Genomic DNA, 72,089 nt, shown 5'->3' with positions numbered 1-72,089 from the left:
TAACTGTCAAAACAACGGGTAACATTAAAATAAATTATACATTCAAAAGTGTCAGTCCAGTATTGTGAGCAACAATTACAATAGTCCTGAGAGGTCTAGTGGAAGCAAGTACATCAACATCAGGAATCAGCTCATACTTTACCCATTTCTCTCCTCTGCAGGATGTTGTCTAGCAAGGCTAGTGGATGGTGAGATGTCCCTTGCAAGAGTCCTGCCCAAAGCAGGAACCTGCATTGATAAATTTTCAAAAAAAGTCTTTTCGTCCATGCCGGGCCTGAAAATGGCCGTTTTGTTGTTATTTGAGGCAATTATAGACACTGGGAAACCCCATCTGTAGATAACCTTGTTGCTCCTCAACACAGAGGTGATGTGATTTAAGTCGCTTTTGAAGAGTTATGGGTGATAGGTCTGTGAAGACCTGGATTTCTTCTCCTACATGGGTGAGTGGGTGCTTTCTCCTGGCTCCTTGAAGAATTTCCTCTTTGTCCTTGAAACTGAGAAATCTGACGATTATATCCCTTGGGGGGGCTTTGTTGGGTGGTTTAGGCCTAAGGGCTCTATGCACCCTTTCAATTGGGATATCCGGTGATGAGGGAGAGTCCTTAATGATTCTAAAAAGCGCTTGAAGATAGCCTTCGATGTGTTGTGGGGCAACCGCTTCTGTGACGCCCCTAAAGCGCAAGTTGTTTCTGCGTCCCCTGTTGTCAATATCCTCTAACTTGTCGTTGAGATATTGCAAATTATCCGCATGATTTTGGATATCAGTTGACTGTTGTTGTAAAGAGGATGTATTATCTTTGGAAGTTTTTTCAATTGCTGAAACTCTTGACTCCAATGCAGAAAAATCTTTTCTCAGATCGTTAAATAAGCTCCTCATCTCATTCATGACTCCTTGAATATCAGTCTTAGATGATAGATGTGAAATGTCCTCCTTAGTAATAAACTGGGGTTGCGACATTTTATCCATTGGAATAGGGCTAGCTGAATTATCTTGGGAGCACGCCATATCTCCTGCAGCTGTACCTTTAGTTGAATCTATGGGCTTAAGGTAATGGCTCATAGATTTAGGAGCATTTATTTTATCTGTTCTACTTGCTCTTTTATTAGGCATGCCCTGAGATAAACTTTCCCAGGGGGGCTTTGGTTGGGGTTGCAAATATGTAAACTGTTTCTTTGCTTTTTACCTATGGAGTGTCCACACCATACAACTAGATTCAGATTTTCAGTATGGTTTGCAGGGGCTTGAGTATCTACAATCAGAATGTCTCTTTTGGCAGAAATTCTCCGATGCCCAGTAAGGGCGATATGCTTATAAGGCTAAAGCCTGTCTTAAGTGTTGCCTCACAAATTATACCTCTGCAGGATTAATAAGTCTTTTTTTTTTTTTTTTTACATACAATTATACTGCCAAAGCAGATCTGTGCCCCATGGAATGTGGAAAACTTATTGCCCCAAGCTAATAATAGGAAATAAAAAAACAATGACAGGTCATGCAGCTTGAGCACTTCTGCTTTAATAGCAATGCGATCCACTGTAAGTCGATAAAGTACCGACTCCTCTTGCTTACCCCTTCCTATGCCTCCGATATAACTGAGGTCCGTGATTAGGTCAGATGGGAGCAGTCAGTGTGATGTGTAGACCTCCTTGTCTTTACTGCGGCAGGTCCCCTGAGAGGAAATCGAGCAAACGCCGTTCAGGCCTTAAGGCGCTCTGCAGAGTAGAAGCTCTCCGTGAGGTCCGGTGTTCTCCCGACACTTATCTAACTCACCGGAACAACGGTGATCCGTTGGCCGGACAGGATGTCAATAGGAGCTGGCCCTTAGGTGTCAGGAGAATCGCAACTCAGCGATAAGTGAGGCCTGCAAGGTCAGATGAGTCCTCCACGTGGGGGCCCGGCACTGAGTAGTGTATAACAGCAGCTCCCACTATTAAGCCGATCTCGCAGCCATACAGCAATTACAGTCCCATATGAGTACCAGGCTGTTTAGGATTAGTAATTAAGGTATAAATACTACATAAAAGGCTTTTTGTCAGATTAGGATGCAGGAGCCCTCCTAATGTGCGACCATCTTCCTGCGTGGTCAGGCTCCGCCCCCCCTTTGTGCATTTTTTATGTTAATTTTGATAAATTGTGTATTTATATTCTTGTTGTTTTGTATAAATTGTGTTGCTCATTAGATTGTAAACGTTTGCAACCAGTCTTTTCTATAGGGACATTATAGCCAATCGGGTACTTTAGGAATTTGGTCATTTGCTATTAAATAGTGAATTAAAATAAGAGCGAAATTAAATTAATGTAATCTATAAAATTGAAAATTAATAACTAACTATATTGCTTAATTACATTTGGCGCTTTAAGGATTGCCTGTAAATATCCCTATAAAAGGCTTCAGTTCGTGAACGTAAGGTAGAGCTTGACAAAGGCGTAACAGCTGAAACATGTTGCTCATTGTTTTGATCCCCCTGAGGATCCGTACTTGAAATTTCAGCACTCTGTAACATACTGACACCAAACGCCGCATTGGAGTTCGTCGGTTTTTGCTTCTGGTCAGATTGAAGGAGATCCGATGTGAATCCTATCTAAAAAGACTGCCAGTCTGGAATCTAACCTTTAACCAACCCAGAGAGTCGTCAGACACCATCCGGTAAGTAATACATTAACACTGTATATTTGGAACTGTATTTGCTGGTGACAAGTCCTCTTGTCTGTCTTTCTCCTATACAGGAAATTCAAATTTTAAGGAGATTGAGAGGAGACTTTTTTTGTATGGAGAAAACTCTCTGATATTCGTATTTCTGTAAACTTAGAGTGGTTTTGTTTGTTTACTACGCTGAACTCAGTAACCCTCATTAGGGTACCTACGTTGTGTATGCTGCTTTTATGTAATTTTTTTGTGCAAATTTTCTGTGACAATTGATTTTATTAAGTTTGGTGTGTAGTGTTTGTTGTGCAGACATCACTACATAGACTGTATATTTATTGTGTTGTTTTTTTATACAATTGAGCATGCTTTTTATGTGCATTTAATTTTAGTGCACAATCTGTATTTTAATAAATAAGACTGATATTAAATGGATTTTAATACCCTTTTATCCCACTTTATAAAATAAATTAAAAATTAATATCTATAGACTATAGACTACTAGTTTATATTAAGCTATCTGAAGCGCCACAGATTTTAGTTTGGACTAGCTCTCTCTGTTAGAACTAATGCCCTTTAATTATTTTTCCTATTACGTTTGTAAGGTGTTTTGGAGAAATCACCTGTATCTGTAGGCATTATAAACTTCTTTGTGAGCGCAGATCATTCCTTGTCTAAATAGCTAGCTAGACAAATAACATGAAGTTTAAAATCAATTCTCTGGATCTGAGGATTACAAAAACAAATGGATCACTGAATACAACATTGTACACCAAGGTAACCGACTGTAATTCCATGTTATTGTATACTAGTTGCCATCCACTGGGCAGCAAGAAATCTCTACCCATCTCACAGTTCCAACGTGTGGTAAGAAATAATTCCTCTGAGGAGGGCAAAATAACACAATTACAGGAGATGTATTACAAGTTCACACAGAGACAGTATCAGGGGCAGATAATTGATGAGGCATACCAACTGGCATGCTCCCTGACACAGAAAGAATTGCTTAAAAATATTACTGAAAGGGATAACATAACCAATGAAAACAGGATGACATTTGTGACTGAGTATAGCCCTGAAAAAAATCATACACCAATATCTTAAATAACAACTGGCGTATAATAATGAGTGAAAAATGCCTACTATTACAGGGAACCAGGACCCCACAGATTAGTTACCGAAGGGGGAGATCACTAAGGGACTTACTCATGAGACCAGACTTACCTTCTGCATACACAGCAACTACATGGTAAAACAAGAAGAAACAGGGGTGCTACAGATGTACAGGTTGCACCACCTGCAGTGTTCTAACACAGTGTACATATTTTGTCCCTCCATGGACAAATAAGAGATTGCTGATTAAACACAGGAGTAACATGCACCACTAAGTTCATTGTATACCTGCTGCACTGTGTGTGTGTGGAAACTTTTACGTCGGTAAAACCAATAACGATCTGAGAAACAGAATGGCCAATCACAGGATGGCCAAAAGAGCTGCAATAGAGAAGTTGGATTCAGAACAGTTGGTGGCCAGGCACTTTGCCAAAGCGAAACACAAGGTTGCTGATCTTAAATATGTAATCATAGATCACGTTCCTACACCCATCAGATGTGGCGACAGGGCAAAGACACTATTGCAGAGATAATCCAAATGGATTTATATTCTAGACACCCTGATCCCTAAAGGGTTAAATACCCAGTTTGATCTGCATTGCTTTGTATGAATACAGGTTTAACCTCTTAAACAGGCTTTGCAGGTTTAGATGAAAGCAGGATATCACTAGGTTTGATGCATTTAGAAGATCTAAGTCACAGTATCTATGTTTGAGGATCTGATTGGTTATCAATATGTTGTGTGCTGATTATTTTAATAGGTTTTACAGGTGGATAGGATATTACACTATGCATTGGTCATATAATGTATTTTACGCATGTTATAACTGTGTCTACATTTGTTAATTACTAACCGTAATGAATTACGGATTTTCTGTTTTGCTTTTTTCAGTTGGCCTACTCGGGCTCCCGTAGATGTCCATCGTGCATGCGCAGTTGTGCGGATGGAACACTGGGGGAGTTTGGCAGAGCGGCACATTGTGATAGTGTGGGTATATATATATATATATATATAGGTATGTGCTGGATTATACACTGTATATGTTTGATAAAGGGGGAGACCCCGAAACGTCACATTAAACAAGTGATTTTTGTTTGAAAACAAGTCTGGTGTGTTGCGGTCTTGATTGGATGTTATATGACTTATATGCACCTGCACCTCAGCAATACAGATATTAACGTGAGTGCTTGGTTCTGGTCTTTTGATATATTTTAATATATTTGGAATAATTTATAAATGATAATTTGGAATAATTTACAAAAATGAAGGAAAGATAAAAAAATACACAGAAAAGAGAAACATTTGAGCATATATACGTATTCCCATTTCAATTAAAATATAAACTTATAGCAAAATAATGAAATAGTAGATGCTCCACCACTAATACAAATGAATAGCAGATACCAACGTGTAAATTACAAAATATAAATACTATAAAAAAAGTGTAATATTATATATATATATATATATATATATATATATACATACAGGGAGTGCAGAATTATTAGGCAAATTAGTATTTTGACCACATCATCCTCTTTATGCATGTTGTCTTACTCCAAGCTGTATAGGCTCGAAAGCCTACTACCAATTAAGCATATTAGGTGATGTGCATCTCTGTAATGAGAAGGGGTGTGGTCTAATGACATCAAAACCCTATATCAGGTGTGCATAATTATTAGGCAACTTCCTTTCCTTTGGAAAAATGGGTCAAAAGAAGGACTTGACAGGCTCAGAAAAGTCAAAAATAGTGAGATATCTTGCAGAGGGATGCAGCACTCTTAAAATTGCAAAGCTTCTGAAGCGTGATCATCGAACAATCAAGCGTTTCATTCAAAATAGTCAACAGGGTCGCAAGAAGCGTGTGGAAAAACCAAGGTGCAAAATAACTGCCCATGAACTGAGAAAAGTCAAGCGTGCAGCTGCCAAGATGCCACTTGCCACCAGTTTGGCCATATTTCAGAGCTGCAACATCACTGGAGTGCCCAAAAGCACAAGGTGTGCAATACTCAGAGACATGGCCAAGGTAAGAAAGGCTGAAAGACGACCACCACTGAACAAGACACACAAGCTGAAACGTCAAGACTGGGCCAAGAAATATCTCAAGACTGATTTTTCTAAGGTTTTATGGACTGATGAAATGAGAGGGAGTCTTGATGGGCCAGATGGATGGGCCCGTGGCTGGATTGGTAAAGGGCAGAGAGCTCCAGTCCGGCTCAGACGCCAGCAAAGTGGAGGTGGACTACTGGTTTGGGCTGGTATCATCAAAGATGAGCTTGTGGGGCCTTTTCGGGTTGAGGATGGAGTCAAGCTCAACTCCCAGTCCTACTGCCAGTTTCTGGAAGACACCTTCTTCAAGCAGTGGTACAGGAAGAAGTCTGCATCCTTCAAGAAAAACATGATTTTCATGCAGGACAATGCTCCATCACACGCGTCCAAGTACTCCACAGCGTGGCTGGCAAGAAAGGGTATAAAATAAAAAAATCTAATGACATGGCCTCCTTGTTCACCTGATCTGAACCCCATTGAGAACCTGTGGTCCATCATCAAATGTGAGATTTACAAGGAGGGAAAACAGTACACCTCTCTGAACAGTGTATGGGAGGCTGTGGTTGCTGCTGCACGCAATGTTGATGGTGAACAGATCAAAACACTGACAGAATCCATGGATGGCAGGCTTTTGAGTGTCCTTGCAAAGAAATGTGGCTATATTGGTCACTGATTTGTTTTTGTTTTGTTTTTGAATGTCAGAAATGTATATTTGTGAATGTTGAGATGTTATATTGGTTTCACTGGTAAAAATAAATAATTGAAATGGGTATATATATTTGTTTTTTGTTAAGTTGCCTAATAATTATGCACAGTAATAGTCACCTGCACACACAGATATCCCCCTAAAATAGCTAAAACTAAAAACAAACTAAAAACTACTTCCAAAAATATTCAGCTTTGATATTAATGAGTTTTTTGGGTTCATTGAGAACATGGTTGTTGTTCAATAATAAAATTAATCCTCACAAATACAACTTGCCTAATAATTCTGCACTCCCTGTATATATATATATATATATATATATATATATATATATATATATATATATATATATATATATATATATATATATATATATGTATCCTATTGGAGAGATAGACACAGCACTTACCGGTATATTTGAAGATAAAACTTAACATTTAAAACTGATAACTTCCAAACATTTCGGTGTCCGAACCAACACCTTTGTCAATGGTCAAAGTGCAAATAAAAGTAGCGGTGTGATATGTACAATACGCAAAGGCTATTTAAAACACAAAAACTAAATGTCATATGATCATGCTTCATAAGAACCTATGACGACACGTGCCACAGCTACAATGTTCAATCAACAGAACACTGCATGGCTAATTTGAATTTGAATGGACATCACCAGTGTCAATACTAGTGAGGGGTGCAACATCAGTTCCTTCGTAGTGGGTTCAGAGGTAACAATGTAACAACAAAATCATCACTGCGAGTGATGCATTCTAGTTGAAAAAAATGTTAACAAAATAACTTCTTAAACTTGGCGGAGATTGCCTATCAGAAATTGGCTCTGTGTCTTAAGTAATATGGTAGACCAAGTTAACCAAGGAATACGGATAGAACCAGTGTTAATAATGAATTATGTATCATCCAGCAAAGTCCCTATGTAGTCAGGGGGCATTTTGCAGTTCATCATGAATATCACAACTACAGGGGATCAGGACAAGTTGGCGGAGAGCAGCAGGATCATAAAAATACACTTTAATCCAACTGCGTTTAACCTTTTAGGGGCCACTGTGTCCAAAAAGTTGATCCACCTTGTTTCAGTCTGTAAAAGCTTTCTGTGTCTATCTCCACCTTTCCTCATAGGAGGAACTTAATCAATGAGCATAGTATGTATACTAGCAGCCGTATGTCTGGCCTGTGCAAAGTAGGGTGCCACTGGCTGGTCTGAGGACCCATTCTTTATAGCTTCCCTGATGGCACAATGATGGCTGGCCATTCTCTCATGAAAAGAGGTACCCGTTTTGCCAACATATACTATGGAGCATAGGAAAAACAGGATGTACACAACATATTCGCTAGTACAAGTAAGGCAAAGTCTTATCTTATATTTCTGTCCATTAGATGGATGATGAAATATTGGAGCAGAAACCATGCTTTTACAGGTGGTACAGTCACCACACTTGAAACATCCAAGTTTTCTCTTGTTGCTGAGCCAAGTATCCTGCTGATAGCAGCATGTGCAATCATTGTGCACCAATACATCACGCAGGTTAGATGCTCTCCTGTACACTTGACGTGATGCATCCATATACTGAAATGGCAGCATCCTATCGAACGGACAATATCCAAATTAATCCAGATTTACTTCGCAAGTGTCCTGTGAAGAGGAGTGAAGGTGGTCAAAAAAGTAATAAATTACTTGGTCGCTTTTTTTGCACCCTGTTTGTCCAACAGTGTAGATTTATTTATTATTATGTAGTTTCTCTGTTGTCTCCTCGACTGTCCTAGTTTTGTAGCCTCTTTCCAATAGTGTGTTCTTCATGGCTGTTTCTTGTATTATTCTGGTGCTATCCAAGGTGTTATTGCGTACGACCCTGGGGAGTTGTGAGGTGACAATCCCCCTTTTTTGATGTTTAGGATGAAAGCTATTGGCTAGTAGCAAAGAATTCTTATCTGTGGGCTTAGTGTATAGAGAAGTGCAAAATATGTAACTAACTTACGGCTAGATTTGGAGTTTGGCGGTAGATGGGTTGCCAACGCCACGCGTTTTTTATGTCTAACGCACGGCATTGTTTGACTCCGGTATTTAGAGTACAAAAAAGACCATCTAACGATGCTCCTAACGCGTGTATGTCACACGCGGAATCCTGCCCGCGTTAGACAGTCTGCCATAGAGATCAATGGAAAAGCAAAAAAATAGCTTTTTTCACCTAACACTCGATCTCACGAGAATACGCACAGCTCGGTCATATGACGCATACCACATCATGCACAACAATAACACGCCGCAAATGTCACAACAACAATCAATCAACAAAGCACACAAGCATTACACATTCACAAGCGGGGGAATTTGAAAAAAAATTTAATACGGGGAATACGCATATACTTTAAGATGCGGAAATTCGCAAAATAACAACAAGGAATAAAAAATATATACATACACTAGAAAAATAATCGCATTCAATATCACTATATATTAGGACAAACATACATATACAACACTTCACTAATACCACACCATTGCAAATTCACATTTAAACAGAATACATTTGGACAATGTTAGAGCAAACGACCACTATGACATCATCGCATTCTACACATTCCACAAATACTAACTCCAAATGAGCATGCGCAAATTCACACACCTAACACACATTGCACAAATATTAATTGCTAATAAAGCACACCTGAACACAATTTACAACGCAAACCGGTACATCATTAAACATTTACACAGGGTATATAAGCACCACACAAGCATGGCTTCTTTGACTGTGTTGCTGGTGGGTCTTTGGAGATTGGAGGTTTAAGATTAGAGAGTTTGTGCATTATTGTGAGTGAGTTAGTGTTAGTGTGAGAGAGTCAGTTGTTAGTGTTATCGTGAGTGAATTAGTGGGAGTTAGTGGGAGTGGGAGAGAGTCAGTTAGTGGGAGCGTGAGTTAGTGCTAGTGTGAGTTATTGAGAGTTAGTGGGAGTGTGAGTTAGTGAGAATTAGTAGTAGTGTGAGTTAGTGAGAATTAGTAGTAGTGTGAGTTAGAGAGCGAGTGATTTTTCTGTACACTTAACACATTTACACGCAAACACATTCAATACATACATACACTTATCAATAACACTACATACACTCCATACCCCCTACCCCCTCATACTACACTCCATACCCCATTCCCTGTAGTCCCATTCCCTTTCATCCCATTTACTCTTATCCCATACCCATCCCCTAGTTACATTTAGTTTACATATCCTCCTTTTAGTCTTCTTCTTCTTTTGGTTTATTTAAATACTCCTTACCCTCTTTGTTTTTTTACATCCCTCTCACACTTTCAGCACTTTTTTTGTCTTTTTAGTTCTTTATTTTGACCCCCTTTCATTTCATCACACTCACTTTTTGTTTGATTATTTGGGGTTTAGTTTAGGGAACAGATGGAGGGCAGGCAGGGGAGAGGTAGAGGGGGGAGGAGAGGGAGGGGGAGATGAACAGGGCAGGAAGGGGGGCAGGAAGGGGGGCAGGAAGCGGGGGTGGAAGCGGTGGGTGGACCCAGCCACTTGGTTCAAGATGAACAAGTGGCTGGGCCCAGTGGCGGACAGAGTAGGGCTTCACAGTCCGGGAAACAGAGGGCATCGTCACAGGGGAAGGCCAAGGCGACTAGGGAGGCGAGGTTTTCGATGGAGGAGAAGGAGGCCCTCGTAGAGGCCTATATGGCCAGGTATAGGAGGCTGCAGCACCAGAAGACTACCCTGACTGACAAGAGGAGGCTCTGGAATGAGATAAGGAATGCAGTCAATGCAGTGGGTGGCCGGAACAGAGATCTGGATTCGATAAAACATCGCTACCGGGACTGTAAGATGGATCTCAAGAAAAAGTTAAGCCTGGAGGCCCGACATTCCGCAGGAACCGGTGGCGGCCCTGCCCTGGAAATAGAGTACTGCCGATGGGAGGAAATGTTGCGGCCCAGCATCTCCGAGGTGGATGTAGTCGGTATCGGAGGAATTGATACCGGGAACCTGCCATTCTCATCTGCCGGTAAGCTCATTGAACAATAAATTCACATACGAATGTATTTCAAGGGACACTATACGCAAAACTTTACTTTCATGATTAAGGTAGCGAATACAATTTGACAAAACATTCCAATGTACTTATATTACCTAATTTGAATCATTCTTGAGATATATTTTAATGAAGAAATAGCCATGCACACGGTGAAACAATCACAGGATGCAGCTATATTCAGCTAACAATCAGCATCTTATAAGCATATTTAGATATGCTTTTCAACAAAGAATATCCAGAGAATGAAGCTAATTAGATAAGAAAAGTACATTAGAAAGTTGATTATAAATGTATGCTTCTAAATCATGAAAGATAAAACATTGGGTTTCATGTCCCTTTAAGGATCAGATTAATGCTATTACGCTGTTTACACGCATTCACAATTACTTTGCGGTTACATCAGTATCTAGGCTATAGGTTAGGTGTGCATTTAAACAGACTGAAAACAAACGCTAAAACATTCAGATTGACCACAGATATCACAAACACGGTTTAGAAAATGCGGAAATCGTATTGATTGTTAGATTTCAAAGTGGATTAATGATTCTGCATTTGTAATTGTATCGTAAGCTAAGTCATTTAAAGCTTGATTTGCAAATATGCTAATATATACATTTTTTATTTTTTTTCTAATATACAGAGTCTGGGGAGGAGGCAGCACAAGAAATACATCCGGGATGAGAGTGGTGGGGAGGAATTTCCACTTCGGAGGGAAGAGGCCCCCCGTGACGAAGAGGGCACAGAAGCAGATGAAGAGGCCCCGGAAGCAGAGGAGGAGTCCACGGAACCAGAGGCCCCTCAAGGACCCGCACACCGCCGTGCACGGGCACCCCGCCGTGCTCGGGTACCCCGCCAAGCACAACAAGAGGAAATAGCGGAGGTGCGGGTTCTACTGGACTACATAGACCAGATGCGTAACTCCCGGATACAAAATATCGAAGGCCGAACTCGAATTATTGATGGACAAAATCAAATAATTGAAGGCCAAAACCAAATAATAAACATACTTAATAGAATCGAACAAGGGCAAAACACAATCATTAATCTACACCAAGAGATGTTCAATTTTTTCCGGGAGGCGCATGCTGGTCTGCCTCCTGGTCCGCCTCCTGCTGCTGGGCCTCCTGCTGCTGGGCCTCCTGCTGCTGGGCCTCTTGCTGCTGGCCCATCTCCTCCTGCCGGCCCATCTTCTCCTCCTCAGCCATCTTCTCCTCCTCCTCAGCCATCTTCTCCTCCTCCTCAGCCATCTTCTCCTCCTCCTCAGCCATCTTCTCCTCCTCAGCCATCTTCTCCTCCTCACCTTGGTCGTCCCAGTACTCTTCCTTCCACTCTTCCCACAACATCTCCAAGGAGAACTCTTCGGAGTCGGCAGTTGCCCCTCCCAGAGTCTCAGCCCCGTGGGAAGAGGGGAAGGAAGAGGAAGTAAGTATTTTTTTTCATCTTTAATGTTTTTTTTATTTAATGTGTAATGGATAGGTATGTGATGATGTGGTTTTCATACACTTGTGGACCACACTCTGTATCTAATCTACTTCTATGGGACCGGGTCCATGGAGGCAGATTGTTTGCAGAGTGTGGGTTATAAGTGTGTGAAAACCACATCATCACATACCTATCCTTGTTCATGATATTGATTGGTTTCTGTGATGTGATGTCCAAACTGTTTCCCGAATCGCAAACAAAATTACCATTACAATTATCCATGATGGTATATTACTGTTTGAATGCCAATAACACAGCTTAAAGGGACAGTCAGAAAATTATTGATTACAAAGAAAACACTGTATTATGCATTATCAAGTTGGAAACAACAAAACATGGAGAAATACGTGTGACTTATGTGCTTACCCTTGTATCTCTGACTATGAAAAATGACCACTTATTTGTTGTTCTGACATAACATTTTAGATATCAATGATCAATACATGGTAAATAATATGCTGTATGAGCACAAGGTTTTACATATACAAATGCTATCCAAATGCCCTCTAGTGGTCAAATTGCATAATGATTACATGCACTCTTCAAGCTCGAAGAAATGAGCACACGAACCTCATAGGTTTAGCTAGCAAATTTAAATAAACACAGACAAATGATTAATTGGTGAGAAACATTTGATATTACAAAATTGACTTTTAGAATAATGCAAAACATTATTTGTTTTCTAAACTGTCCCTTTAACAAAATTACATATGCTAACATATATTTGAAGATTGTTGGTATATCTACATGTACTTGTTCAAACAATAAATATTGAAATCAGATTTATATTGACGTGTTAAATAAAGTCTATTTTCTTAAAGAGACATTATTGTGTTAATTTTTTTTTAGAAAGACATTTGTTTTAACAATGAATATGGTTTAAAGTCCTTTTAGGAGTGGGGGGTGAAAATATGCTAACAATAATATATTTGAAGATTAACCAATGTGGAACTCATACATGATACAAAAATCAACATTTGCATTAAAGGGACAGTATACTATATTTTTAACTGAACTGTATGTAATAGACACTACTACAAACAACAAGATTAACATATACTGATATCAATATTACAAAGCTTCAAACACTTTCAAAGAAAATCGGGTTAGCTCTATTGAAAATATAGATGAACCACCATTACAACCGTAAAACAAGACAATACACCATCATACACAAAACAGGAGAAAGCTGGAGATGGTACTCACATGAAACTTAGAGGCTTGGCGAGGAGTCTGATAATTAATTACATTTTATTTGAACAGAAGCAAAATGAAACGTGTATTTGTTAAACAATGGACTATCTATCTAGAGACCAAATTAAAAGATTTCATTTATAATATGAGTGTCTAATGAACCTTTAATAAAATATACAACGAAATTACATTTAGAAGAAGTCGGCATCATATATTTAGCATATGATAAAGCTAAATGCATATTGATTACTTTATTCTAACACAATAGCGCATATTTATTAATTAGATATCTTTAACATTAAACACAACAGTCATTTTTCTGAAAAAGGAACATATTGTTGACAAACATATTAAACAACATGGACTATAGAGATTTGCACTTGCCTCGAAATATCATATGCATGAAAACATTTTTCTTTCGTTCGTTTATTCAACCAGACATCCAGCAAAAGAGAATGTGGTGGTCTTTATCAGCTACGGGTCAACAATGTAACATGATGCAAATAATACATATTTGCAAGGTTTTTAAAATTGGCTGCAGTCACAAACGTGTTTAACGTGCACAAACAAATATTGCGGGACTACGTAATACAATCAGACGTTTTTTTACCTTTGCATGTGACGTCTTAACATGGCGCTTCCTTGATCACGTAAGAACGCCATCCAATAAAAGGCACATTCTTGATCACGTAAGAACGTCAGTCAATACAAGGAATCATTGGACAGCCTGGCAGGTGACGTCTTAAGCAACATGGCGCATCCGAGATCGCTGAAAAACCGCAGCCAATACAAGGACTCAGTTGACAGCTTGGCATATCACTAAGAAACGTATTTATATTTTAGGAACTAGTATGTGTCTAGATTGCTATCTAGGAATGTCACGAAATCATGAATCATCTTTTCGGACTTGACTGTCCCTTGAACTATAGCTATGGTGTATATCTTTAACATTTAAAAGATACACATGAGAAATACATATGCCATTGATGTTTTAAGATATGTTTGGATTGTTTTGGAATAACAATAATGATACATGTATTGATTAAACGTGTCATTTATTCAAGTTTAAATATGGTCAGCCAACCTATAGCCATATATGGGAGGAGAAGTATTTTGTTAACATATTTGATAAAAAATATTCATCATCTAAAATATTTGCATTACACACAGAGATTTATTTGGTTACACTTTTACAATAAGATAGAATTGAAAATGAAATACATGTGCTGTCAACATTACAATAAGATTGTTTATTAATAAGATTATATGTCCTTGTTCATGTAAAAAGGACAAAAACGCTTTAGAAATGGAAATACATTCATTAACAATTGTGCTCACCATCACTTAAAGGGACATTATTTTGTTTTTAAAAAGAGGATACACATAGACAATACTATTTCAATAAAATGAACACTTTACAGGGATTATATCATTGTATCAATCCTCAGATCATTTGTTAAAGGTGCATCAATTCATGCAGAGTTTCTAAATACACACATGGATGTGAAAATTGAAATATACATATATACACAAATAACAATCTATATATACATATATAAAACAATTACTATGCTAATCATAATCATGCAATGATAAAGCTTTGAGAAAAATATATAAAGACAAATAATAAGATTACATTGGAGATGTTAATCTTAAAGTCATTTACAATTGTCTTACATATATGATTTTTGAAAAACCATTATTTTTGGTAGGTCCCTTTAAGGATCAACCAGATAAACTAGAGCTTTCAAAAAATAACATGAAGAATGAGGACAAAGAATCGTGCAATGACATGTCTTTTATTAGTATGTAAGAAAACATCAACAACGTTTAGAAATAATCTTGTAAAAATAAGGAATATTTGAGCCATATGACAAGGTAACAGAGTGCATCACAGTCCATGAAGAGAGTTCCCAAGGGCCACCATAGCCCCATTGGAGACATATGACAAGGTAACACAGTGCATCACAGTCCATGAAGAGAGTTGCCAAGGGCCACCATAGCCCAATTGGAGACATATGACAAGGTTACACAGTGCATCACAGTCCATGAAGAGAGTTGCCAAGGGCCACCATAGCCCCATTGGAGACATATGACAAGGTAACACAGTGCATCACAGTCCATGAAGAGAGTTGCCAAGGGCCACCATAGCCCCATTGGAGACATATGACAAGGTAACACAGTGCATCACAGTCCATGAAGAGAGTTCCCAAGGGCCACCATAGCCCCATTGGAGACATATGACAAGGTTACACAGTGCATCACAGTCCATGAAGAGAGTTGCCAAGGGCCACCATAGCCCCATTGGAGACATATGACAAGGTAACACAGTGCATCACAGTCCATGAAGAGAGTTGCCAAGGGCCACCATAGCCCCATTGGAGACATATGACAAGGTAACACAGTGCATCACAGTCCATGAAGAGAGTTGCCAAGGGCCACCATAGCCCCATTGGAGACATATGACAAGGTAACACAGTGCATCACAGTCCATGAAGAGAGTTGCCAAGGGCCACCATAGCCCCATTGGAGACATATGACAAGGTAACACAGTGCATCACAGTCCATAAAGAGAGTTGCCAAGGGCCACCATAGCCCCATTGGAGACATATGACAAGGTAAAAGAGTGCAACAGGCACAACAATAAACTGTGAAAAAGGCCAAATGGCAACAATAAAAAAAACATCAACATGTGGACAGAGGATTCTTATCTGCGACCTTGGAGCATCTCCAGAACCTCCACTTACTGGTCATCCTCTTCATCGTCCTGTGCATGTCCAGCTCCAGATTCAGGCCTTGAAGATAATCGCATGATTTCACGCAGTCAAGTCCTGAACCCGGAGCTGGGCCTGCATGGTGTCGTTCATCCCTCTCAGGACAGCTGCGTTCCTCAACACGGCCTGCTCTACTCGTGCTATACCTTCTAGCATGAGCCATGCTGAGTCACAGCCTAAAATAAAGAATAAATAAAATATTAAGGATAATTACACAACAGAAGAAAAAATAAGCAAAGATACATTGTCATCATAAAGACAAATCATTCTTTACATCAATTAGTTTAAATTGATTCTTTACACATGAAATATGTTATTCAGACAGACCAAAATCATTAAAGGGACAGTTTACTCAAACATGTTGTCCCCTTTAATTGGTTTTCGATGATCCACTTATACAGCTTGAGTGTATCAAATCTTGTTAAAGGATTTACATTGTACTTACATTAGCAATTTAAATATTTTAATTATACTGTGGTAGGCACACCTATCCTTAAACATGTTGGCGTTGAGGACAAGCTGTGTAAACATAGCAACCTGAAGAAATTACATTCCCACTGGGTTAGACAAGAGATAATGTATCAACATTTGTACATAAATTGTTGGATCCAAGTAGTGGTGATTGGTATATGTAGTGATATCAAATTAAAGGGACACTGAACCTAAATATTTAATTGACTGATTCAGATAGAGCATGACATTACAAATATTAAAAAATTAAACATATTCTTTAAATGTTAGATTTCTCTAGCTAGATTTTGAATGCAAGAATGTAGGTTTTTAGGGCAGGCCATATTTGTTTATCAACTTTGGTTGTCCCTGCTGGTTGATGGATACATTCATCCAACAATAAAGAAATGATGTCCACAATTATTTTCAATTTAAAATTAATTCTAGGCATTTCTTTGTTTCAATAAAGATAGCAAGAGAATGAAGAATAATTCATAAGAGTAGTAAATTATAAATTTGATTAACATTGCATGCTCTATTTGAATCACAATAGAATTTTTTTTCCTTCAGTGTACCTTTAAGTATCTTATAATGTTGATTTTGAATGATACTTACAGCTGTGCCTGTATCCCTTTAATATAAAATTATATTGATTTGACAATGTTGGTGTTAATGAATTCTCTACTCCATATGTTGATGTAATGAATGGGATTGAGCATGCAATTCCAATCTAATATGTTATTTAAGGATATCCGAAGAATTATTTAATTTTCATCTATTAAAGGGACATTACATATAAATATTGAACAATGTGGATTTAGTATGTAATGTTCTGTCCATGTTTCTAAGACAAATGTCAATTAAAATGAGACATACCATACTGTGACAAGCCCTGCCTTAAGGATCCAGCAGCAACATCCATATCTGTAATATATTAAATGAGGATTGGATATCATTAATACAAATCATGCCATGTTTAAAATCTTTACATTATTAGCAAATCAATTTAAAAATATTAATCCTTTGGTAGTCCCATGAGTTAATTGTTTCCTCAATTCAATTCATGATAAATATATCCTGTACTCTTATTTTCAATCAGTTGTGTTGTTTACTGTAGCATTAATTATTTTTTTGTGTTATTTCATTCTCATCAATTGATGGGCATATGTTATAATTTATTTGGATTCTTCTTTTTTTATTATGTATAATATTGAAAATAAGAATACTGTATTCTTCACATATATAATAATTCACATTTCATTTTGACCAACATGTATAAAGCAATGCCACTTACAGCAAACCCATGTTAACGTGTATGCGAAATTCCATTTTCGCGATCATTGCGCAATGATTCCATGCGGAATTACGCATCCGTCATTTGACCAACATGTATAAAGCAATGCCACTTACAGCAAACCCATGTTAACGTGTATGTGAAATTCCATTTTCGCGATCATTGCGCAATGATTCAAAGCGGAATTACGCATCCGTCATTTGACCAACATGTATAAAGCAATGCCACTTACAGCTAACCCATGTTAACGTGTATGCGCTATTCCATTTTCGCTCTGTGACGCATATTCTGTAGAGCGCAAGACACATCATTCCTATTTCATGTGTCACTAATCTAAAATCAGATATCTAAACATCATATGTAGTGTATGTTGAGAGATCTGTATAGGTTTAGTATCTGACTATATTATATGAAGTTGGATAATTACCTGGTTCAGATTCTCCATCTCCTCCCAGGCCACCGGACGGAGAAGCAGCTGCCCTGGCCCCTGCGTCAGGACTTTCAGATCCCGCAGCTGGGAGGGAAGAAGAGGAGGCCGAGGATGGCGAGGATCTAAATCTTTTGGGGACCCGGAGATTGAGGAGCTCGCATAAAGTCACCTCATAAGGGAGTAGGTACAGTTTCCGCGGGGCCTCTCTTTTGCCACCTCTTTTACGGGCTTGTACCCAGTCCCTTATGAGGTTGACTTTTTTTGTTAACCACAACCTCATATCTCCGAATCTCCTCATGATCTGATCCTGGGTCCTCTGGATGTCACACACCAATCTAACCGCATTGGTGATAGACTCCCAGAGGGCCTTCTTAACATGCGCATCTGTCAAACTCCTCTTGTTCCCAAACAGCTGGGGATAAAAGTCCTTGACGGCGTGGACCAGTGCAGCGCTCTCCTCCTTGGTGAACCTGGGAGCTGACATGCCTGCTGGTTTGTAGAATATAATTATTTATAAATATTATATACTGCCTGCAGGCATTAGAGAACTGACAAAGATGGCAACGTGTAATGGACTTTTATATGGTGAAGTAAACATGAGATGCATCATGGGACAAGTTATCTGTACATCTGATTGGATAAAAGTTTGAAATATTGTTAGAATGTCTGTGAGACCATCCTGACTCAAGTTGTGTTTGTGTGATGAACTCTGATTGGCCGTTCCTTAATGTTTCATATCTTAGTAACTTCCTTACACATACCTCCTGGTGGTGCTGTAACTTCATTTTTCATGTAGACTTATTTGTAACTCATGGGCCTGTCATGCGGATATGTGTGACGCAGATTTAATATCCGTGATCCGTTAAATATTAATGATTAAATTCTCTTTAAAATCTAATACTGTCACATTATTAAATGTTGTAGACATTTCTCGGTTTAATAACGGTCTGTTTCTTTAATACAAATACACATTTAATATTGTATGTCTTTATTGTTCATAAAATCCATTTATTGACTTATTGTGAAGTATTGATATTGCTCTATTAAATGTATTTCATAATGCACATTGATTGTGTGCTATTGCGTGACATTAGACTCTAATGTTTAAAGATGCTAATCTGGTGTTTCAAGATGCGTTTCCCACGCAATATTTCTGAATGTTCAAATTCTGGTTATAATGTCAGTAACTTGGATAATCTGTTTATAAATGTTAAACTACAGGTTTGTTTGTTATTAGTAAATAAACCTCGAGCTTGTATTTGTCTGAAGTGCTCATATATGTTATTGTGCAATGGCGTCTTTATTTTTAAATAGACATTACAAACAAACAATTGTATCAAATGATCTGTAGAGATAGAAAATTGTTTAGACTTTAAAATGTAAATCAATTTATATTAGTATTTAGATATCCTCAACAGAAGAAATTTAAATGCACATGGTTGAGCCAATCACATAAGGCATCTCTGTGCATCCACCAATCTTCATCTACTGAGCCTATCTCGATATGCTTTTCAAGCAAAGTATGTCAAGATAGGAAGAGAAGTAAATACACTATTTAAATCTCTTAAAGGGACACTGTCCAAACAAATTTAGCGTTGGTGATTCAGATTGAGCATGAAATGTTAATCAACTTTATAATTTAATCCGATTCTCAAATGTTAAGAATTATCTTGTTATCTTTCTTTGCAAATCAATAATGATATTTTAGATTACGGACAATTGTTGCAAAAAAGCTGGGTTGTCCTTGATGATTGTTGGATCAATTAATCCACCACAAAAAAACAAGTTCTGTCCAGAGTACTGAAGCAAATAAATTATCTATTTAATGCCTTATTTTTTAAGTAATGATAGCAACATCACAAGGAGCATTCATAATATGAGACAATTTTTAAAGTTGCTTAAAATAGAATACTCATTCAGAATGTATAAATCATTAATTTTTTTAACTGTCTCCCTTTAAGTATATTTTGAGTTCATGTCCCTTTAAATAAACATTTCACAATAATGCTTGAAATATCAGAAACCTAGGCACCTTCCTTTTGCAAAATTAGTATAACATATGAGTAAAACAAATTTAGATTAACTTCTGGATTGTTTTACACACTGACTGAAATATATATTGTAAAGGAGGTATTTCGGAGTCTTCAGCTTAGAGGGACATTAATCTATATGTTATGTATGCATTTTGGATAAGATTATAATATTTGAACAACTTAATATGTTTTGGTATTCAATCATTAGATTGTAATTATACATATTTTTGGATTAAATACATATCTACATAGGCTATTTTGATGCGGATTGTTGTTTGCACATAGATGCCTTATGTAATTGACTAAGATATGTGCATTGATGTATTTTTTTCAAAGTATATTTAAAGACTGAATGTAATTCTATAGTACTTTCTAAATATGTTTAAATTCTTTTATGAATTATTTAAAAATCAATACACAATATACTTTGTGAATGTCCCTTTAAGGACCAAAACATTTTGAATGTTGATTTAACATTGTCAAAATAAACTAAAGGGGAATGAAAATTATATATAGATATGTGATGTCTAACCCAAGAGGTAAGATTTTGAAAAATACATAATATTAATAACTATAGTTAAATGACTCCACTAGAAAATAAAATCGATTAACCTGGCATCCAATAACTAGCTTGTGAAAAATATCAAGTTAAATGACCTACCATTTATAAATGTAAAAATTAAAATAATTTAGCAAATAATGTTTTGAGATACCTAAGGAAGATACAAGATCTTATAAAATTAATTTTACATTCAACAACACTGTCACTTTAATGTAATTGAACCACTTCCCCTTCTTAAAAGTGAAAACAAATAATTTATGAGAAATTGACTACATATCCGAAATTATTTTAACATCTAAGAATTTCAAAAGAAAAGCATCGATGGATCTTACTCCCCAATTAATGTTAAAAAAGATAGTTTAATGTAATATTCTCGGAATCAGTGGATTTTCTAAAATTACTGCATTATTTGATCTTATGCATGTGCTTGTCAAATAGACAACTACCAGTCATGGGAGTAAAATTGTTTTTTATTGACAGATTATATGGATATTTATTATAATCTGTTCAAAAGAGTGTATTTAATAATAAAATGTTTATTATTACCATTTAAAAAATTAAAAGTTTCTGAAACAAAAACAAAAAAATATTCCTGGAAGTCATCAGATGCCAATCTGAAATTAAAAAACTAAATTTTAACAAAGTTAATACACACGTTGTCAAATATTCATAAAATTCATTTAAAATCATCTTGTGTCTATGCTCTAACTTTGTTCAACATTTTTTAAAGATATTTATTAATTAAATAAAAAAAAAAAATACACCATTATATTGTGTAATAAAAAATAAATTAAAATATCAGATTTTCTAATTATACATAATAATGTATATCACATTTCAATAATATATATGTTGAACATAAATGTCATATTTCATGTCCATTCAAATACCTCTATATCAACTATAATATGTATTCCTTTTTCAGATTGTGATCCCTAAATATCTAATGATGAAATAAGTATGACTAATGTATGTAAGCTACCAATAATCAACATTCTTCCTGTGATTCTTAACTAGCATGCATTGGTACACCAACCTGGATAATGCATGGTCTTTGAAAGTCAATTCAGGGCTAAACAGTTGATCTTCAATAGGTGTCTTATTCATCATTTCAAAAATAGAGGACTGTGAAATCCCATCTAAAAAAGTAAAATCATCTAAGTGTCTGATTGTGATCCCTAAATATCTAATTAAGAACTACATATGACTAATGTATGTAAGCTACTAATATTCAACATTCTTCCTGTGATTCTTAACTAGCATGCATTGGTACACCAACCTGGATAATGCATGGTCTTTGAAAGTCAATTCAGGGCTAAACAGTTGATCTTCAATAGGTGTCTTATTCATCATTTAAAAAATAGAGGACTGTGAAATCACATCTAAAAAAGTAAAATCATCTAAGTGTCTGATTGTGATCCCTAAATATCTAATTAAGAACTAAATATGACTAATGTATGTAAGCTACTAATATTCAACATTCTTCCTGTGATTCTTAACTAGCATGCATTGGTACACCAACCTGGATAATGCATGGTCTTTGAAAGTCAATTCAGGGCTAAACAGTTGATCTTCAATAGGTGTCTTATTCATAATTTCAAAAATAGAGGACTGTGAAATCCCATCTAAAAAAGTAAAATCATCTAAGTGTCTGATTGTGATCCCTAAATATCTAATTAAGAACTAAATATGACTAATGTATGTAAGCTACTAATATTCAACATTATTCCTGTGATTCTTAACTAGCATGCATTGGTACACCAACCTGGATAATGCATGGTCTTTGAAAGTCAATTCAGGGCTAAACAGTTGATCTTCAATAGGTGTCTTATTCATCATTTCAAAAATAGAGGACTGTGAAATATCATCTAAAAATTAGAAAATCATCTAAGTGTCTCCAATAGGATGCCTCCACAGCCTTATTCTATCAAATAGTTGGCACTTACCATGTGAACATGTCTTTGTATGGTTTTCAAGGTCAGCAGATTTGAAAGATAATGCCAGACATGATTCCATTGGTATACTTCAATTTCATCTTGGCTTTTTCCACTGTCAGTCTGGGCAATCTTCACTGTCAGGCTTCTAATTCTTCCCTTTCAGTCTTTAGATTAAGTCAGCTCCCTAATGGCAGAAAAAGTTTAATCAAAATTACTACAAGTGTGTGAATCATTTCTGTAGCCCTCTCCCACCCCCCATTTCATAAGAAATTTCTGTCACTAGCTTACTAAGCATGTGTAGCATCTTGTGTTATGTTCTATCAAGTGTGAAGATGAGTCATATTGAGCAGAACAAACCTCTAATGTGCGACATTGAACCATAGTCATGCTAGAGGATCCCTTTCTGAGTATTTACATTTTAAGTAATGTGTAAACTAAATACTAGTTTAGAAAAAGTATGCCATATGATGTATTTGTGTACAATTCATGCCAGCAACAGTCCATACATTTATACTTACCAGCTGATGTCCTCTTTAAAAACCAGGTGGCAAAGACTCGCTACAGGACCCAATGCCCAGAGCATCACCTATATTAATAAATGAAACACATTTTTAGCATTTGATGAACAATCCTAACATGTTTGCACAATTCTCTACTTGTCATTTCCCTAGAGTTCACATCTATTGACAATACTCCAGTCTAACTTCTATTATTTACCGTCTAAAGTTGCGGTTGATGATGTCTGCTCTGACATTGAGCCCCTCGTCCCGGAATGGCCCCTCTAGAACAGGATCATGCTCCTCATCTCTGAGGAGGTTTCTGTCCGTCCGGACGGCCTGCAGCATCCCAGCCCTCTGTGCAATATTATGCAGGACGCTACTGGCTACAACGATCTTAGCCACCTTCTTTGGGTTGTACTGGAGGGCTCCTCCCGACCTGTCCAGGCACCTGAACCTCATCTTCAGGAGCCCGAACATCCGTTCAACCACCGCCCTGGTTCTCTTATGAGCCCTATTGTAGCGCTCCTCAGACACATCAGTCGGGCTACGCAAGGGGGTAATGAGCCAAGGCCGGCTCATGTACCCAGAATCACCTATAAATTATGAACAGAACATAATTCAAACCGAATCCTCAAAATAGTATTTTGAGTCCAATAAAAAGTTTTGTACACGATAATCCAGTAACAAATGTTTATTTTAAAATTACAAAATCTAGTTCAATATTATTCTCTATCTTCCCATTTCATCTAAGACATGCTACATATGCGTATTTCTCCTAAATCATGCCTTGTGTAAAATGCAAACTACATGGTTACATTGCATTCTCTATCTGAGCATTTAAGGTAAGACATGCTACATATCTGCATTGAACTAAAAGACATTAGCGGAAAGAGACAATGACATGGTTAAATTGCATTAGCTAATATCTTCCCATTTCAGCTAAGACATGCTACATATGCGTATTTCTCCTAAATCAAGCCTTATGTAAAAGGCAAACTACATGGTTACATTGCATTCTCTATCTGAGCATTTAAGGTAAGACATGCTACATATCTGCATTGAACTAAAAGACATTAGCGGAAAGAGACAATGACATGGTTAAATTGCATTAGCTAATATCTTCCCATTTCAGCTAAGACATGCTACATATGCTTATTTCTCCTAAATCAAGCCTTGTGTAAAATGCTAGCTACATGGTTACATTGCATTCTCTATCTGAGCATTTAAGGTAAGACATGCTACATATCTGCATTGAACTTAAAGACATTAGCGGAAAGAGACAATGACATGGTTAAATTGCATTAGCTAATATCTTCCCATTTCAGCTAAGACATGCTACATATGCATATTTCTCCATATTCAAACCTTGTGTAAAATGCAAACTACATGGTTACATTGCATTCTCTATCTGAGCATTTAAGGTAAGACATGCTACATATCTGCATTGAACTAAATGACATTAGCGGAAAGAGACAATGACATGGTTAAATTGCATTAGCTAATATCTTCCCATTTCAGCTAAGACATGCTACATATGCGTATTTCTCCTAAATCAAGCCTTGTGTAAAATGCTAACTACATGGTTACATTGCATTCTCTATCTGAGCATTTAAGGTAAGACATGCTACATATCTGCATTGAACTTAAAGACATTAGCGGAAAGAGACAATGACATAGTTAAATTGCATTAGCTAATATCTTCCCATTTCAGCTAAGACATGCTACATATGCATATTTCTCCATATTCAAACCTTGTGTAAAATGCAAACTACATGGTTACATTGCATTCTCTATCTGAGCATTTAAGGTAAGACATGCTACATATCTGCATTGAACTAAAAGACATTAGCGGAAAGAGACAATGACATGGTTAAATTGCATTAGCTAATATCTTCCCATTTCAGCTAAGACATGCTACATATTCGTATTTCTCCTAAATCAAGCCTTGTGTAAAAGGCAAACTACATGGTTACATTGCATTCTCTATCTGAGCATTTAAGGTAAGACATGCTACATATCTGCATTGAACTAAAAGACATTAGCGGAAAGAGACAATGACATTGTTAAATTGCATTAGCTAATATCTTCCCAATTCAGTTAAGACATGCTACATATGCATATTTCTCCATATTCAAACCTTGTGTAAAATGCAAACTACATGGTTACATTGCATTCTCTATCTGAGCATTTAAGGTAAGACATGCTACATATCTGCATTGAACTAAAAGTAGACATTAGCGGGGGGAAAATATATGGTTAAATTGCATCCTATAGCTGAACATTACGCTAACATTTTAAAACTACAGTGGCAATTGTCAAAGTAATTAACCATGTTGTGCACAAATACTCACCAACGAGATAACCAGGGGGCATTTGTCTTTCCTCAAATGGTCTCCACAGGGATGCGGGCATCATGACTAGCCCCTCCAAAATTCGCACACACATGCATAATCCTCATCCGTGCGTCACAAACATACTGCACGTTGAGGCTATGAAAATGTTTGCGATTTCTGAAGGGCAAGTCATCAATTGGAGCACGCAGCGCAATGTGGGTACAATCTATGGCTCCCAAGACATTGGGCAATTGAGCAATATCAAAGAATTCCCGCTTCAGGCACCTCCAATCACCATCATTTTGTGGGAATCCTATGTAATGCTTACTGATACATACCATGGCGTCCAGAAAGTTATCAAACACCACAGAGAATGTACCTTGAGCCAGGCCATGCATGTACAGTTCTCCGGATTGAAATCTCCCGGAGGCCAGGACGTATAGACAGCTTAGCATCTTACTCATGGCGGGAACAGCAGTCCTTATTCTTATACGTGGCTCCAAATGAGGTTTAAGAAGATCGTAAAGGCCAATGAGCTGTTCGCGATCGAGCCGATACTTATCATAAACCTCAAAGTCGCTCATGTTTTCCAAGGTGGGTCTCACCCTGTAGACAGGAGGACCTCGAACCAGACGACCCCTTCGTCTCAGTCTGAGCCGCCGAGGCTGCCTGATTCGACCAACAGCTAGTTCGCCAATAGCAGCACCAGCAGCGTCTACCATGTCATCGTCATCCATCTTTCAAAACAGCGTAACAAGGTATTCACTTGATCTGATGTGGATCACAAGTGATGCTTTGGCCATGTTGTTTGGGGGATTTATAGTACAATTAGTCCAATGGTAGTGAGTTTGTAATGATTGCTGATTGTATTCACTTGTTTGTATGTGAGCGGCGCGAATGCTTTCACAGTGGGCGTTTATTTGTTGTTTGCTGAAATGTTATTTTCCAACAATGATTCTCAATGTGAAAGTGTCAAATATCACACATACAGTGCATGTTTGTAATGTTTGATCATATGCGTAATCAATATTTCTTAAACGCGATCTTATAGTAAAAAGCACACGTCCAGTCTAACATGAATGAAAGTGCATAGTTGTGTATAATGTGCATCGAATGTGATCGATCAATGTTGCTGCAATATTGTTTGTAAACGATAAAGTAACAGCTGCCATCTGTAGTATTGTATATATAAGTGATTGGTGAGCTGTCAGTATTGTATGCGTCCCTTTCAAATCCCAATAATAATTCCAAACTTCCCGTCTGCCATCTGTAGTATTGTATATATAAGTGATTGCCGAGCTGTCAATATTGTATGCGTCCCTTTCAAATCGCAATAATAATTCCGAACTTCCCGTCTGCCATCTGTAGTATTGTATATATAAGTGATTGCCGAGCTGTCAATATTGCATGCGTCCCATTCAAATCGCACTAATGCTGAATAACTTCCAGCTGTCATCTGTAGTATTGTATATATAAGTGATTGCCGAGATGTCAATATTGTATGCGTCCCATTGAAATGGCACTAATACTGAATAACTTCCGTCTGTCATCTGTAGTATTATATATATAAGTGATTTGCGATCTGACAATATTTATTAATTGTCCCATTGAAATCGCCCTAATAATGCTGTTCCAAACTGTTCTTTACGTATATGTTGTATTGTAGTATTGAGTGTTAAAGTTCAGAAAGGGGCGGTACAGTCGTGAATCTGTGATGTGTATGGTTGAATCTTCTAATGACATCATGATATTATTAACCTGCCTATGTAGTTCTGAAATCCTCATTGTGTTGTTGTATTTGACTACATTGTTATTGTGTGCTGAATAAAATCTAAATGTGTGCTTTGTGGTTGCGTGATGGGTGATGCGTGTTATGTACATATACGTATATGTTGTGATTGTGTCCCACATATGCTGACTTCTATATAGCGGTCTGGCATTGTTGTTCCTTCCCATAAAGTGACATCTGTAATCTGGTGTAATGATGTTCTTGTTGTACGTAATTCCTAATGGTTTATTGTGATGGAATCATGATGTTAAAAGTACAGTAAAATCCATATGTTCTGTTTTATGATTCCTATAGAGAATGTAATGTGTTTTTCCCCCCATCATTTGAATGCACATGTATGAGTGAATGTTAAAAGTAATGTATGTGCATCCATGAGTGATCATGTGTTAAGCCTATGTAGATATGCTGTTGCTTCAAGCATATGAGTTGAATAACTGAAATGCAATAATAAAGGTAAATGAGAATTGTTTCCCATTGTGTAGTGTTTGTGAATCCTGAAAAGTTGACATTATTTTTGTGTCCGTTTAAATGTAATATTTTTATAAATAAAAGTTTGTTACTAGTGATGTTGATTTGTAGTTGATGTAATATAAAAGTCTTAAACAATTTAATGGTGTTGTGAATATTCAAACAGTAAAATCCATAAATCCACCATAGGGAAATAGTCATTTCTTGATCAATTTATCATAGCTGGGTCTAACGCATGAAATCATGTCTTTTCTAGCGCTGGTATTTGGAGTTTTTCTGTCTACGCTATTTGCGTGCGTTAGGGAAATGAGGGTTTCGCGTGCACAAACACGTCTTCCCAATAGAAGATCTCACAACTTTAATCCTTTGTATTTTGATGAAAAATTATTAAATCTTAAAAATAAATATAGTGTAGTGTTTGTATGAGTGTAAGTGTAGTTTGTGTAATATTTGTTTTGTGATTCGTGGATGTTTATTTTGTCGGTATATGTTTACTACTGGGTCTGAGGTGTCGGTAGATATTTGAGCGTTAGGTGATTTTGGAGTGTCGGTAACTGAACTCGACATACCAGAGTCCGTAAGAAACCAGCGTTAGGGGCCTTTAACATGGGTTTTCACGGCTAACGCCAAACTCCAAATCTAGGCCATAATTTTTAACTTTAGAAATGTTTAAATCAAGAAAGTATCTTTTGCCGACTGTACTCATATTTGAATCTGATAGGAGAATCACGACCATTTAATCCTGTAACCCATTCAACTAAGGCATCCTCCATGCCATTCCACACCAGAAGCACATCATCTATGTATCTAGTATAAAATTTTATGTGATGACATAGATTAGGTTGCATAACATGAGTCTCATACCAAAGCATTTAAAGGTTTGCATATGTGGGGGCCATATTGGATCCCATAGCCATTCCGGCTATCTGAAAATAAAAATCATGTTAAAATTTGAAATAGTTCTTGTGCAGACAAAACAATAATAACTCAAGCAGGAATTTAATAGGAGGACCCACATATGCAGTGGAGGCACATACTATATCCCTAAAAGCTTCAATGCCATGTACAGGGGGGATAACCGTATAGAGACTATCCACATCCATGGTGACAAGAATATAATTTTCACTCAACCATAGCACATCCTTTAACATCCTCCATAATGTCAAGGAGTCAAGAAAGAAAGAAAATGAGGATTTTACCACTGGTTGTGATAGTCTATGAACACAGCCACATTAGAGCAAAGATAATTCCTAACTGGCACAATGGGTCTGCCAGGTGGATCTACCAAAGATATGTGAACTTTGGGAAGTAAATATAGTGTTGGCACTACAGGATATTTGAATAACATAAAGCTATGTTCATGAGTATCAATCGTACCGACCTCCAAACCACATTTAACAGTATTATCTAATTGTTTCTTGAAGCTGTTAGTAGGATTGCCACTAAATTTAGTATAAACAAATCCATCCGAAAGTTGTCTAAGGGCTTCCTTTCTGTAGTCAGCATAATTTCGGATCACAATAGATCCAACTTTGTCCACAGTTCATATTATTATAGAAGGATCAGCCTGTAGACTTTTTAAAGCAGTGAATTCACCCTTAGTCAAATTTGGATAGGATGTTTCTGCCTCTGCAATCAGAGATCAGCATACGTGTGAAGCTACGGATGGAAGGATGGCAGTTGGGAGGGTCAAATGTAGATTTTGCTTTAAAGACATTAGACCTGGTCTGTTCCTTGTCCTTTAAAACCTTTTTTAATTTCAGCTGACGTTGTAATTTGTAAATATCCACATTTACTTGGAATTTATCAACCTTTGGGAGTGGGGACAAAGGACAGGCCACAGTTCAATAGTCTTTTCTCATCGTCAGGTAACACATGATTGCTTAAATTGTAGACAATATCTATTTTTTCTTGGGAGCTTTTTTTATTGAAGCCTCCCTTTCTGATGTATGAATGCCCTTGTTTCTTTTTGGTATGGGGGTCTCCCAGTAGACCGGGTGGTAATCCTATCTAAAGGGATCCCGGATGTCATACCATCAGAGGAGTCACCACCACTGCTGTCTACGTTCTCTAGATTGTTTTTGAATCTGAGTTGTTTCCTACATCTAAAAAACATGTTTGCCTTGTCTTTACCATATAACCATCAATACACCGGTTTCTCATGGTAATCTGTTTTAACAGTGGCCATTTTTTTGTTTTTAAAGTTTAGTAATTCAGATTTGTATTTATTAACCTGAGTCTCCATTTTTTTCACCCAATCATCTGTAGAGACATCTGTTAACACATGATAACTATGTTGTTTAACCTCATTGATCTCTATTTTAATAAGATTACACAACCTGATAGTTTCTTCTATTACCAAAAGGATGAGATCGTAGAAACATTTAATTAATATGGAGCACCATTTCCTACAAAAATCAGGGTTTGATCTTCCCACGGTGGGAACATTTTTATTGTGAAATCCTCTAGGTATCAGTCTATTCCTGTGGTAATTAGAAAGATAAACAGCATGTAAGTAGTGATCTTGATCACGTTTCTGTAAATTAAGTAATTTGTGATAAACATCTAGGGGAACCTCATCTCTCAGCTCACAAAGATCAGTCACAACCCGAATGCTTTCAGCATCCTCATCTGTAAACATAAAAGGGTCTTTATTGACAATATTGTTAGAGAATCTCTAATCAGAAAAGACAGTATAAAAACAAATTAAAAATCCTGGTACCATCTACAATATACACCGAATCAGCTCTTTGTTCAGGGTACAATATTTCAACTTCAAAAATTAGGAAGGATGCAACACAAAATATTAGTATGCAAAGCAGTCCTTAAGCTTTAATCCATCCACCCGGGGTGCTAGTATGTAGAAAAATACAGGTATCCTAGTGGAGATAGAAAAAGCACCCACCAGTATTTTTGAAGATAAAACTTCACCTTTATATATGCTGTATATATATATATATATATATATATATATATATATATATATATATATATATATATATATATATATATATATATATATATATATAATCTCGTATATATATTTATTTATTTTCAACTCCCCACCACTTACAAAATACACCCCACCTTTAATGTGGCCTTAGTCAAACCATATAAACAAGTTAGATCCCAGGATGCCTCTGATATACAACCACCTACTCCTTTAGCGGAAGATGAGGAATATGAAGTTGAGGAGGTTCTTGATTCACGTTATGTCAACAGAGAACTTCAACATTTGATTAGATGGGTGAATTACTCCCCAGAGGAAGATTCTTGGGAACCCTCCAGTAATTTACCCTATCCACATTTGGTCTCAGTTTCACAGCCGACATCCGGATCGACCTAGACCATGAATCACGGTGTGCTTCTTTGGGGGAAGTATCATGTAACAACTGTTCCTTTAACTACAGGTGCATTCATTTCGCTTTCCCCTATAAATAGGAACAGCTGCCTCATAACCTTGCTTGATTAATTTGATACCTATGCTGTTCTCATACAGTGTCACACTGAACTCGCAGTGTGAGTTAATCTCCAAGCTCCTGACTCCTGTTCTCAAGACAGATTAGCTGTAAGTCTCTACAGGTCAACTTCATCAAATGTGTGTGTAAGAACTTACCTATTTGTTTTAAGTTATTCCTGTTTTCCTTACTCAAATGTTTTCTACAAAGTAATTCAGTTTCAGCTTATCTCAGCTTCAGTCTCAACCTCGGCTGTCAGCCGATACGTCACTTCCGGTTTCGGTCAGGAACCGCAGCTCCTCACACAGATGCTCCTGTGTTTGAAACAGTCTAACCCGGATTCCAACAAATCTGTTTGAACGCTCACACTATAGGAGGTAAGTCTGTTTAAAGCTTTACAGACAACTGCAGATTAGGCTTTCAGCTCAGTATAGGCAATCTCCGGTAAGTCCTGTTACATACTTTGCTACTGCTTATGTTTTGCACACACTAATGTTGTGATCTGCTGTATTGTACCCTGACTGTGTTGCGCTTCCCAGACAGTGCTCCCACCTTTCTAAGGCTGTCAGTTTGTAAAATATTCAGGGTTCAGACAGTGCATCATTTACAAATTATAACATCCATCTTCCGCTATATAAACTCTGCAGCTGTGATTCATAAAGTTGAAATTTAAACATAAACTCTTGTATGAATGTTTCATAGGTCTACAGATAAGCCTGGTGTGACATATTAATCAAGCCATAAAAATGGATATGAATCCAGCAGAGTTAAGCACACATGTAAACACTTTAGCCCAAATAGTTGATGCCTTAGCAGATTCTGTTAGGGAACTGCAGTCAGACAGTCACACAAGGTATCATTTTTTTTTTTATCAGGGACTATGTGAATATCCCCAAACCTAATTTCCCACCTGAGCCCCAGGTATCCCTGCCTGAAAAGTTCTCTGGTGAACGGAGCCAATTTAGGCAGTTCCGTAATTCTTGTATTCTCTTCTTTCATTTGAAACCCCACACATATGCCACAGATACTATTAGGGTACATACTCTTATTTCCTTCCTCAGAGGAGAGCCCCATGCATGGGCAGACACATATTTTCAGAGACAGGATCCTATACTTAATTCTCCAGACCAGTTTCTCAAGGCTATGTCTGACCTCTATGAGGATCCTTACAAACAGACTAGTGCTGAGACTATTATGCGGTATCTTAAACAGAACAGAGCTCCAGTGGAAGATTACATTTCACAGTTCAAAGCTGTGACTAAGGACACAGAATGGAATGATTTGTCCGACTCCTTACGAAATCAATTCTGATTAGCTCTCAGAAACCCTTAAGGATGAGCTCGTCCGTCTTGAGATTCCTAACTGTCTAGAAGCCCTTATGTCCCTGACGATAACCCTAGATAGAAGGATTAGGGAGAGAAAAATCAGAAAGGTACTCTCAAGACCACATAAGAAAGCCTCTTCTCCCATCTATACCAGCAGCAAGAACTCCTGATGAGCCAATGGAGATTGCCTTCATTAAAGGTTCCTTATCCTCTCAAGAACGGATAAGAAGAAGACAACTTAATCTCTGCATGTACTTTGCTGCTTCTGGTCACTCGGTGAAAGATTGTCCGATTCTAAACAAAAATAAAAAGGGTAAGAGCCATATATATAGTTCCTTTCCTAAAAGCAACACGACTTCTACACATCATTGTCTCTTATCTGTTTCTTTACAGTGGGAACAGCAACAACTTCCTCTTGAGGCCTTCCTTGATACAGGAGCATCAGGTGATTATATAGATAAAGATGTAATCTGTATGAATAAAATACCGGTTATTAAGAAATCAGTTCCTGTTTCGTTGCGTCTTATTGACGGTAGTTTTATTACTACTGGTCCCATTACCCATGAAACATTTCCTATACAGGTTGTTACAGACAAAGGACATACTGAGACTATGGTCTTTGACGTTATCCAGTCCCCTATTTTTCCTGTAATCTTAGGTATTAATTGGTTTAGGATTCACCAGCCACACAAACTGGGAGAAGCTTGAGGTCAGTTTCAAATCAAATTACTGCAAGTCTACCTGTTTTACAACACCACACATACTTAATCTCTCACCTACTACTTTACCTGTTGAATACTCTTCTTTTGCTGATGTCTTTGAACATAAAGAAACTAATTGTTTACCCCCTCATCGCCCGTACGACTGCCTCATTGATTTAATTCCAGGTAGTACAATACCTTTTGGGCATGTAGATCCACTCTCCCAACCAGAGTTACAACATTTGAAACAATATTTAGATGAGAATCTAAAAAAAGGCTTCATTAGGCCTTCAACATCCCCAGCAGGTGCTGGGATGTATTTTGTTAAAAACAAAGATGGGTCTCTCAGACCAATAATTGATTATAGGGAATTGAACAAAAGGACAATAAAAAAAAAAACGTTACCCTCTTCCCTTAATCAGTGAGATGCTGGAACGTCTACGGGGGCAATGTATTATACCAAACTAGACCTCAGAGGCGCATATAATTTAATTTGTATTAGTCATGGCGATGAATGGCTAACAGCTTTTAGAACCCGGTATGGCTTATTTGAATACCGGGTTATGCCATTTGGTCTATGCAATGCCCCTGCGGCTTTCCAGTATTTTATCAACAATATATTGAGAGACATTCTTGATATATACATAGTCATTTATCTTGATGATATTCTTATCTTCTCTCAAACATATGAGGAGCATGTGAGTCATGTCACTGAAGTACTACAGAGGTTAAGAAAGCATAGTTTATATGCAAAATTAGAAAAATGTACTTTTCACACCAATTCCATATCTTTCCTTGGTTATCATCTCACTCCAAAGGGCATACACATGCAACAAGATAAAGTACAGGCCATAGTTGATTGGCCCATTCCACAAAATAAGAAAGATGTGCAGAGATTTATGGGATTTTCTAATTTTTATAGAAAGTTTGTTAAGGGGTTCCCTGCCCTAACAAAACCCATAACTGATCTCACCAAATCAAATAAACCTTTCCTTTGGTCTGAAAGTGCAGACCAGTCATTCAAAGATCTTAAAACTAAATTCACCACAGCTCCAATTCTTTCTCTTCCAAACCCTCTACATCAATACATATTAGAGGTAGATGCGTCCGAATTCGCAATAGGGGCTATTTTGTCCCAAAGGCCATCCCTAAAAGATCCAATACATCCAGTCGCATTCTTTTCCAGAATTATGTCTTCTTCGGTTGAATTACCATATTGGTGAAAAAGAATTATTGGTAATAAGAACTTCACTAGAACATTGGCGCCACCTCCTAGAAGGAACTCCACAGCCTATAGTAATTTATACTGACCATCGTAATCTCCAATACCTAAAGACGACAAAAACGTTGACTTCCCGTCAAGTTCACTGGAGTCTCTACTTTTCTAGATTCAATTATACCATCATGTTTCGACCAGGGAATGGAAATGCTAAGGCTGATGCTTTATCTAGATCTTTAAGCAGACCCACTAACCATCAAAGTACCACTACAATCATACCGTTGGAAAACTTTTCCACCTACATTGGTTTAGATCAGGGATGAGCTAAAACGCCAACAACAAGTCGACATTACACTTCCAAAGGATATGTTACAACAAGACTCGAATGGAATCTACCTATGTGATTCTAAACTATATGTTCCTCCAGACATGAGGTTACAGGTTCTTCATTCCACTCATGACACTCCACTAGTGGGACAGCCTGGGACACAGAAAACTGCAGAATTAATCAAACACTCTTTTTGGTGGCCAAACCTCTATCAAAGTGTACAAGATTACATACAGTCTTGCAAAACATGTGTTACTTCAAAATCCGAAAAGAAGAGACCTTACGGATATCTGTTGCCTTTACCTATTCCAACCAGAGCTTGGGTGGAAATTTCACTTGACTTCATTGTAGAACTCCCAGAATCCAACCACTTCACACTCATCCTAGTAGTAGTCAATGTTTTAACCAAAATGGCACACTTTATTCCATGTCAGAAAATCCCAACAGCCGCAGAGACTGCTCGTCTCCTCATAACACACATTGTTAGGCTCCATGGTGTACCCATCACTATTACCTCGGACAGAGGTTTACAGTTTACTTCTCGCTTATGAAAGGAATTGTGTACGGTACTAAAGATCCAGAGACATCTTTCAACCACCTAACATCCACAAACCAACGGCAAAACAGAAAAAACGAATCAGTGGCTGGAGCAGTTTCTGCGTTGTTACTGTAGTCATCAACAGGACCTCTGGTCTGAATATCTTACGTATGCTGAATTCACCTACAATAACTCACCACATTCCACCACCAAACAGTCACCTTTCTTTTCCAATTACGGTTTTTATCCAAACCTACACTTCCAAACCCAGTATGTTAGCTCCTGTCCATTAGTAAACAAAACTATCAACTCTATCTCCGAGAATTTGAAAATAATACAGGAGAATATACAGTTGGCACAAAATAAACAAAACCATTCCTATGATCTCCGCAGAAGAGAGTCTCCCATTTACTCTATAGGTGATCTCGTTTGGTTGTCCACGAAGAACTTAAAGCTCCATACACCATGAAGAAAGTTCAATAAACTGTTCATCGGACCTTTCAAGATCCTCAAAATAAAAACCAGAATGCTGTTACTCTTCAACTCCCCACCACTTACAAAATACACCCCACCTTTCATGTGGCCTTACTCAAACCATATAAACAAGTTAGATCCCAGGATGCCTCTGATATACAACCACCTACTCCTTTAGCGGAAGATGAGGAATATGAAGTTGAGGAGGTTCTTGATTCACGTTATGTCAACAGAGAACTTCAATATTTGATCAGATGGGTGAATTACTCCCCAGAGGAAGATTCTTGGGAACCCTCCAGTAATTTATCCTGTCCACATTTGGTCTCACAGTTTCACAGCCGACATCCGGATCGACCAAGACCATGAATCACGGTGTGCTTCTTTGGGGGGAAGTATCATGTAACAACTGTTCCTTTAACTACAGTTGCATTCATTTTCGCTTTCCCCTATAAATAGGAACAGCTGCTTCATAACCTTTCTTGATTAATTTGATACCTATGCTGTTCTCATACAGTGTCACACTGAACTCGCAGTGTGAGTTCAACGCCAAGCTCTTGACTCCTGTTCTCAAGACAGATTAGCTGCAAGTCTCTACAGGTCAACTTCATCAAATGTGGTTGTAAGAACTTACCTATTTGTTTTCAGTTATTCCTGTTTTCCTTACTCAAATGTTTTCTACAAAGTAATTCAGTTTCAGCTTATCTCAGCTTCAGTCTCAACATCGGCTGTCAGCCGATACGTCACTTCCGGTTTCGGTCAGGAATGGCAGCTCCTCACACAGATGCTCCTCTGTTTGCAGCAGTCTAACCCGGATTCCAACAAATCTGTTTGAACGTTCACACTATAGGAGGTAAGTCTGTTTAAAGCTTTACAGACAACTGCAGATTAGGCTTTCAGCTCAGTATAGGCAATCTCAGGTAAGTCCTGTTACATACTTTGCTGCTGCTTATATTTTGCACACACTAATGTTGTGATCTGCTGTATTGTACCCTAACTGTGTTGCGCTTCCCAGACAGTGCTCCCACCTTTCTAAGGCAGTCAGTTTGTAAAATATTCAGGGTTCAGACAGTGCAAATAATTATAAACATCCATCTTCTGCTATATAAACTCTGCAGCTGTGATTCATAAAGTTGAAATTTAAACATATACTCTTGCATGAATGTTTCATAGGTCAACAGATAAGCCTGGTGTGACATATTAATCAAGCCCTAAAAATGGATATGAATCCAGCAGAGTTAAGCACACATGAAAACACTTATCCCAAAGAGTTGATGCCTTAGCAGATTCTGTTAGGGAACTGCAGTCAGACACACAAGGTATAATTTTTTTTATATCAGGGACTATGTGAATAACCCCAAACCCGATTTCCCACCTGAGCCCCAGGTATCCCTGCCTGAAAAGTTCTCTGTTGAACGGAGCCAATTTAGGCAGTTCCGTAATTCTTGTATTCTCTTCTTTCGTTTGAAACCCCACACATATGCCACAGATACTATTAGGGTACATACTCTTATTTCCTTCCTCAGAGGAGAGCCCCGTGCATGGGCAGACACATATTTTGAGAGACAGGATCCTATACTTAATTCTCCAGACCAGTTTCTCAAGGCTATGTCTGACCTCTATGAGGATCCTTACAAACAGACTAGTGCTGAGACTATTATGCGGTCTCTTAAACAGAACAGAGCTCCAGTGGAAGATTACATTTCACAGTTCAACACTAACAAAATAAAAAAGCCCCCTCAAAATAAAAAAAATCCCTACCCTACACTAAATTATAAATAGCCCATAAAAGGGCCTTTTGCTGGGCATTGCCCCAAAGTAATCAGCTCTTTTACCTGAAAAAAAATTTACAATTCCCCCCAACATTAAAACCCACCACCCACACAACCAACCCTACTCTAAAACCCACCCAATCCCCCCTTAAAAAAAACAACCTAACACTAACCCCTTGAAGATCACCTTATCGGAAGACGTCTTCACCCAACCGGGCCGAAGTCCTCAACAAAGCCGGGAGTAGTCTTCATCCAAGCCGGGCGAAGTGGTCCTCCAGATGGGCAGAAGTTTTCATCCAGATGGCATCTTCTATCTTCATCCATCCGGCACGGAGCTGGTCCATCTTCAAGACATCTGACGCACAGCATCCTCTTCTTTCCATGGCTAAACACAGAATGAAGGTTCCGTTAAATGACATCATCCAAGATGGCGTCCCTTCAATTCCGTTTGGCTGATAGAATTCTATCAGCCAATCGTAAATTAAGGTAGAAAAAATCCAATTGGCTGACGCAATCAGCCAATAGGATTGAAGTGGCATTCTATTGGCTGATTGGAACAGCCAATAGAATGCGAGCTCAATCCTACTGGCTGATTGGATCAGCCAATAGGATTGAACTTCAATCCTATTGGCTGATTGCATCAGCCAATAGGATTTTTTCTCCCTGAATTCTGATTGGCTGATAGAATTCTATCAGCCAATCAGAATTGAAGGGACACCATCTTGGGTGACGTCATTTAAAGGAACCTTCATTCTGTGTTTAGCCATCATTTGAAGAGGATGCTCCGCGTCAGATGTCTTGAAGATGGACCAGCTCTGCGCCGGATGGATGAAGACATCTGCCCGTCTGGAGGACCACTTCACCCAGCTTGGATGAAGACTTCTCCTGATAAGGTGATCTTCAGGGGGTTAGTGTTAGGTTTTTTTAAGGGGGGGATTTGGTGGGTTTTAGAGTAGGGTTGGTTGTGTGGGTGGTGGGTTTTAATGTTGGGGGGGGAATTTTAATTTTTTTTTCAGGTAAAAGAGCTGATTACTTTGGGGTAATGCCCCGCAAAATGCCATTTTAAGGGCTATTTGTAATTTAGTGTAGGGTAGGGCTTTTTTATTTTGGGGGGCTTTTTTTAGATTAGGTGTAGATTACAAATAGGTGTAGATTATATGTAATTAGTTTAAAAATCTTGTAATATCTTTATTATTTTCTGTGTTTTTTTTGTTTGTACTTTAGATAATTGTATTTAATTGTATTTAATTTAGATAATTAATTTAATTGTAGTGTAGTGTTAGGTGTAATTGTAACTTAGGTTAGGTTTTATTTTACAGGTAAATTTGTCTTTATTTAACTAGTTAGTTATTAAATAGTTAACTATTTAATAACTATTGTACCTAGTTAAAATAAATACAAAGTTGCCTGTAAAATAAAAATAAACCCTAAGCTAGCTACAATGTAACTATTAGTTATATTGTAGCTAGCTTAGGGTTTATTTTATAGGTATTTAGTTTTAAATAGGAATAATTTAGTTAATTGTAGTAATTTTATTTAGATTTATTTAAATTATATTTGTTAGGGGGTGTTAGGGTTAGGGTTAGACTTAGGTTTAGGGGTTAATAATTTTATTATAGTGGCGGCGACGTTGGGGGTGGCAAATTAGGGGTTAATAAATGTAGGTAGGTGTCGGCGATGTTAGGGCCAGCATATTAGGGGTTAATAATATTTAAATAGTGTTTGCGATGCAGGAGTGCGGCGGTTTAGGGGTTAATATATTTATTATAGTGGTGGCGATGTCCGGTTCGGCAGATTAGGGGTTAAAATATTTATTTTAGTGTTTGCGATGTGGGGGGACCTCGGTTTAGGGGTTAATAGGTAGTTTATGGGTGTTTGTGTATTTTATAGCACTTTAGAGTTTTATGCTACGGCGTTGTAGTGTAAAACTCATAACTACTGACTTTCAAATGCGGTACCAGGCTTGACAGGAGAGGGTTTACCGCTCACTTTTGGTCAGACTCGTACCGGCATTATGCAAGTCCCATTGAAAATATAGGATACGCAATTGACGTAAGTGGATTAGCGGTATTTCCGAGTCTGGCCAAAAAAGTGAGCGGTACACCTGTACCTGCAAGACTCATAATACCAGTGGGCGTTAAAAAGCAGCATTAGGACCTCTTAACGCTGCTTTTTAAGGCTAACGCACAACTCGTAATCTAGGCCTATGTTTTTTAGATTATATTTTTACTGATGACCTCAGTGTCATTAAGTTCAAGTTCTCAAACCTGTCAAAGAGCAATGTGTGATGTAGGATATATGAGTCATGAGTGGTTTCAGGAACTGATGCACTGAAAATCCATATACATATGGGAGCCTATTTATGAAAGGCCTGTCGGACATGATCAGAAATTGTGGATCATGTGCGACAGACCTCGTTGAATGCGGAGAGCGTATTGCTCTTGTGAACTGCTGGTGTAACGCCGTCCTCTGCAGATTCGCGGCCGCTAGCAGAGGGTGTCAATCAATCGAATTGCGGCGATGTCTGTCCACCTCCTCAGAGCAGGCGGACAGGTTATGGAGCAGCTGCTTATAACACGGGGCTTCAAGCTCCATACAGAACGTGATAGATATGCCCCATGGAATGGTCACAAACAACTGATAGAGTGAAATTGCTTGTAGTTCTGTTATGTGGTCTCTTGATCTTGGGGTAATCTGTGGAAACCTGGACATTTGGCAATCCACCTAGTAGGTAGAACCCACATCCAAACATGAGCAAACATGTAACTCTCATGCATATAAGGTGGCCCAAAACATTATGACCACCTTAAATGTATGCATATTTATAAATAATATTTTTTTAAATAATATTATATTTTTACTAATGACCTCAGTGAGCTTAAGTGCAAACATACATATTCTGTTGGTAAAGTTTCAGCAAAAGATGTTATCTTCTTGTCCCCCAAACATCATTCTCTAGAAAATATATTTACTCATAATTCTCTTGTGCAACTTCCAGCCAAATACCTAGCATAATAATTGTAAGGAGTCATATGATGTGAATAATTTTACATTAATATACAGTATTTCACATAGAACATTCTAAAGTACATATTGTGAATGATGAACAAATAAAAAGGTGGCATGTAGCAAGTCTTTCTAAAGATATTACAAACTGATGTGATGAGTGCTTGGCCTTGGAAATGTTTCAGGTTAGCTAAGGTTTCAGTTTTTTATTGCAGTCATGAGAAGCTTAATAGCTTTGGCTCAGAAGGCTCACACAATTCAGTAAACAACCACAGCTTTGACAAATCAAGCTGTTGACTTGATTTACTGAAATAGCAATAGAAAAATCAATGTAAATATACTGTGTTTGCTGTGCTTGGGAAACAAATTGATTAATCATGTGTCCACATTCTATTTATCCTCCCTGTGTGGAGTACCTTTAACTTGTCAGACTGATAATGGCATATTTTGATTTCATAAATACAGTACTTATGATACAGATATTTGTGTCATTTGCTCAGAATGACAGCAGTTTGTTTTTAATAGCATTGGTTCTACTGGATAAAGTGAATATTCTTTAAAATTCAACTTATTTAAAAAAATAAATAAAGAGTACATTAGAGTTTTTTTAAGGTGACTCTACAGACCCTAATTTCGCCACATCTGGGAAGCTTTGGATCAAGATGATGGACCCGCCTGGAAGAAGACCTTCTTTGTTGGACTTCTGAAACCGCGAGTACCTATTTGCTGCTTTAGTATTAGTTTTTTTTTAAATTATTTTCTTTATTTTATTCTTTAACTTAGGTTTTTTTGGGGCACTTGGAAAAAGAGCTAAATGCCCTTTTAAGGGTAGTGAAAAAGAGCTAAATGTCCTTTTAAGGGCAATGCCCATACAAATGCCCTTTTCAGGGCAATGGGTAGATTAGGTTTATTAGTGTTAGGTTTCTTTTATTTGGGGGGTTTTGGTGTGTGTGGGGGGGGGTTTACTGTAAGGGGGGACTGTTTATTTGTAATGTAAAAGAGCTGTTTAACTTAGGGCAATGACCTACAAAAAGCCATTTTAAGGCTTTTGGTAGTTTAGCATTAGATTAGGGGGTGTTTTTATTTTGGGGGCTTTTTTATTTTCATAGGGATTAAGTTTAATTTATTTTGGATAATGTGTTTATTTTTTTCTGTAATTCAATTTTTTTGTAGCTTGGGGGTTGGATTTACAACATATAGACTGCCCTCTGGGCAGGCTTACCAACTAGTACATATATAAAAAACCTTATATATATATATATATATATATATATATATATATATATATATATATATATATATATATATATATATATATATATATATAAAAGCTAGGAAAGGGAGGGCACTCTCAGGATTTATATACATCAAAGTTAGTTTATTGTTTATAACAACAACCTTAGAAAGTCATAAGGATAGGTTGACGTTTCGGCTTACATAGAAGCCTTCATCAAGACAGATGAACAACTGTTAAACGAAGAAGAAAAAATATCAGATTTAAAAACACAAAACACAACATCAATACGTAATCCCACCACCAAATTGTTTGCAGGCAGAAAAATAAACCCACAAATAATGAAAATAAACATAGAAAAAATACAAATAAAAATAAAAATAAGACAAACCCATACACATAGTGCTAGGAGATACAACAATACAGTCCCTCCAATACTCTCAATCTGCTCTGGATATACACTGGTGCGGTATATATTATAATCTTAGCAAGCAAACAAAGCGTATGTAACCCAATTGTAGGTAAAACACCATACGGCTGCACAGTTTATGTGTTATGCAAAGTCCGGTATACGCTGGCCTGCCATATACATAAAAGACCCTTCAAAAGAGACTAGCAAGTCCTAATACCTCATTAGAAACCGCCTCAGGCTCTGAGACCATATACAGTTGTTCTAATGTTTCAAAGCAGATAGGTGCACCATACATTATACATTATAAATTTAGCAACAAAAAGGCACTATATCACTTCCTGATGCTCATTTATCTCGCATCTGACAACCTGACATTGCGTGCAGTAGTCACGCTGGACCCTACCTCCAAAGAAAACCACAACCACGTATACAAGCATGTGCACATCTTAGTATTGCACTCGTAACAATTTCAAAAGACTCAACTAGGTCTACAGTCATGTGCAAACCTTAGTATTGCACTGATATTTTTTCTTCTTCGTTTAACAGTTGTTCATCTGTCTTGATGAAGGCTTCTATGTAAGCCGAAACGTCGACCTATCCTTATGACTTTCTAACGTTGTTGTTATAAACAATAAACTAACTTTGATGTATATAAATCCTGAGAGTGCCCTCCCTTTCCTAGCTCTTATCTACAATCCATTGAGGATTGCACCCAGGTGCTTCATTATTAGTTGAAGCTGGAGTGCTGGAACACGTGCTAATTGGATTATATATATATATATATATATATATATATATATATATACACATACATACATACATACACATACATACACACATATACACATATATATATATATACACACACACACACACACATGTATATATATATCTGAAAATAAGAAAAATATTTTTAATACATTTTATTATTTAATAATGTGTTTTACTGTGTATATACTATTACTATAAATATTTTACATTCCAATGTTCTTCACATAGGGGAAAATGTGATATGTGGTTTTAAATAGATAGTTTAATATCACCATTCTATCACCTTCCTAAAATACACAAAAATAGCACAAACCCACCAGGCAGACCAATTATTTCCGGTATTGACTCACTAACAGCTCGACTTTCAGAACTAGTAGATTATTACATTAAACCTATAGTACCCAAGTTAAAATCATATCTAAAAGATACACTGGATACAATAAAAAAAAAAAAAAAAAATCAAATGGAATACAGAATACAAGTGGGTGACAATGGATGTGGCAGCCCCTTACACGAATATCCCCCACGTAAAGGAATAGAAGTACTAAAAACAACCTTAAAAATAACACTACTCTATCAGAGGATAGGAGAAGCTTTCTAGAAGAAAGCGCCAAGTTTGTACTTGAAAGAAATTACTTTCAATTTGAAGGGGATTTTTTTCTACAAACCAGTGGCACAGCTATGGGGACCATCATGGCCCCAAGCTATGCCAATATTTACATGTGCTTTTGGGAGGAATTATACATTTATAACAACAATGCATTTTCAAACAACATTGTGTGGTGGGGGAGATTCATCGATGACATCGTACTAATCTGGAGAGGTGATGAAAACCCTCTAAAGGATTTTATGCAGTACGTTAATTCCAACTAAAAGAATCTCTCCTTCACATACAAATATAACGATAAAGAAATTGATTTTTTGGATCTTGTATTATATCATGAAAATGACCAAATACTTACTAAACTGTATAGAAGAGATACAGATAGTAATGGGTATCTGCCGGCCAACAGTGGACACCACAAATCATGGATAAACAACATCCCCTTCGGACAATTCCAAAGATTAAGAAGGAACTGCTCGAAATTGGATGACTATGACAAAGAGGCTGATTTTTTGAAAAAGCAACTTCTTAGTAAAAAATATAACAAAAAAGGAGTAGAATCAGCCTACTTTAGAGCAAGAAACTCAGATAGAGATGTATTGCTAGGTAAAATCGAGCAAGAAGACCCACAAAGTCAAAATAGTAAGGTTATCCAAAATAGGAATAAAAACAAAAAAAGAGAGGCAGGCTTTATTACCACATATAATGAAGCGGCACCCGAGATCAAACATATACTTCAGAAGTACTGGCCTATTTTAAAACAGGACAAATTCCTTAAAAATAAAATAGGAGATGGCCCTATAGTGACCTTTAGAAAAAAACAAATCCATTAAAAACCTGCTAGCTCCCAGTAAATTAAAGAAAAAACAAAAACTACAAAATTGGTAGGAAAATCAAAGCCAAGGGTTCTACAAGTGCAATAGAAAAAATTGTGAAGGCTGCATACATGCTTATAATGGTAATAAGCTAACACATGCAATTAAGTCCAAACCCAATAATAAAGAATGTAAAATTAATCATTTAACGAAATGCAAAAGTGAATTAATTGTTTATTTACTTGAGGCAGCTGTGGCCTCCAATACATAGGAAGATCTAAAAGAGTCTACAAAACAAGGTTACTTGAACATATTAAAAACATTGAAAATGGCTTTGCAGGCCATAATTTGTCTGACCATAATTATAAATACCATAATAAAAACCCAAAATGTCTAAACGGCACAGTCTTAGAATTCATCCCGTCTGATAAAAATGGGGGCGACCGTGTCAAAAAATTAAGACAAAGGGAGACCTTTTGGATACACTATTTCAATACCCTAGCACCAGGGGATTTAAATAAGGATATTGATATAGTGGCATTTCTATAATTCAATGCAAAATTTATATCAAACATTGGATCCACCACAACATAAAGCTCCCCTATATATACAAAACTTATAAACAACTAAGTAGTAGCAGTTTTTTTGCAAACAATCCAACTTACTTAGTGGTGATGTACTAATAACAAGTTTGAAAATACATAAGTAAAGTTCTCTTAGAATGCATCTATTTGAAATTTGAAACATATCTTTATCTCTCAGAATCCGTAATAACAAAAAAGCATATATATATATATATATATATATATATATATATATATATATATATATATATATATATATATATATATATATATATATATATATATATAAATATAAAGATATTAACATTCTTTTTTAAAATGTTTTACTAACCTACCTTAGATGGTAGTACTACAAATATATACAAAAATAGTAGCATGTTCGCTATTATAAGAAATGTTTATATAACATGCTGTGCCCATTTTCCCAAAAAGAATTAACAGTTTGGCAAGAAACTTAATTTGTTTTAATTTAAAAAAAAACGGCATGCAGAGACATGACGATAATTGACCAATCAGTGAGCAGATTTGAGACACACATCCTCTCCACGCAATCAGCGGGAGCTTTAAAAAGGAGCCGGTTCATTTACACAACACTCGCCTCTGATGTAAAAGCTTTCTATAGCTTTGAACGCGTCAGACTTGAAAGGGTGTTCCGGCTGCTCACTCCCTAAATGCTTTTAGTTTACGATATTGTTTTTATCGATAGCCTGTTCTACACGCTATTTTCTATTACATATTCTGTTTTTTACCGATAGCTAGTTTCATATGCTATCTCCTATTGAAGGACTTTGTGTTTTTATGGACAATTGAAGTTCCTATTACATATTGCGAAACATTTGATTATACGCCTGTGTGATATCTCATAGTGAGTGAGGTTTAAAATTGTAAGTAGCACTCTGTATTTAAATAAAAAGAGTTACATTTAAAACGGAGTTACGCTATATTATCTTTGTATTCCCTTCCATACTCTGCTATAAACGGACGAGTGGGAAAGTATCTGACATATACAAGTTCCAAGGAGAATCCAAGAACCCCTATCAGAAGGAGAGCCCAGAGCTATTGAGTATGTTGAATCCGGAAACAGCCACGATTCTGTCAGACAACGTGCCGCTCACTTACCTCATATGATTGAGGGGCCTGGATGCAAGTAGAATATAAAGCCTTCTTTGGGATACATTGTATCATACACCACTTCAAACTACTCCGGATGCTGGACTAAGCAATTAGATCTGTGTCTAATACATTTTCTTTGATTCTGACTTTGAATTTATGAAATTTTGTATATTGTAAATATACTTCTGCTACATTGTGGTTAATTTTTGCTACTCCTCAATATCTTTATTATTATTACTTTCGAAACCATTTAATTTTGTGTTCTTTAAACTTTAGATTCTACAGATAGAAATATAGTAATAGAAAGATATATTCATGTACCATATATGAATTATTTATACCTATATTGCATACTGGGAATAATTATTTTTTACATATCTTACTTGTATTTGTTTTAGCGCTGTGAAGTTGCATTAATCCTGTTTTGTATATATATATATATATATATATATATATATATATATATATATATATATATATATATATATATATATATATATATATATATATATATATATATATATATCTGAATAGAATTATACCTATATATTTATAGATAAAAAATACGATATATATAGAAATATATCTCTATGAACCTACACCTATATATTTATAGATATATATTTTACATAAAATATATCATATATATAAAGAAATATCTATTTAAAAATAAATATTCTATGTGAAGAACATTGGAATGTAAAATATTCATAATTACCATTGTCTTAGAACAGTTGGTCTAAGGTGTGTTGGGTTAGCGTGCAAGGTTTATTTTCAATTTGTGCGCTCCATTTAAGTCTATGAAGAGAAGAAGTTAACACGGGCTCAATATCCAAAGTTAGCGTGCGTCGTCTTTCACTGGTGCACTAACAATTTATTTTTAACTTGTATTACGTGCGCTAACCCACACACATTAAGGGCCCAATTTGTCAAGTGCCAGGTGGACAGGATTCGCTGTAGGGAATCATGTCCGCCCGGCATCACTAAATGCAGACAGCATACGCTGTCAGCATTTAACATTGCTCAAGTATTTTTTGTGAAATTCTTGCGCAATGCCGCTCCCTGCACATTCCCGGCCAATTAGCCGCTAGCAGGGGGTGTCAATCATCCTGATGGGATCGAGATGATTGCAGTCCACCACCTAAAAGGTGGCGAACAAGTTAAGGAGTGGCGGTCTTACGAGCCGGAAACTTCGAGCGGATTCAGTAGCATTCGCTGCTTTTTAAATCCGGCCCTAAAAGTTTACTTCTGCTGGTGTTTGCACGTAAGCACTAATTAGCGTGCCGCCTGTAATCTGGCCTTTATCTACAAATTCTTAATGTCAAATAGGTTTGTAACATTTATAATAAATTTGGATTTAAAATAAAATGCATTTTATTAGCAACAGAACTCTAAATGTTTCATAAAGCTAAATATAAGTGGATCTTTTCTAAACTGTCTTCATTACAGATATACAGTAAATCCAAACTAGTATCTGTGCAAGAAACAGGATACTCTGGTATGCAGCTTTTGTTTAGACTTGCAGGGCAACAATTTTTTCTTTATATCTATGAGAAGTTTTAGAAGTTTATTTGAATTTATTTAGTATACGGCCACATTTGTGCTGCAGTAACTTCATTTATGCATATGTTGCTGCCAATGCATTGTGATAGTCATGTTGTACATAACTGCACTATTGTAGAGATAGGGCTGAGCATAGTGTTAGGTATGAGTTAGGTCAACAACTAGATGGGTTTCCCTTTAAATAGATACTGAAAAGGGTTGCAGGATACAGTTGCTGGTTGGCAATATTATTGACTGTGGCAAAAATACATTTAGTTTATTAATGTTACTGCAATGTATCTACAGTGGTAATATGTTCATCTTAATTACATTATCACTGGGGAGATATTAGGGAAAACATATACTTAAAGGAACACAAAACCCAATTTTTGTCTTTAATGATTCAGATAGGGCAGGCAATTTTAAGCAACTTTCTAATTTACTCCTATTATAATTTTTTCGTCATCCTCTTGCTATCTTTATTTGAAAAAGCAAGAATGTAAGCATAGGAGCCAGCCCATTTTTGGTTCAGAACCTGGGTAGCGCTTGCTGATTGGTTTTTGCATTTAGCCACCAATCTGTAGGCGCTACCCAGGTGCTGAACCAAAAATGGGCCAGCTCCTATGCTTACATTCCTGCTTTTTCCAATAAAGATAGCAAGAGAATGAAGAAAAAATTATAAAAGAAAAAATTAGAAAGTTTAGCTTAAAGGGACAATGTACCCAAAATTTTTCTTTTGTGATTCAGATTGAGCATGAAATTTTAAGTAACTTTTTAATTTACTCCTATTATCAAATTTTTTTCATTCTCTTGGTATCTTTATTTGAAATGCAAGAATGTAAGTTTAGATGCCGGCCCATTTTTGGTGAACAACCTGGGTTGTCCTTGCTGATTGGTGGATAAATTCATCCACCAATAAAAATGCGCTGTCCAGAAAACTGAAACCAAAAAAAAGCTTAGATGCCTTCTTTTTCAAATAATGATAGCAAGAGAACGAAGAAAATTTGATAATAGGAGTAAATTAGAAAGTTGCTTAAAATTGCATGCCTTTTCTGAATTACAAAAGAAAAAAATTGGGTACAGTGTCCCTTTAAAAGTCCATGCCCTATCTGAATCATTAAAGGGACAGTCTAGTAAAAAAAAAAACTCTCATGATTCAGATAGGGCATGTAATTTTAAACAATTTTCCAATTTACTTTTATCACCAATTTTTCTTTGTTCTCTTGGTATTCTTAGTTGAAAGCTTAACCTAGGAGGTTCATATGCTAATTTCTTAGACCTTGAAGGCCGCCTCTTAAGAATGCATTTTAACAGGTTTTTCACCACTAGAGGGTGTTAGTTCAAGTTTTTCATATAGATAACACTGTGCTCGTGCACGTGAAGTTACCTGGGAGCTAGCACTGATTGGCTAAACTGCAAGTCTGTCAAAAGAACTGAAATAAAGGAGCAGTCTGCAGAGTCTTAGATACAAGATAATCACAGAGGTAAAAAGTGTATAAATATAACTGTGTTGGTTATGCAAAACTAGGGAATGGGTAAACAAGGGATTATCTATCTTTTTAAACAATAACAATTCTGGTGTAGACTGTCCCTTTAAAGAAAAAAATTGGGTTTTGTGTCCCTTTGAGGGGCTTTTTCCCAAATTCATTCCAACTAATATATTGATAACAAAGTTATCAATGTGTTAATAAAACCCCAAAAAATTATTTCATGATTCTAATAGAACATACAATGTTAAACAACTTTCCAATTTACTTATTTTATCAAATTTTCTTTGTTTTCTTGTTATCCTTTGTTAAAAAGCTGGGATGTAAGCTCATGAGTGTGCATGTGTCTACAATACTATATGGCAGCAGTTTTGCAACAATGTTATACATTAGCAGGAGCACTAGATGGCAGCACTATTTCCCGTCATGTAGTGTTTCAGGCATGTGCACGCTACCTACCTAGGTATCCCTTCAACAAAGAATAAAAGGAGAACAAAACAAATTTGATAATAGAAGTAACTTGGAAACTTTTTTTAAATTGTATTCTGTATCTGAATATTAAACCACCATAATATGTATGATTACTATCTGCATAACACATTGCATGTTTAATCGTTGGTTATATACATGTCCTCATTATGTTGCATTGTAGGCTATATACATGATCACTGTATTGGGTTACTGGCTAGTCAATCCACCTCAGCATGAGAGTTTATTTTTCTGTAACTGCGCTCTGCGAGTAGGATTTCTAGCTATAAATAACTCCTCTATGTGTGGGATAAATGGCAATTTATTTTAGATTAAGGACACTCATCTGAATATGGCATTTCCTATTATAACAGCAACTATGTAAAGGGTCCATCACAACTCTTAAGAAAAACTTATATCTAATAATTTTCAGCAGAAAAACACCATTAAAGTCTGAGGATTTTTTTTAGATAAATTATTTGATAGGCTTTTCTAAAGGATTCTGATTGACCACTTAATATGATTTTAAATGTCTTCCAAAAGAAAAAGTTAAATGACTGCGTAATCCACAGTCTCCAAAGTCTAGTGTAGTATCCATAAAGTACAAGACTCTAATGTTTGTTAAAGCCTTCAAGTCCATAAGGTAATCACTGAATGCTGTACTAAAGTAAAAAAAAAGGAACAGATGTAAAATAGAGAGCATAAGTGTGTACATGAATATTTATATATTCAGTAAATGAGTTGTTTAGTTTATTTCCCTCTATCACTAGTAATTAACTTACATATTTAGATAAAGAATACATGTCCCTTGTTTTAGTGCTCTTGAAAAAGCCTGGGCGTACTCCGGAAGAAACGCGTCAAGCTATTTTGTCCTTTCTGGGCTTCTGTAGCTGACCACATTTGTGGCTATCAGTTTTGAGTCTTGAGAAGTATGGATCAATCAGCTGTTTAGCGGCTCACTCGGAAGCAGGACTTTTTGAAATTTAATAAGAGGCATTAAAGAACTTACGTCTAGTAAGTAGATTTTTATGTGTGCATGACTGAACTTTTATAAATCTACCTGGAATACGGTTTTGCGCTATTCTCTTCTGTTTCCTTTCTACCACCTTGTTTTAGTAAACTTAATTATTATTATTAATAATGGTTCAGTCCATTTTTTTTTCTTGTTTATAATACAAACAGTTCCGTCTTCCTTTCCAACATGCTTCCTGTTGTCACTGTTTTGTGAATTTTGTATAATGTGACCTCCATCAGTATTAAAGAAATGCTGAACATGAGGAATTCAAAGAAAATAATTGATTGAAAATAGAACTGTGCATACATGCTAGACAATGGGCCTGATAATTTAAATCTCTCTGCTCAGGTGAGATAATCTATAATGGTTCTCCATTACTGCAAGATCCCTAGTGGAATTCTTAAAAAGCAGATTTTGTTATACTTCTTCAAGGGAGATAAAGGAGAGACAAGCCCAGTGTAATATAGCACTGCCTGACATGACATGTTCTCCTGCATTTACATTTTGTGCTTTGTATTTTATCTCACTTTACACTTCAGATTAAATTGTATTACATTTAAACTTTGCACTTTCTATTTTGAATTTTATTTTGTATACAGCAGTATATTTAGATTGTGATTTTAGAAATGTTGATTATGCTTTCTCAGTTTCTGTGTTACTTTACCAAATAAGGATCATACTTTGTATATTTATGTGCATCTTTTACAAATTACATTTGACTTTGCATTTTTTCTATTTAAAATAAATTGAAACACTGACAGCTTCAGTTCCCAGAGAGCTTTATTACTTTCTATGGGCCAGATAATCAAAGATTCTGTAGGAACCTGGAAATCCCAGAGAGATGAGAGATGTCTTTTTTTTAATCATCTGGGATACAAAATTTCACATAGAAGATAGAAGGTAAATGGAGAAAATATGGAGCTGATATAAAGGCTCAGTTTGCATCAATAACAAATTAAACTGAAATGGTTTCACTACACTTTACCTGCTTTTGTCGATATTTTACTATATATTACTTTTCTGTTAGTTAAAATAATTGTATTGTGAAATCTAAGATAAATCTGTGAGATTGTTTAAAATGCTTACATTCTTTCACAAGAATTGTGAAAGAGCTTCAGACATACCCTGGGAACTCCCCTGTTCAGCCCAGGGAACTACCCTGTCCCTTCCACTTTCTGAAACAGTCAGTTTTAGTTTACAAATGAGGAAATACAAAGTGCAATGTCATTTGTAAAGAAATATTCAAAAAAAGCACAGAAATATACAAGATATGATCTTACTTGTTAAAGTAACAAAGAAACTTTCAAAACATAATAAGAATTTGTAAAATTACTGCTGGATATAAATCTTAAATGTATTAAAATATAAAAGAGAAAGTGCAAAGCTTAAATGCAATAATACTGAAATGACTCAACCTGAAGTGTTAAGTAATATAAAACACAAAGCAAAACATGCAAGTGTAACTAAACTCTCATATCATGCAGTGCTATATTGCACTGGACTTGCCACTCCTTCACATACATAAATGAAATAAATCTTGCAGTGCTGGAGGGTTCCAGTCTTTTTCTTTTGAGCATTCAGTGAGTTCAGCCCCTGTGAAGTTTGCACTACAATTTCTCTCCAAGCTTGAGAATTCTTTAACAATAAGGCACATAGTATTCAACGCAAAGATTAGCTTTAAACATATATGTATTTGTATTTTTACAATTATGTTAGTTGTTTTAATATTGAAAATATAAGTGTAAATTTTTAGTTTCTAAGTACTTTTGTTTCTATAAAGTATTGTGCGTCCCCATGTTTGAACTAGTTTTCTATTTGTCTGTTTGTACAAAGAAGGATGTGTGGAAATCTTTTTGCATTATCCTATGTTCCACGCTGCCTTATTTGGATTGTCTTTTTTTATTGCCTATTGTATAAATGTCTATAATTGTCCTCAGCAGGAAGGATAGATAAGGGAAAATTAAGCTAAAACATGGGGGCATCCATTATTTTATAGAAACCCGATGGAATTCATAAAACCAAAATATTTTCAGAGTTAAATTATAGGAAAAAAAGGGAACAAAATAAATAATAAAAGTATATTGCAAAGTCTTATACTTTTTAATATCCCTTTATAATAATGGGTGTGGCCATGTTATAAAACAGCCTGTTGTTCTTATCTTATTTCCACAGCTAAAACCAATAAGGGATGGTTATAAATGAACTGAAAAGTATCAATCTTAGGGCTCATTTCCATTGAGCCATAATTAATAGACATGTGCGATTTGTTTCGGATCGATTCGGAAAATTCGGAGATTCGGATCGATTCGAATTTCCGAATTAAAATACTGCCGAATCTACCGACTAAATCCGAATCGAATCCATCCAAATCGATTCGAATACATCCGAATCAATTCGGATGTATTCGGTAGATTCGGATGGCCGTGTATTACACTAGTATTGTACAGTATATTAGGTTTTATCACTCTGCTATGGGTTAAACCTAATACACAGCACATCCCACCTAACACTTACCGAAATTCCGAATTTCCGAATCGATTCGAACCGAAATTTTTTCGAATCCGAAAGAATCCAAATGAATCTGAAACGAATTAATTTGAATTTTTCCGAATTCGAATAGATCCGAACCGAAATTCGAATCGATCCGAATCGATCCAAATTTTTCAAAGCTGCACAAGTCTAATAATTAGGTGTGCGCATGTTCACAAATCGATTAATATGTTATCGGAAGCAATGTCGTTTATCCACTGCTCGTTATACCTCAATATTTTCCCGTCCAATAGAAAGTATTAGAAGCGGTTAAGCGATAACATGCCAGGTTTCCAATGAAAGCGCAAACCGGTAATACAATTTCGATACATGAAGAAAAATTACACCCAGCTAAACTAGGTGTAAAAAAGGAAAAAGAAGCTTTTTTTGACACCTATTTCTAATTTAAATGTAAAAACTTGCAAATTGTGTTTAAGAGGCCGAATTATCAAAGGTCTTGCGGACCTGATCCGATAGTGTGGATCAGGTCCGCAAGACCTCGCTGAATGCGGAGAGCAATACGCTCTCTGTATTCAGCATTGCACCAGCAGCTCACAAGAGCTGCTGGTGCAACGCCACCCCCTGCAGATTCGCGGCCAATGGGCCGCCAGCAGGGAGGTGTTAATCAACCCGATCATACTCTATCGGGCTAAATTGTGGCGATTCCTGTCCGCCTGCTCAGAGCAGTCGGACAGGGTTATGGAGCAGCAGTCTTTAGACCGCTGCTTCATAACTGCTGTTTCTGGCGAGTCTGAAGACTTGCCAAAAACACAGGCCCTCAAGCGCCATTCGGATCTTGATAAATGGGCCTCTAAATGTAGATTTTTTTAATATTTATTGTTATTCCATGTAATGGGCTAGTTGCACTTATATTCATAAGGAAATATCAGTATGTATGTATTTAGATATAAAAAATATATGCAAGCACAGATCTATAAAAGCCAAACTAGACCTATGCCTAGGACAGCAATACATATTACATATATTAATACAGCTTCTCTTAAGAGGTGATCACAGGTAAGGAGCACAGACGTTAAATGTACATTTTATAGTGTAAAGTTATGTTACCATAGCAACTATCTTGATGTTTAAGAAATCCAAGGTCAGATGTTAGCGTGCATCTACACGAAAGAAATGACTGCACGCAATGCACAAAATATTTCAATGTAACCTGGTACTAAAATGGAGCTGTAAACTACTTTTAGCTGTCGGAAACTTTGGTAGATTATGGATCCATTTTCTATGGCTCAATGGAAATGAGCCCTTAGGCGGTTTAGTGTTCATTAAAGGAATAATACAGTATTTATATCTGTTCCACTCTTTGTCAGATTCATTACTTGCTATATACTTCTGCATATGTGTAATTACCTACTTTTTAAAAGGCCTTAAACAAGTGTTTAAACTCACAGAAAATGCAGCTCTATTATTTACAAAAATATTATTTTCAGCAATAGAAAAACAACTTTAAATGATTCTTTTAGAAGCAATTTAGAAAAGTTTCATTTAAAGGGATGGTCTACTTGTAAATGTTTATAGTTTAAAAAGATAGATAATGGGGCATATTTATCAAGCACCGTATTGAGCTTGAAGCTCCATGTTTCTGGAGAGCCTTCAGGCTCACCAGAAACACAAGTGATGAAGCAACGGTCTAAAGATCGCTGCTCCATAACCTGTCCGCCTGCTCTGAGCTGGCGGACAGACATTGCTGAAAATCAGCCCGATCCAAAACGATTGTGTTGATTGACACCCCTGCTAGCTGCCGATTGGCCGCGAATCTGCAGGGGGCATCATTGCACCAGAACTGCTGGTGCAATGATAAATGCCGACAGCGTATGCTGTGAGCATTTATCGATGTGCGGCGGACATGATCCACAATATCGGATCTCACAATATTCAACAAGGTGGAAAGGTGAGAAGCCCCTATAAGAACAAAAAAAATATACATTCCTATTTCTACAAATTTGTAACTGCATATATATTTATATACAGTATATGTAAAGAGAAAAAAACATCCAAGATTCACAATACACTTTTAATTCAGATTGACACGCAAAACATACATAATACACTTACAAGAAGTAAATATAAAAACTGCTCATCTGTAATACTGCCCAAAAGCAGTCAGTTTGTTGTGAGACTCCACGATTTGGGTCGGTCCCCCACTTAGCCGCCTGCAGCCTGTAGTGGATACCACTGGTCTTAGATCCACGGTATGTGTCAATGAGCTGTTAGTAAAAGTAAGTTCAGAATAAAAATTTGTTCCACGGTTAGTATTCTTGCAGTGCATCAAAGAATAAAAAATCTGCTCCTAAAAATGGGACATTGTGTAGGATTACCTGACCTTACACTGCTAAACTTCCTTGGACCGACCCGAATCACAACAAACTGCTTTTCGGCAGTACTACAGATGAGCAGTTTTTATATTTACTTATTGTAAGTGTGTTTTGGGTGTCAATCTGAATTAAAAGTGTACCGTGAATCTTGGATGCGCTGTTTTTTTCTCTTTACATGTTCACTTCTGTTCTGGTTTTCTGCTGAGATCAACCGGTAAAACCCAAGCTTCAACATAGTGAAGTGGTGCACAAGGAGTCAACACAGCTACAAGGAGTTCCTTTGTCTTCAGGCTAAATTATGGACTTTGTCACATTAAGCATATTCATATTTGATAAGTATGATATGATGTCAATAATTTATTTATTATTTATAATACCTTATGCAAATACCAGCAGAGGTAATTTTTAACGGATATTGTGATTGGTTGCCAAACTGATTTGTTCACATTTGGGGGCATATTTATCAAGCTCCGTACGGCTCACTGGAAACAGAAGTTATTAAGACCTGTCCGCCTGCTCTGAGGCGGCAGACAGCAATCAACTTGATCGAATCGCACCATAATAAATAGGCCCCATTGATTCCTTCCAATAATTTTTGGTTTATCTATAGCGCTCCATCTCTCCATTTATATATATATATATATATATATATATATATATATATATTTACATACTGTATATAAATAAATAGAATATATTCTTCTATGTGAAGAACATTGGAATGTGAAATATTCATATTTCATGTCGGGTTTAGTGCTCTTGAATAAACGTTTAGCGGGCGAGTACAGGTATTTTGCAATTTGCCCGCCTTATTGAAGTCTATGGGAGAATACATTCACATGGTTGCGATATTCAAAGTTCAACTTTTTGAGCACGTTGGGTTTTTGCTTGCGTGCTTTTTACTTTCAACTTGTAATATGAGGGCAACCCAACGTGTACACAAAGCCTCCGTCTAGCAAAGCTAACATGAATAGGAGTGCAGAATAGCGCTCCCCTCGTAATATAGCCCATAGTTGTGCAAATGAGACAGTAAAGTCAAAATGAAACCTTCATGATTCCGTATGGAGCTTGATGCCCCTTGTTTCCGGCTCGCCGGAAACAGAAGTTATGAAGCAGCGGTCTACAGACCGCTGCACCATAACTTGTCCGCCTGCTCTGAGGCCGCGGACAGAAATCAACCCGTTCGAATACAATCGCGTTGATTGACACCCACTGCTAGCGGCCGATTGGCCACAAGTCTTCAGGGGGCGGCATTGCACTAACAGTTCACAAGAACTGCTAGTGCAATGATAAATGCCGACAGCGTATGCTGTCGGCATTTATCGATGTGCAGCGAACATGATACGTTACTTCGTATCATGTCCGCTCGCACATTGATAAATATGCCCCAAAGCATGCAGTTTTAAACAACTTTCAAAAATATTTATATTCTCAAATTTGCTTTGTTTTCTTGCTATTCTTAGTTGAAAAGAATACCTAGGTCAGCTCAAGAGCACTGATGCATTACTTAGAGCTAGAATTGCTGATTGGTATCTGCATATATGCATTTTGTCATAGGCTCACCTGTGTTCAGCTAGCTCTCAGTAGTGCATTGCTTTTCCTTGAAGAAAGAATAGCAGCAGAATGAAGCAAATTTGATAATAGAAGTATATTGGAAAGTTGTTTAACATTGTAAACTATCTGAATCATGAAAGAAAAAAATTGAAGTGCCCCAGTACACGATATCTTGCACATCAAATGAGAACTGTGTATACAAGCAAATACAACTCTCACGTTGTGTATAAAGTTGCATATATAGCATTACATATGTCATAATTATAATATTACATACGAAAGTTCAATAATCCCTATACAAAAGACTAATTTTTCACCTTGCAAAAGCAACACAAAACTTTACTAGGAGTAAAACTTTATTATGTAAAACCTAATTGCTAGAAATATATTCATCCCATAGAAAGTTAATAACAAAATAATCCTCCAATCTTTTTGATTCACAGTGATGATATTTTTCTAGTTTCAGAGTCAAACATACATTTTTGTTTCCAATCTTCAATGTTTGGGGTTTTCTGTTTCCATAGTAAGGCGGACAGTAATATGCATTTTGAGGGGGGTTATTTATTAAATAAAAATACTAGTGGGTTTAAAATGATTTTTGTTTGGGAGGGATCAGGGATGTGGGTACATCAATTGAGGGGGGATCCCTAAAGTGCAAGAAAAATTAAAAAAGTTATGCCCTAAAACGGCATACTGGCAGACTGTCTGCCAGTACCTAAAATGGTGGTGACCAGATGGCGGAGAGGAGAAATGAGAGGTGTTTGTGAGGGATCAGGTAAGAATCAGTTTGGTGGTAAGTGTCAAGTTGGAGGGTAATACCTAACTACAATAATATTATCCTCGCTAGCTAATTAATTAACTATTTCACTGCTAGGAATATTAGAAGTGTGGTGCGCAGCTGCGATTAGCAGCCTTCTAATTACTAAAAAGCAATGGCAAAGCCATGCATGTCTGCTATTTCTAAACAAATGGGATCCCAGAAAAGCTTTTACAACCATTTGTTTTAGGGACTGCACAAGCAGTATGTAAATAATTTTGGTGAGAAACCCAAAGTTTGCGAAAAAGTTAACGATTTTTTTAATATGATCGCATTTCGAGGCAAAAAGATGCCATGAAATATACCAAAGTGGGCCTAGATCTATACCTTGGGTTAATTACAAAACAAATATAGGTTTTATCAGTAATTAAAAAAAAAACTATTTATGTTTAAATGGAGTGATAGCAAAAATGCTAAAAAGTTGCTGGTATTTTAAGCGAAGGGATTAAAAACCGTTCTATGTTTTGTCAAAATCAGCTGTCACTTGTGATTTTCATAGGATAGTGTGAAGTGTCACAGGGCCCTCGCCTCCCCTTATATCACACTTTGAAAACCACTGGCCTAAATATTTGAACTTCTCAAAGTGAATTCTATAGGGTAGATTTATTATTGCACAAACATTTCTTGTGAAATGCTTGTGCAATGCCGCCCTCTGCACATTTGCGGCCAATCGCCCGCTAGCAGGGGGTGTCAATCATCCCAATCGGATCGGGATGATTTCAGTCTGCCACCTAAAATGTGGAGGAGAAGTTAAGGAGCAGCAGTCTTACGACCGCTGCTTCTTAACTTACGTTTCAGGTGAGTGATAAACTTTGGGGGTAGAAAGCAGCATCCGCTGTTTGATAAATCTACCCCAAGACTTTGTTGTTAAAGTTATGAAATTTTTTTTTATCTCCCGAGATGAGACAGCTATTGGGGCGACATTTGCCCCCTCCTTTGCCAACCTGTTCATAAACTTATGGGAGCTGTCCTACATTTTTGGAGATACTTTAAACTTGTCTGCCTTCACCAAAATTGTTTTTTTTTTTTAATAAACAATATATATATGATTTTTATTTGGTGTGGCAATAAGGCAGATGCCAATAAAATGGTGATGAAACTTGAAAAGGATTTTGGATTAAGTTTTTCTCTTGAGTATCAACCTACTGAAATTTGTTTTGTCGCTTAAAGCAACAAGGTTATTTTAATAAACATATTTCACAAGCTAGATTACAGGTTGGCCGTATTGGGAGATCAGAACTCCTTTCAAAGAATCACAATAAAAAAAAAAATATCCCTTTTAATGGCGTTACTTTTGTGATACACTATAATCCACAATATGATGATAATTACGGATCAAAAAGCATTTTCCAGTACTTTTGGCAGACGAAAAATTGGTCAATACAGAAAATACAGGTCGCAGATTCTCTTACAGGAGGAATAAAACAATAGGGAATAGACATGTGCATTCGTTTTCGGAATGATATTTTCTGTATTTTTTTTGCTCTATTTTCTTTTAAAATTTTCATTTTAGTTTTCGGTTGGTGTGTGCTGTTTTTATGATGCAAGCAGGCACTATATAATGAATGCAAAGCAGGAGGGAGCAGCAATATAGATTTGCAGTTTCTATCAGCCTGTGAGTGGAAGGCTGTGACATTTTCTAGCCAACCAGCATTCTCAGGGGGAGGGAGGGAAGCGAAAGGGCGATTTTTAACTTATTGTAGAGTAGTCAAAGGCTCAGATCTGTGGAGAAACTGGAGGAGGCTAGACAAAGTTTTGTCACACTAGCAATGCTGTTTTTTTTAAGTGAGCAGTCACAAATAATTTTAATTTAACACTGGCTGAAGCTTGTGATCTAAACAATCGTAACAGACCACCACTTGTTCCTCTAGTTTTCTCAGCTGGTGGCTGTGACTGAGAATGATTTAATAAAGGAAGCCCGCTTTTTGAGTGGATGGGTTCTGCGGCCACCACTGCATGTGCTGTTGTGGCTGTGTGGGGGCTGCCACCGATGTTCTTATGGCTCCTGTATTATCTGGGGAGGGAAAGAGTCTGTGGCTGTGCTTTGAAGGGGTAAGGCCCTTCGGGGGGGGAGGTATTTTTCAGCATTTTTGTTTGTTTGGTTTTAATTAAAAATAAATGGTTGCTACCAGCAGAAACATTTTTAAAATAGTATAACTATAAAAAAACAACTGAGTGCAGATTTAGAATAAACAGACTATCGGGCCTATTTATCAAATGTCTTGTGGACCTGATCCGACAGTGCGGATCAGGTCCGCAAGACATCGCTGAATGCGGAGAGCAATACGCTTTCCGTATTCAGCATTGCACCAGCAGCTCACAAGAGCTGCTAGTGCAACGCCGCCCCCTGCAGACTCGCGGCCAATCGGCCGCCAGCAGGGGGTGTCAATCAACCCGATCGTACTCGATCGGGTTGAATTCCGGTGATTCGCAGGCGGACAGGGTTATGGAGTAGCAGTCTTTGTCAAGGGGCCGTCAAGCTCCATTCGGAGCTTGATAGATAGGCCCCTAAGTAAACAACTGGAAAGTACAATAAAACTATATTCCGAGTGTAAAGCCAGCAGCCGCTTAGCTAGGCTTTCTTTCATGATTCAGATAGAGAATACAGTTTTAAACAACATTCCAATTTACTTCTATTTTCTAATTTGTTTAATTCTTTAGATATCTTTTGTTGAAGAAATAGCGATGCACATGGGGGAGCCAATCACATGAGGCATCTATGTGCATCCACCAATCAGCAGCTATTGAGCCTATTTAGATATGATTTTCAACAAAGGATTCCAAGAGAATGAAGCAAATTAGATAATAGAAGTAAATTGGAAAGTTGTTTAATAATATAGCACACTCTATATAAATCACGAAAGAAAGAAAAAATTGAGTTTCATGTCCCTTTAATAATTTTCTAAAATTAAAGTAGGCATGTGAGAGTGAGAGTGTGTACAGTGAGTAAAAATGGTTGTTGGTTAATGTGGTGTTACGGACACTGCAAGAGTAAAACCACATTGCATTAATTCAACCGATGACAAGTATGTGTAGTAATATGGTATTATGTGGACACAGTAAAATGGTTGACACAGTAACATGGTGTTACTGGTTTTGACAGAAAAAAAAATGCAGACATCACAACTCTCCCTGAAGTTCAGGGAGTCTCCCTGATTGTAATAGTGGCTCCCTGATGCCAGCAAATGGAATGCAATCTCCCTGAAACTCCAAGTACCATGATCCAATGTGGCCCAAATCCGGAAAAGTGTTTCTTTAAGGAATGCCTTTAGTTACTGGGACGTTCTAGAACCCTCAAAGCATGCATCAGTAGCCAAAAAGCCCCCACTGATTTTAATAAAATAAAACACAAATACTACCTTTTTTACTGCACGTAATTAAACTTTGTATTCTAAAATATTTAAACATTCAACAAGCGTACGATTACTGGAAAATAGGTTTGTTGTATGTGGTTGTGCAATAAAGCTACTTTTTTTAATGTGACATTACACTGTGTGCAGAATTATTAGGCAAATGAGTATTTTGACCACATCATCCTCTTTATGCATGTTGTCTTACTCCAAGCTGTATAGGCTTGAAAGCCTACTACCAATTAAGCATATTAGGTGATGTGCATCTCTGTAATGAGAAGGGGTGTGGTCTAATGACATCAACACCCTATATCAGGTGTGCATAATTATTAGGCAACTTCCTTTCCTTTGGCAAAATGGGTCAAAAGAAGGACTTGACAGGCTCAGAAAAGTCAAAAATAGTGAGATATCTTGCAGAGGGATGCAGCACTCTTAAAATTGCAAAGCTTCTGAAGCGTGATCATCAAACAATCAAGCGTTTCATTCAAAATAGTCAACAGGGTCGCAAGAAGCGTGTGGAAAAACCAAGGCACAAAATAACTGCCCATGAACTGAGAAAAGTCAAGCGTGCAGCTGCCAAGATGCCACCAGTTTGGCCATATTTCAGAGCTGCAACATCACTGGAGTGCCCAAAAGCACAAGGTGTGCAATACTCAGAGACATGGCCAAGGTAAGAAAGGCTGAAAGACGACCACCACTGAACAAGACACACAAGCTGAAACGTCAAGACTGGGCCAATAAATATCTCAAGACTGATTTTTCTAAGGTTTTATGGACTGATGAAATGAGAGCGAGTCTTGATGGGCCAGATGGATGGGCCCGTGGCTGGATTGGTAAAGGGCAGAGAGCTCCAGTCCGACTCAGACGCCAGCAAGGTGGAGGTGGAGTACTGGTTTGGGCTGGTATCATCAAAGATGAGCTTGTGGGGCCTTTTCGGGTTGAGGATGGAGTCAAGCTCAACTCCCAGTCCTACTGCCAGTTTCTGGAAGACACCTTCTTCAAGCAGTGGTACAGGAAGAAGTCTGCATCCTTCAAGAAAAACATGATTTTCATGCAGGACAATGCTCCATCACACGCGTCCAAGTACTCCACAGCGTGGCTGGCAAGAAAGGGTATAAAAGAAGAAAATCTAATGACATGGCCTCCTTGTTCACCTGATCTGAACCCCATTGAGAACCTGTGGTCCATCATCAAATGTGAGATTTACAAGGAGGGAAAACAGTACACCTCTCTGAACAGTGTCTGGGAGGCTGTGGTTGCTGCTGCACGCAATGTTGATGGTGAACAACAGATCAAAACACTGACAGAATCTATGGATGGCAGGCTTTTGAGTGTCCTTGCAAAGAAAGGTGGCTATATTGTCACTGATTTGTTTTTGAATGTCAGAAATGTATATTTGTGAATGTTGAGATGTTATGTTGGTTTCACTGGTAAAAATAAATAATTGAAATGGGTATATATTTGTTTTTTGTTAAGTTGCCTAATTATTATGCACAGTAATAGTCACCTGCACACACAGATATTCCCCTAAAATAGCTATAACTAAAAACAAACTAAAAACTACTTCCAAAACTATTCAGCTTTGATATTAATGAGTTTTTTGGGTTCATTGAGAACATGGTTGTTGTTCAATAATAAAATTAATCCTCAAAAATACAACTTGCCTAATAATTCTGCACTCCCTGTAGTTGGAAGCTACTTTAATGAGAAGTCCCTATCTTATTTAGGGTTTCAAGGTGTCCAATATATAACTGGGAGGGAGGGGGGGTGGCGGCGCAGTAGCGGGTGAAGCCACCTCCCTGAAATTAGTTTTTGCAGGTTGGGATGTCTGAAAATGGATTTCATATCCCTTTAAGTATACACTTTCAGCATAGTTTACTAGTTAGTGTTACTATACCTTCAAAGAAACTTTTTAGTTTTACCAAAAATACAATGCAGAAAAATGAGATGTATAAATAAAAGAATACGTTTAAAGGGATAGGAAAGTCAAAATTAAACTTGCAAGAATCAGAACATGTAATTTTAAGACACTTTTAAAATAACTTCTATGTCCAGATATGCTTTGTTCTCTTGGTATCCATTGTTGAAAATGAATACACACATATCCTACACTAGAGGGAGCTAGCTGCCGATTGGTGCCTGGATACATTTTTTTCTCTTGTTATTGGTAAACTAGATGTGTTCAGCTAGCTGCCAGTAGTGCAAGGCTGTTTCTTCAGCAAAGGATAACAAGAGAATAAAGCATATTTGATAATAAAAGTCAGTTTGAAAGTTGTTTACATCTGAATCATGAATGACATTTTTGGGGTTTCCTGTCCATTTAAGAATTACATAGAATGACAAAATGAAAGCTAAAATAGCTGAAAATGGAAAAAAAATCTGCACTGTAGCTCAAAATTTTTTTTTAGTTTGAAACAAAAATTTTAAACAAAATTCGGTTCAAAAGCATACAACCATAAATGAGAAAGAACTAAAATTAAACATTTTATTCTCTAATCTCTAATCTCTAATAGAGAATATTATCTCTCCTTCCCAAATGAGTTCTCCAGTTCCCGCACATCCATCTTGGTTGACACATTTGGGGATGTATAGATGACATGGAAGTTGCAGGTGTAAAGCCTGTGAATTTTTGGACTACAGCTACTAACAAGGTACATGTATACTCTACTCATACAGCGGGTTAGGGACCGGAGCTCCGCTGTAAAGTGAAAACCACCTGAAAGTGAAACAAGGCAGTTTTAGCTTTCTTTTCACTTGCCAGTGTGTTTAAAAACTTGAAAACAGGGGGGGGGGGGGCTGTGGAGCTAACCGCCGTACTGAGCAGACGCATATTTGTGGAGTTCTGCTAGACGAGCATTAAAACTTATATTTACAGGGCTAATCCTCATGCCAAAAGCCAGCATATTAGTAACGGACCACCACAGAACTGCCTATGAGGGGACTGGACCTGTTTCTACAGCGATCCGCACTATAGCAGCTGTAATCCGGCCCTGTCATTGCCGCAAGACCACACGGCTGCTCGCCTAGAAGATAGCAAGTGCGGCTGAAAAGGTTACTTCACTCCAAAGGGTCTGGGCTCTGCTCAAAAGTCCAATCTACCCTTGAAGTGAGCAGGGGAACATCAGGACAGCTGCTAAAATTCACTGGCCCTTTGACACCCTCGGCCCTTATATCTATACAAGGAGTGGGTGGCATTGCGGTCTCAGAGGGAAAAACTGCGGCTTCAGCTACAATCCGGACAGACATTGCTTCACTTAGGGCCCTAATCCATTCCAGCCTACGAACAGTTCAAGCCTCCATCAGTTCCTGATAGCCTGCAAATAGTGAGTATACAGTGGGGCACAACAAGTATCAGAGGGGAAACATACCCAGGAGCCCATCAGCTCACTAACTCCCACAGGCAACACAGATACCCCCTAAGTACTGGGCTGATCAACACAGATAGTGGGCATTACATTGGGAGCTGAGAGACTGTCAGTTTTGGCGCAAAGCATCATTTTCCAACCTGATTAACCCCTGTTCACACTAACACCTCTATCAGTTGGCAGAAAGAGACACTATATAAGGAGATTTGCACTAAATAATTGTGAATATCTTCTGCTCCCACTTGTACACTGCTGCAACTAATCCTCAGCGAGTGGCGTTTTCTCTCCTCCCTTTCCCACTAGGCAGCAGCTAGTGGGTCATATCCCCTTCTTCTTTTCCCCTCATGGTCATGAAGTGACAAATTCCCTAGGAGAGAAGCACAGTATCTACTTCTTAAACTATTCACAGCATCTGTTAAAACAAAAAAAAACTTAAGGATACGTGGCAAGTCCACTTCAGACTTGTCCAACTTTGTGACACTGTAAGCCCTTTTTTCTGCCTCACATTCCCTCTGCACAATAATGGAATTGTAAAGTGCTCTGTTCCCCCCCCCCCCTTTTTTCTGGAGTGGAGATTAGCAGTCAGGTGCTGTATCAAGACGACCCTTCAGTGGAGATTAAGGACATATCTCACCCCAGACCATTGCCCAGGAACTTTCTGCTGCAAGTATATATTTGCCAACATATCGCAGCAAGCCAAGAAAAAGCAGAAGGGTAGCTTTGGGGCTAAAAAGACTGTGATAGACGATTTTCAGCCTCACAGGGACCATGATAATAATTGGTCTGAGGATTAGCAGTCATTCCTTCCAGACTTGTCTGAAGATCGCTTAGACAGTAGGCTCTCAACTCCAGCTGCCTCGGGGACCGGCAAGATAGGGAACCCCCCAACTTTCCACAGAGACCCATCAATGTCCCAGACAACCCCAACCATCTCCAAAGGGGGAATCTGGGCCTGAGGGCGGCTGCTCTAGTATGGAACCCGGCTAACCCACACCTCAACACCTGATTGTGGTCTCTCTTTGGAAGTTGTTCCTCTTCTGGTATTTTGAAAGGTACTTTGGCTTGCCAAAATTCATGGGTTGGACGTCCCATGGACAGGTAATTACTTAAGGGTTTAGTTCGATGAAACCCAAATCAGTTTACTTGCTATGTTTGTTAAATGAGGTATAAAGTATCAAATGGACAGGTGCTTCTGCCAGATCATGGATTGCAGATGGGGGCCGCTTGCCCCACCCTGCTAGGATTAACACTCATTCCCCTATTACCTTTGGGCTGGTGTTCTGTGGTTGGTTGCTGACACTAATGGCACAGTTATTGAATGCAATGTTTAATCTGTTATCCCTATGCACTGTTGCAGTGACAATATGTGTTTTCCATTTGAAAAAGAGTTCTCATTTGATGAGTTACTATACCACCCAGTGAGTTCAGTTGAGCTTAGATCTGTTAAATGTTACAATTGTCACCAAGTTCTAAGCTGATAAATGATTGGGTGTTGCCGCATGACCACGGGTTGTCAGTGGGGATTGTTTACTTCACCTTGTAATGTGGCATACTTGCCCCTTCGGCCTATTGAGCCAATACCCCCTGGTCGGATGCTAATGGCCTAGTTATTTAAAGTGTTATTCAACATGTCCTTTCTGTGTAATGCTCTGAAAAAAAGATTATAGGTGTGTGCCTAAACATGGGCCGTCTTTTAAGGAGGTTTGCCCTCACATGTTTAAACCAGAGCCCTTGCCTGGTGGGCCCCCAGGATTGGCGTCCCATGGTTTTCTGTAAATACACCATACGTTCTTGGCATGGGTTTGATTTAACTGGATGTAATGAGGGCACTTAAGATGGTGGCCTGCAAGAAATCCTGAGGAATTATGTATAATTTATTGGGGTGTTTTTTGTGTTTTTCCTCTCCTTGGGGTGTTGCGGTATCATCATCTCATATCATATGTGCCTTATTGTGTTAATCATCCCTCAGGGGCAGTGCGAGGGGATCTGCCAATGGCCCAAATTACTGATATACTCAGGTGGAAGGAAATTGTTTCTCCCTGGCTTGGCGGGCCTCTCGGATACATGCGGATGCATTTACCTTTTTCATTTCCTCCTTGTCTTCTCTTATCGTTTGTACAAGAAGCTTTCAGGAGGTGACATGGGAAGGAGGTGACATGGGATAGGGGTCTAAATTCCCCAACTAAAAGAAGCTTATTACTAAAATACCTTCAGTCACAACATATTAACATAGCATATCTCCAGGAGACCCATTGGACGGTCGAGGGAGCGGCTAGATGTAATACGCACTCTTACCCAGTCTCTATCTCATCTACATTTCACAAAAAAGCAAGGGGGTGACAATTTTAATTGGAAATAAGGTAGCATACGACCACATTTATACATACAGCGCCCCAGCTGAACGGTATGCGATATCTGTGTGCCGTCTGAATTGTGTTACATACACATTGGTCGCAGTATATCTCCTTAACACAAATCAGGTTAGTTTCCTCAGGAGATGACTTTGGACTGTAGATAGGGTTAAGAAGGGACATGTTCTGATGGGTGGGGATTTTAATATGATGTGGGACTCTAAGAGATAGGAGAGGAGCCGTAACACAAACTAGCGATAGAAATTGTGACACACTGTCGCAGGGCTTTAGAATTTTAATGTCCCAATTTGACCTACACAATGTTTGGAGTGCCTTACACCTGGACGTGTGTGATCATACTTTTTATTCCACCCTGTAGTCATCCTTTTCTAGATTAGACCATATTTTGTGTGACCCATGGGCTTTGCAGTTCTATAATTACTCCATGTATGTGGTCAGATCACGACGCTGTCATGGTCTGTCTTGATCAGATTGCTGCCAGTAGAGGGCCAAGAAGGTGGCATATGCAAGACCACTTGTTACAATACATCTATATGTCCGAATGGAAGTAAGTTAACGACTTTTTAAGGGTTAATGTTGAGGGGGAAATGCCAATGCAGACTGTTTGGTTGGCCCTTAAATCCTAGATGAGAGGCATCTTCATTAAAAGACTCTCAAAACAGAAAGAACAGAGGCCAAACCCTGGCACAATTATAAAGCAACTATGTTGCCATTAGAGAGCGTCTTAGGCAGTCTCCCATTCTTTCGGCTCTTGCCGACTTGCAGACCATCAAAAAACACATTCAGCATTTGGAGATAGAGAGGGTCCAGAAGAGCCTTGAGTACTTAAAGATGAAATTCTACCACAAAGGAAACAAGGCAGACCGCCTTTTAGCTAATAAACTATGGCAGAGCATATTTATGAGCAGGATTGCTTATATTAGGAAAGGTAAAAATAGATGTTATTCCCCTAGGGACATTGGGTCGGCATTTGCTGAATACTATAGCCGTCTATACCAGATCTCCTCTTCTGAGCAGAGGAAAACAGCTCCTAAGGAGGAAATTGTAAACTTCTTACATGACCTCAATTTACCTAAGATCTCAAATGAGGTAGGCAACGCGCTGTCTTCCCCAATTTCTTTGGAGGAGGTCACTCAATTGATCAAGAGCCTGAAGCTCCATAGGGCCCCAGGGCCTGATGGCTTCACATCTACATTTTACAAAAGACTGTCAGCAGTTCTTGGTCCTACGTTGGTGCTGGTCTTTAACCAGGCTTTTGAGACAGGCACTTCCTAGGGAGCATTTAGAGGCTGCAATTGTAACTATCCCTAAACAAGTTAAAGACCCAAGTTTGTGTGAAAGCTATAGACCTATATTCCTAATTAATATTGACGTAAAAATGTACTCAAAAATATTGGCTAATAGACTGAATTGGGTCCTCCCCTCACTTGTACAGTAAGACCAGGTGGGCTTCACACTGGGCAGACAGGGCTCAGACAATACATGCAGACTACTAGATATCTTCACTTAATCAAAATCTCTTGGGCTCCCACTGGTCACCCTATCTCTAGATGCTGAGAAGGTGTTTGACAGGGTGAGGTGGGAGTATATTGAGGAGGTGTTGCGCTCTTTTTAGCTCCCGGCTCATTTTGTCACAGCCATTATGGCCCTTTATTCAAACCCCTCTGCTAGGGTTAGAGGGAGGGGATTCTGTTCACAACCCTATGACATCATGAATGAAACTAGGCAGGAATGCCCACTGTCCCCTCTTTTCTTTGTCCTGGTTATAGAACCGCTTGCAGCCAAGATCAGACAGACCACTGAAGTTCAGTGTCTGCTGATACACGACACCCTACAGAAGCTTGCATTGTTTGCGGATGATCTCACTTTATTCATTACGGACCCTGAGACCTCTCTACTGGCGGTGTCTACAATTTTCAAATTCCTTGGGAGCATATCATATTATAAGCTAAAGTACACAAAAACAGAAGCTCTGGCTTTAAATTTGCCCCTAACTCAACTATCCAGTTTTTTAGAAAAAACTACCCGTTGAAATGGTCTACCAGCCAGTTACGGCACTTAGGAGTTGTTTTATCGCCAGACCCCAAAACGGTTAACCAGACAAAGTCTGATCCACTTCTAAAAGAGTTTGGGGAACTCACTGCCAAGTGGTCCAGATTTGAGGTATTGTGGATAGTGAGATTACAATCTGTAAAAATGATGCTGCTGCCCAAGGTAACTTACCTCTTTTGATGTATTCCTCTCCTGGTCCCAGCGTATTTGCTAAACCATTTCCAATCTGTGCTCAATAAACTTATCTCGAATGGTAAGCATCCAAGGATCTGTAGTAAATTGAGGACGTTGTGGGCTCAGGTGGCCGTGATACTGAGTCGCCTGGGTCTAATTCAGAAGCTGACACTGCTCTCTTTCATTTGGGGTTGGGAAGACTGACAATCAGACAGGATCCTATATATTATTATCCTTCTGGCTACCAAGCAAGGAACTGGCTGGGGACTAACCCGATTTCCATACAAATGGTTATAGAGACAATAGCATATATTCGTAAAATGGAGGAATTCTCGCTAAAATCAGAAGGCCGCTTGGGACTTCATGGGCTGGTGTGGTTGATGTGGGAGGAGTGGGAAAGGATGGGAGGTCTAATGCAAAACTTGTCTGACTGCACACCCCGACACTAACAGGGAACTACATAATTAATTCTGGTTTTTGGTATACCCCTCCCCCCGTACTTTCCTCTGTACCCCTTTCTTTTTTTCCTTTTATCTCCCTTCCTGTATTCTCTCTCACCTCAGACTGTTCATCATTTTCCCACCAGCTTATTTCAAACGTTTTTTCATCTTTTACGCTTCATTAGACATTGCTTTGTCTTAGCCCATATTGATTTATGTATGTACAAAAAAAATTTAAACTTAAATACACTGGTCATTATAACATATAGGAGTGCACCCTCCAGTTCCTTGAAGTGTTTAAGTTGTTCAAACAGTATAATGTTTTTGCCATTCGTTTCCTATTCTGTATGTAAATCATCATATTTCTGTGGAAAAGATTGAGACCTCTCATATCTGGCAGAACTCATCGGACTAAGTTATGGTCTCATATGAAGTTTTTCCTTTTGTTGATAGTAGCTTCCACATGCTGGATTAAAACTAGTAAAAACGAGGTAGCCCAGTAATACCTGCCAGAATTTTCTTTTGGGTTCATTGTTACACCTGTCAGGTTTGATTGGTATATGTACTGTATACTAGAGTCCAAGTGTGTTTGTTTTGGTATGTTTTCTTGTATTCTATGTTTGCACCTGCTTCCTCAATAAAGATGATTTAAAAAAAACAAACAAAAACAAAACTTGAAAACATTTTTGAACTAACATATATTAGGGGGTGCAATAGTGCTATGTTTAGTTTAACACTAGTACAGCACAGCATTCAATAAAAACTGTACCTGTAAAATAGTGACAATTACTGTAGTAAAATTTGCCAGACTATAACACTGAGACACAGATTGCACTGCAATGCTGTAAACAGAGCGAACTGTGCATAACAAAATGGTGCCAGTCCCTTTTATCGCAATCTCACGAAGATTACAGCACTGTTTCAAAATCATTGGAGGTTGAACTTCAGCTCCACAAAGCGCTGTATTAGCAAAGCGCTGTAAAGTGAGGTATACCTGTATATCAAATGAAATCTTGCTTGAACTGTACTTTCATATTTGTAATTTACCTTATTACATGTGTCTTAAGCAATGCAGTATATTGGTCTTATGTGCGGCATAAGAAGGGTGACCATATTGCCACTTTAAAAAGGGACACATATTAAAAATATATATGTCAGGGTTCTTATAATGGAACTTATTCAAAACATTTCTTTAAACAGCCCTGGCACAGGTATTTTTCATATGTGTCCCTTTTAAAGCGGCAATATGGTCACTCTAAGAATAAGGCAACATCTTTTTAATGTTAAAATAGTGAATTCTACAGTGCCCATTTTAAAGAAAAACATGATAAAAAGGTTAAAGGTATAGTAAATGTTGTGCAGAATTATGTAACATGACAATAGCCTTATGATTTATTTTTACTTGTTAAAGGCATAATATGTCCCCCCAAAATACACTTACCTCTACTGTGAAGCCGTCCTCTACAGCAACATGTCATGGGCTCACTTCCTAATCACAGCGAGGCGAGCAGTGAGCCTGTGGCGTCCTGTTTAAAAAAGTTGCCGTGCAGAATAGGATGTCTTTTCAGTAGAGGTAAGTATACTTTGGGGGGACATATGCCTTTAAGAATTAAAAAAATAATTCATAAGGCTTTTGTCATGTGCAGAATTATGTAACAGTTTCCTCAATGTGTGATGCACTGTCCCTTTAAGAGAGTCACTTCTTTAGATTCTGAAAACTGAGTACTAGATCAAATGAAAGCAAACAATTCAGTTTAAACGGGAACTTTACACAGGATTCTTACTGTATTATTCAGCTATAGTTTGTAATGAGGAAAAGGCCAAACAGAATCTAAACTCAACAAAAAAAAATGAAGTCTTTTTTTTGTCTTAAAATTAGTAACTTAAAACTCTTACCTAATTTTCCAATTAGGCAGTGTATCTCATGAAGTAAACAAAACAGCACATAAATCAGATCCCAATCAGTAATCTTGATGCTTTCAGCAAACAACATAAAGTGTCTTTAAATTCAAAAGAATAGTCCCAGTTTGCAAATCAGATCCTAAACAGCAGACTTGATGCTTTAAGTAAATGAAAAGTGTATTTAAAACCAGATAGCAGATCCAGCATGCATTTTAGATCCCATACAGTAGCCTTGATATTTTCAGCATCATAAAAAGACTCCAAATCCAAAAATAGGATAGATTCACACTAAGGAGGTAATCCAAATTTCAAGATAGGTTGGAAGTGTTAGTAAAAGTCCTTTTGTTCTGAAAATCTGTCAGTAGACACAGGTTTAATATGCAGTTGGTATTCAGCAGAGAGACAGATTTCTTGCAATTCAAGGAAGCAAACACAATTGATTGACACAGCACCTGTTAATGGACAGGGAATACCTTAAAGGGACACTGAACCCACATTTTTTCTTTCATGGTTCAAATAGAGCATGCAATTTT

The sequence above is a fragment of the Bombina bombina genome, chromosome 11, assembly GCF_027579735.1.
Source record: "Bombina bombina isolate aBomBom1 chromosome 11, aBomBom1.pri, whole genome shotgun sequence".
Classification (NCBI taxonomy): domain Eukaryota; kingdom Metazoa; phylum Chordata; class Amphibia; order Anura; family Bombinatoridae; genus Bombina; species Bombina bombina.
Note: the sequence above shows the minus strand (reverse complement) of the source record.